Here is a 72,089-nt window from a genome sequence, read left to right on the forward strand (position 1 = left end):
GCAACTTTGGTTTTCTTGACAGTTAATGCAGCATGAAAGGAAAGGATCTACTCTCTGAGTGTTATCATTGCTGAGTGTGCAGAAGTTTGATTCTTATGAGTGAATTTCAGTGTGCATTGCAGGCTTTTGGTGGACGCCCCTTCTGCCTGGTTCTTTCATGCAAAGCTATTTGCAGAATGCCCTGTAAGGCTCACTGGTGCAGAGACTGCTTTTGGCCTCATTCTCTAGACATCCCTGCTTCAGTATTTTCCTTCTTTAAATAGTTCAATTTATGACTGGAAATGTAGACAAAATACTTTGCCTCAAAACACTTTAGCATGTGACTGTTAAAAATAATGTGCTTGGAAATGCCAGCTTGAGCTGTATGTTGTACGTGTTTTTCTAAATGGTTAAAATGATGCAGCTTTTTATATTTTCATGTTTCACATTCTCTCCATTTCATGGTGTTTTTCCTAGGCAAACTCATTTTCATTTTTTCTGTTTTATTCCGTGAGTTAATTTTAAGTATCAAAATAATTGCTCGATGTCCAAAGAGTATGTTTTTGAGAATTATTATGCAGAAGAAGGAGGCAGGTTTAGGTGCAAAGCATATCTCACTACCTTAAATCTGAAGAGATATCACAAGTTCCTGCTCATGACACTGCAATTTCCTAACCTGGTATGCTTTTACTGATTTTTGAGTGGGATTTTTTTTCCTCATGTTCACTCAATATTTTTCCCTTCTAAATTTCTTTACCATCAACTACTATTCAGTCTTATATCTTGGTAGGAAATACCTTTCTTGTTAGCAATGTTTTCTTAATGCTGGTGTGGTATGAAGTCTTTCTCTGAGGTGCTTATTTAAGCCGAGCCACATAAAAAGAAGGCACATTAACCCCTCGCAAAAGAAAGTATTCTGTATTTCTCTTCTGTCGCTTGTGGCATCTGACGGAGCTGTGTCCTGCTCTGGGTTACAGGGGAAAAGCAACAGAATCACCTGTGACACCAACTCCAACTTGAATGGCACAGGGCACGTTGTGGCCCCTGTGGTGGGACAGGTTCAAGCCTTTCCTATAACTTCGTCTACAATGTGTAGTAAAGCAGTTCATCAAATTCTCCAAAGAAGTTGTTGTCTACTACAGAAACTTTGTACACCAATGTACACCAATAGTGAAAAAAATACCAAAAAAAGGATAAACATCCCCCCCATTTTAAAAAGGAATTTTGACAGAAGTCAGAGAGTTTTTCATTATCTTTCCTAGGAGAGGAATTTTCACCCAACACAAGCAGGCTGCTGTATGAGCATAGGATATGCTGTGTCATGTTCCTCTTTTCTCTGCAGCTGTGAGACTCAGCAGACACGTGCCTTTGAGAACTCAGCATTGGGGATGGGGATTTCCTTATACAAACTTATAATGCTGTTTGTACTTCCTCGGATCTGAAACCCATGACAGCTTCAGACCAGCAGGACTAGATCCTGTTACTAATTTTCCTACCAGTGCTCACCAGTGAGATGGTGACTAAGAGCAGGGAAGCGTGGCATTATCACACAGGTAAAAAAGGTTGCCAGCTCCTAGTGTCAGTAACTAGACCTCTGAATCAAAGCCTCATCTAATACTGGGAATCTCTGACTTCTTTGGAAAGCTGAAGGTTTTGGATCAGGCATATCCTTCTGGAGGTTATGTAACTTGTACAGAACCCCTTCATGATCAAACCCATTTAAAATATATATGCACTGGATGTGGCTACATGATAAATGTGTGTGTGTGCAAATAAAACAACCAACTAATATTAACTCAACATGTTAGGTTTGGGTTTTTTAAATGGGCATGAAGAGATGCATCAGGAGATTATTACAAAACTTATTTTTGGGTTTGGGAGATATTATTCTATGGTGTGGAACAATATCCTATACAAGTCCTACAAGAACTGCTGCTAATACAGAATTTAATGTATAATATAGTGTAAAATATTAATTTAATTATTCCAGATGGCATTTCCACGTACTTTTTCTTTTGTGTGTGTGTGCATGTGTGTTTGTACACGTACGCTCTCTGGAATGAATGCCCATTATCATGTCTCTTTTTAGAGCTTCTGTTTCAAAAACATAATACATAATCAGTTTGATTATGTGACAAGCTGTTTCATCCTTTTTCTCTTTTTTTCTTCCCAAGCAATTTTCTAGGTCATGTTTGTGTTAGGTCTTCCTTTAAAAAAAAAAAAAAAAGAATATCAGAGAGATTTTATGCGGAATTTCTTTCAGCCAGCAATTACAGTCATTGTTTGGAGAACTAATTTTGAATTGTATTTCTAAATAATTAGGGTTTTTTTTTTTCTTTAGAAAATCAGAAATCCATTTAGGCAGTGGGGATTTAAGCTATTCATAGAATACTTAAAATACAGCCTTCAAGAAAAATGGGAATAGCTATAGTTAAGATTTGTTCAGTTCAACTTCTTTCACCAGCATCATTCAACCTTCAGTCTTCAGTGAGATGAATTAAGGGAGAAATTATTTCTAAAAATGTATTCTAAACATTTAAAATTAAATCTATTCAAGTAACAATATCTGCTTTTTTATCTTGAGAAAATGATTTGGAAAGGAAGCCTCAGGCTTACATTGTACTCAAGATACACTAGAAATCTTAACTTTTATTGAATGCAGGACTCACAATTCCAGGATTGTTCCAGGGGCAGTTAAAAAACAGTCTGATGCTGAATTTTAATGGACTCATTTAGTAACTTTGAGAATGACACTTCTCCTTGATCACCCCTTCTGGCATCAAATCTGGTAGGTGCATGCTCAAGGGAAGGAAATCCTAGCAAATCCACAAATAAGTATTCCCCATGCAGTGGAATGCCTTCCAACACAGATCCCACAGCTGGCAAAAAGGAAGAGGCTCGATCTGTTTTCAAGATGTCAAAGACAATGGAGTTGTTCCCAGCTGTTGTACACAATATCGTCTGTGAAGCTGGGAAATTATTTAAACTCATCTTTATGGTTTTGGTCACTATTGTTTAATATTTATTTTTGCAGTGCTCTGATCCCTCAGATGAAACCTTGGCACAGCCATCAGAAGTGTCCCAGAGCTGGAATCTGAGTTCCAAGTTTTGAATGCTCTCAATCCAAGATGGAGGCAAAGGATGCTGTGGATAGTTTGTCACTATGGTGCTTAAGAGATTTCAGGTTGCTTAACTTAGAGAAGTCCCTGAGGACATCTTGGAGCAGCCTTCTTGCACCTAAAGTGGATGGAAACTACAGAAAATAGGGGAAGGACTATTTATCAAGGAGTGTAGTGATAGGAGGAGGGGGCATGGCTTAAAACTGAAAGAGAGAAGGTTTAGGTTAGGCATTAGGAAGAAATTCTGTACTGTGATGGTGCTGAGGCACTGAAACGGGTGTCCCAGAGAAGCTGAGAATGCTGCATTCCTGGAAGTATTCAAATCCAGGTTGGATGGGGCCTGAGCAACCTGGTCTAGTGGAAGGTGTCCTTGCTGATGGCAGAGGCTTGAAAGTAGATAATTTCTAAGGTTCTTTCCAACCCAAGCCATTCTATGAGTCTGTGATTTTATTATGAATTCTGGTCTAGGAGAAACTGATCCCAGGAAATGAATATAATAATACCCCTCTGCGTAAGAGTTATCTTATAAAGAAACTGTAACTGGTAAAGTTTTTCCTGAGACATTCAGGTGCTGTAGCAGTAGAAGTTACGAAAAAAAAATCCCAAAACCAACCAACCAACCAACCAACCAACCAAAACAACAAAACCCTCCCAAAACGAAAAAAAAAAAAAAAAACCCACAAAAAAAACAAAAAAAACCCCCCAAAAAACCCCCAAAAAAAAAAAACCCAAAAAAAAAAAAAACAAAAAAAAAACCCCAAAAAAACAAAAACCCAAAACAACAAACAAAACCCTCCCAAAACGGAAAAAAAAAAAAATAACCACAAAAAAACAGCTATGGAAAAAGATAATTCTGTGCTGCACAGAAAAGACTACTGTACACCAAATTAAGCCTAGGGCCATGATATAGCTAATGAGGAGACATTAAAATACTGAATAGCTGTCTCATTTACCAGGCACTTCTCATCCAGGTTGCTACTGGAGGCATACAACCTAAAGTAAAAATAGCAAACAGTAACTTGTATATGAGGCAGTTTCATATACTTCCTAAGCATGTGTACAATGAAGACACATAAAGATAGGCTAAGTTCAACAACTTGCAAGAACAAGGCACCCAACCTTTGAGTACTGGCTTGCTCATTTAACAACTTTTGAACTTTCTTCTGTTGAACTTGACTGCATATAATTAAACTGTAAACCTAACATGTGACTGCTGCTTTTCCTCGTGCCTTGTAGAATGACTCCTTTCTATTAACACATATTCCTGTAAATCAAGAAAATGTCACCCAATGAAAGAAAACATTAAACTTTGATTTAACATATTTGCAGTGTTATTATATTTTCATCTCAATGTTTAGACATAGCTAGATAAGTATATTAAACACTAAATACAACTTTTTGCTTAGTGTTGTCTTTTCTCCATCTCTCTCATAAAATTGTAGGCATAACTGAGTTGGGTAGGGAAAGCATGCAGGGCACCAAGCCACCTCTGTCTGCGAAACCTCACTTGTAAACATGAATTTACCATCAAAATTACTATTACTGTACAAAATCACTATACAAAATTACTGTGTTGCTACTAAATTACTATTGGCACATAAGGTTTTCCAATGCCTAACTAACTAGAAAAATTATTTCCAGCTCAATAAAGCTTTTGTTCAAGTAGTATCTCCCTTATCAGAGCTTGTTGATGTACCTCCCCATTGGCAGAACCAAACGGGGTCACATAAAAGATATGAACAAAACTATGGAGTGACTTTTGAAGTCTGATTAGGCACCATAATAACCATTTCTGACATTCAATGAACTGAGTTCTTCCTGTGTCTCAAGAGTTACACCAAAAGGAGAAAAAAAAGGAAGATTATTTTTACATATATTTCTGAAAAATAAAGAAGTTTTTTCTGGGAATATGAAGGAAAACAAGGACAGATGTGATGACCCACTCTAAGGAGAAGGAAGCACGAACTTCTCTGGGTCTCTAAGGAGATTTTAATTTCACAAGGACATCAGCTATGAATGAAGACTGGCAGCTGGCAACAAGTCTAGAGTACGTCCTTTTCTATCCTTGCAACACCATTGACCATCACTATTACTTCCTTATAAAGTATGTGTTCCTAAAAGGCATACTGGTTCCAGGGTAATTATCTGATATTCTTAACTTCTCATACAATATCCTCCAGATATTTCAGTTTTCAAGAGAAGATCCTGTAACATTAAAATTCACAAAAAAATTTCTTGGGCTCGACCAAAGGCTCAGAGTCTCATTTGGATGAGGCCTTGGGCAGACAGCGTACTTATGACAAGAAACTAGGCCCATCTGCATTGAACTGTCCTGACATAAATCCACCTTCCTGTGCTTCTTTAGCCATGGCACCATGGTGCTGCTACAGCATTCCTCATGGCACTATTAAGTCCATATTCTGTGTTGAACTATCCCAGTTCTCTCAGTGTTGGACTCTGCTAGGGTGGCACAGGGGTCACAGTGACAGACCTTTTTTTGGGGAAAAGAGGCAATCACTTTCAATACTTAGCACTAGCAGCCCTCCATAATGTGGTATCTCAAATTGGCTGGGAAAACACCCTGAGGTGTGCAAGGACCAGCCCCACAAAACCCTGCAGCATGGGGCCACAATGCCCTTGCACACTCAGGCAGGACACAACCCCTAATCTCTCCAATACAAGCAGCACCCCAGTAAAACTGTTTACAGTTCAGCAAAAGCAGCAGGTTATCTATCAGTCGGGTTAATTTTTTGTGTCACAGAGCAGTCTCTCACCCAATCCATCTTGAAAAAGCCTACAGTTATGCCTACAATCACAGCCAGAGCCAGCTTTGTTCCCACAGCAACAGACGCAACTCCTATAACATGACCCAGCTTTTTGGCAGTGCCCGACCTCCTTCTGCCAGAGCCCTGACTCCAGCCCTGGCAAGGCCTGCTGAGAAGGGGTTGCTGTGCAACCTGACTGCTGTGCAGCCATCCTTGGCAGCTCCAGACAGCACTCCTCAGTCAAGGCATGCTTTGATGACTGGATCCATGCATTTTTCTGCAAGGAGTCATTTGTTCCCCTAGCAGCTAACATTTTTGGCTGTATCTAGTGTGTGATCAGGCACAGCTTCCTTCCTCTCATATCCACTGGAAAACAACTGTGCCTATCTGCAGTGGTTTTGTGTCAGGTTACAGCGCTGCCGACAGCCAGGATTCAAGAACACACCAGGAGATAAAGGCCCGGCAGGAAAGGTTTAGGCCCAAAATGTTCCATGTGCTATGCAGAGTGCTTCCTCTGGATGCCTGCTTGCTTTTCACTGCTTTCTCTTCCTGCCCCCACCTCCTGCACAAGCCCATAAAGCCAGCTTCTCCCTCCAGCCCAGACTTTCCAGCTTCTCAGTTCAGTTTCAATTACTTCAGGATATCTTAGGTGTGATTTGGGTATAGGAGGCACATCTCTCTTTCTCTCCTTTTCCACGCTTGCACAGCTGAGCTCTCCATTTATACTTCAACCTGGCTTCTGCTCCATGGCCTTCTTTGTGTGTGTGGCAGTGCGTTTGGAGGCAGAGTGGATGTCTTGAAGGTCCTGCTGAGGCTCCTACTCAGCCTGTGGGGCAGCTGTTTTCACCTGTGGCTGCTGGGAACCAACAAAGTCCTTGAGCCTGTGAAGCCAAGTGGCTGATACGATTTGAGCACATCTGTGCAGTGTAATACCCTGCATTGTGACCCCGTTTCTCAAGGCCAGCGACCATGCAAGTAAAACCAGAATACCACTGCAGTATTTTTTTTTTCTTGATTTGATTTCAATTTCTTGTGCAGGAAGAGAAATAAATATATCAAAGAATGAAAAAATAAAAATGTAACAGATGGAATTCACTAATTGCTTTGTTCTCATCTTTTTTTTTCCCCTGAAAAGCAGAGGTATTCAGACATATTCAGATCAAGCCGGTTGAGCCTGCCCATTGCTCAGTTGCCAATTCTCGTGCTTTCCACAACAGTAAGTTTGGGGACGTCACACACGGTAATATTAAACACATCCCGATGTCAGAGACTTAATTTGAGCACGATTCTCTATCAGGAGGTGGTACCACTTTTTTCACAGGTGATGGAAGCAGCCCAGGAATGGGCATCAGCGACACCATCTCTGATACTCAGCTCTCTCGCAGCTCAGGTGGAATCCACTTGGTGAAGGGTCCAGAGGGTAATTCCTACGGGAAGTGGCTGAGGGGCTGGGGTTGTTTCGCTTTAGAAAAGGAGGCTCAGGGATGACCTTATCGATCCCTGTAACTGCGTGAAGAGAGATTATGGCCAGGTGGGGGGCGCTTTATTCTCCCAGACACCCAGCGACAGGATGGGAGGACACAGCCCTAAGCTGCACCGGGGCACACCTCGGCTGGGCATTAGGAGGAATTTCTTCACAGGAGCCAGCAAGCAGAAAAGTTTTAAACTTTTGAAACCCTTGAGGTCTCGGCAAAAGCTGCAAGAGAGGCAAAAACCCCCACCGAACACCTCAAAGAAAGCGGCCCCCGCCCCCTCCCCGGCGGCTCCCTCAGGCCCCGCCCCCCTCAGGCCCCGCCCCGCGCAGGGTCGTTGCCACGGGAGCCGCGCGGGGTCGCGCACGCGGCGGCGGCCGCCAACATGGCGGCGTCCGTGTCGCTCTGTCACATCGCCTGCTGCGCCAACCGGGCGGGCGGCGGCGCCGTGGCCTGGGGCCGCGGTGGCCTCTTCGCCTTCGGCAGCTGCCACGATGTCATCCTCTACGACCCGGCGGTGAGTTGATGCGCTCTGGGATGGGGCCGGGACCGGGACCAGGACCAGGACCGGGTGCAGCCCCTGACGCTCGGTGCTGTCTGTCTGTCCCGCAGGTGAGGCGGGCAGTCGCCGCCCTCCGCGGCCACGCCGGCAGGGTGAACTGCGTGCGCTGGGTCCGCCGGCGGGACCGCGGTGAGTAGCGCGGCGGTGGCGCCGGGGCCGGGGCCGGTTCCCCTCGGGGCGCGGGCGCTGCTGCCCTGGCGGGGCAGAGCAGGCGGGGGAGGCTCGGCAGCAGCGGGGCTGCGCTGTACACTCAAGGAAATAGGGACCTGCGAGCCTTGCAGTGCATCCTTTCGCCCTAAGCTTAGTTTCCCAGGCGGGATTTTCACACAGTCAATTAGTTTAGAAAATATCTTGAAGATCATTGAGCTCAACCTGTGGCCCAACAGCCACCGTGTCAACTAGACCATGGCACTAAGTGCTACTCCGTCTTTCCTTAAATACCTGCAGGGACAGTGACTCCACCACCTCCCTGGGCAGCCCATTCCAATGTCTAAGCACCCTTGATGTGAAGAAATTTTCCCTGATGTCCGGCCTAAGCCTCCCCTGGTGCAGCTTAAGACTATGTTCTCTCATCCTGTCACTTGCTAGCTGGAAGAGGAGACCGACTCCCACCTGGCTATTCCCTCCTTTCAGATGGTTGTAGGGAATGATAAGGTCTGCCCTGAGCCTCCTCTTCTCCAGGCTAAAAATGCCCAGCTCCCTCGGCCGCTCATAAGATGCGTGCTCCAGAGCCTTATCAGCTCTATTGCCCATCTCTGGACCTGCTCCAGCACATTAGTGCCCTTCCTGAATTGAGAGGCTCAGAACTGGACACAGTACTCCAGGTGTGGTCTCATGTTAACAGACAGGTCTGCAGGAATGCGAGCTGCCAAACCCCGGTGAGCTGCATGGTGAGGGGATCTCTGCGCCTGGCCCCACAGCCGGGGCAGCCCAGGAGAATGTTTGCCTGGGGCTGTGGCAGCTCACAGGTCCATGGCTTGCATGCTATTTGTTCTTCTGCCAATCTCTTCAGTAAGGTTTGGAGTTTTGCATGTTCTGACTTTGTAAACTGATTTGCAATGCCTTTTCAGCAATCTCTGAGTATGAAGCTCTGAAGTTGCATAGAGGTTATGTGCTCGAGAAGAAGACTCTTTAGATAGATAGCAATGTTTGAGACATTATGATGCTTTTGCTGGATAGTAATTCCAGGATTTAACATTGTTTAGTGCAGGCTTTTCATAGGCATGTATTGTTGCCCTTAGGCATGTATGGAAACTCACTGAAGAAGATAAATGTGATTGTTGATTAGACTGTTAATGTAATGTGCTGCTTCCTTTTTTTGAGAAGTACTGAGGTGCAAACATTAGTTTTTAATAGTGATATAAACTGCCGTTCTTTCAACGGGTTGCACTGAAACATATTCTTCTTAAAAATGATTAAAAGAAGCTATTTTCAGGGAACTTGGGAATTAAATTTTCTTGTGAAGCTTTGAATTCTAATTAAATTCTCTTGCTTTATTTTCCTATCTTCCAAAAAGACCAAACAAAACCCCAAAAATTTACACTGTTGGACTTGAGAGTCTTCTGGAAAGGTATTTTTACCACTTTCACACAGAACTTTAAATAGTCCTGTCAATTTTCTCTTTGTATTTTCTTAGGGAATATCTTTGCTCTTAACCTGTTCTGCACAGTGCAGCTCCTATTAACCATACTTTATTTTGGTGGAAGCTTTAGTTACCAGTGATATTCCGTGAGTAGTAACCAGCAGAACTGCTTATGTTGCTGTTACAAAGTTAAGTATACACTGAACTGACCAAAGCATATTTTTTAGCTTCTGAAACAGAGTTAATTTCTGGTGGATCTGATAAACAACTTATTCTTTGGGAATGGAAAGATACAGTAACGTGGAATAATCAGGTAAGCAGGGATAACCTCTTTTCAAATCTCCCTCTGCGCTAGTTTCTCACATATCACGAATAATCTGTTGTGTTTGTATTTCTGGTTCATACTATTTGTTTCACTTTGACTGTTTTTGGTTTTTTTTTTAATTTGACCCAGTGTGTATATCCTTGAAATTGTTGGTACTCTGTCTTGCTATGTATTGCTATAAATGTTGTTTCCTCTTTTCTCTGGTTTATCTTTTTCAAATCAGCTTTGGTAAAGAAATTAACAAACCCATCAGTCATTGAGTGGATTTGCTTAGGTGTCTGAAAGACCCTGTTTGTCTGTTCATCAGCTTTCTGATCTCACATGGCAGTTTTCTTTAAACCACCTTAAAACCTTCAAACTGTGAAGCCCATTCTGAGCTGGCATTTTCTGTACCCTTCTTCTTTGTTTCTTTATATCCATTTCTAGTGATTTCTGGTCAATCTGTACAACAGTGTGGGGTTTGTATATAGATAGTCTTACCAGGATGATATATAAGTTGGAGTAGATGTTTAACAAAAATGAAAATAAAAAAATCTGTGCAACAATTGGCTTTTTTCAGAGAAATGGAGAAAAGTAAGGAGACATGCAAATTAATTATTTGTAATGTAAAATGTAAGGCAAGAGATTCCGTGTTGTGTGAAAGAGCCTTCTGAATGACCTGAAATTTTGATGAAAAAACAACTTTATTATCTAGCTTTTAATATCTTATTATTAAGCACTGGATTGTGAACGGTTGTGTAGGTAACCCATTTCATCATCTGCCTCAAATTATTAGGTTATTAGACTTGGCATTTTAAAATGCCTGAGAATGCATAGTAGGGGGAAATTAACCTTTGATGGGGGAAAGTTCTCAGAAATAAATTTTTTCTCATCCTGATCCATTGTAACTGTTCATGCATTTATTTAAGTTAACTTACAGACTTTTTAATAAACTTTTTCTGCTGATGTGGTGCACAGCCATATGGCAATAATTTCAAAAGAATGTGGCTAAATGTGCACATTTTAATGGGAGTTCTAGACTAGTGTAAATTCTTAAAAACAAAGTTCTGTATTCAACCAATCACAAATTCTCACTGAGGCCTACCAGGCTGTATTTTGGAGAGAGATGTCAAGTCTGTCTATGATAAAATCTGAATAAATGCTGGATGACTGCTGGTTGCAAAATTAAAAGCTTCTCACTTTGATCTTTGTGTTTATGAGGAACAGATTGCAAATTGAATCACCTGTATTCGTTGTCTAAATTTAGTGGTTTTGTTTTTCATTTTGGCATTTTGAAGGAGTGAAAAGCTGTTTTGGTTTGTGAGAACACTTTAAACATTGCTGCTAGAGCTGTTGTATCTGCTGCTTATTCCACTGTGTTCTCTGCTCTGTCTCCTTTACTAAGATTCTCCAAACTTTTGTGTGATGTTCCTTAGGGTGAGGGACAAGAGAAGGAGAAAAAGGAAGGAAAACTGCTCTTCCTAACTTCTATACTGTTTCTAACTTCCCTCAAGGAAGGGCGAGGTTATAGTATGATAAGGGTATAGTGTACACAGGAACATTAATTCTGTTCAGCTTTGAGCAAAATCTTACTAAGTTAAAATTCATTGCTGCTGTGTCCATTCTCTGGGTTTCCTGGAATATGCTCTAGCTTAAGCATACCTTGGCAGACATTCTCCCATTGCAGGTATAGAACTCATTTTCAGTGTTAAGTTTCTTTTCTTCCTAAAGTGGCTTTAAAAGCTCTCTCACATAAGTTTCTGGAATTTAAAATTTTGTAAAATTTTCTCATGTGTTCAGCTTGCGAAAAGCACTCCTCTCAAAGGCCACACGGAAGCTGTTTTTGCTGTGGATGCTGTCTACCAGTCAGATGAACCTGATTTAAATCTGCTAATAGCTTCTGCAGCCTCTGACTCTACTGTGAGAATCTGGTCTCGGCATGGTTCAGAAGGTAACATTTTTTTAATGTTAGGGATAACATACTGGCTAAATAAGAAACTTATCCGTTAGGTATTACATACTAACATCTTGTAATGCAACAACATTGATTTGTCTTCAGACTTTAGTACCTCAAAGCACTGTATTACTCTTGGAAAGCCTTGGGTCAGATTTGTTGCAGAATGATTTATCTTTATGTTTCATCAGGGATGGGTGGCCTGAATTTACTTTTTTTTAATAATATGTATTCAGATTATGGTTATCTGAACCATTGTTTTGCTCTGTAATGTGGAGGCAGACTAGCTGTATGCATGTGTGAAGTAGAATTACATAGTAAAATGATTAATGCTGGCATAAGAAAGGTGAGGTTTAACTAGTCACTTGTTTTTTCCTATTGGCTTGAGTCCAATGACGTTTGGGATAATGGGATCTTGACCTTCTGTTGAACTCTGCTCTTGCATGGAAATACAAGAAAACACATTCTAAAATACCTAAGAAATAAATTGGGTAGATATTTGAGATTTAAGGTGTTATTTGCTGGTTGAGTTATAGTGACTGCATTTCTTTAGCTACTGTCTTCCTTCTCTGGTGTATTTGAAGATTTTGTATTGCCTTGCCTACATGAAAAAGGTGGGAGTTGCGAATCTACAGTCCCATATTCTGGAAGGCATTTTCGGTGCTCCCAAAGAACCCCATGAAGTCTCATCTTTTCCATTTTGTCTTGCTGGTGTGGGTTACAGTGATAGAGGGACTAATTCTTCTGCTGTAGACAAGTTTTTTTCTGCTATCTTCCTATTTATTTACTAGTTTAACAATTACTAGTTTACTAGTTTAACAATTTCCAGGATCTCAGGGATGTTTGCAGGTTTTTCTCATCTCTCTAGCTGCTGTTGTAGAAAATGGATTCAGTTTTATCTTCCTGTGTTATGAATGCTGTTGCCACAGGACATACTTTGTAATATTTATTGCTTCTGGTGTGTTACCACAGTGAAGCTGTATAGATTAAACACTCAGTATTATTTTCTAACTCAACTAACTGGATGAATTTTTATGGCCACACAGAAGATGATGATATTGTTTAGGCTTCTGGAAAAATGTAGATTTTTTCAGCTTCTTAAAATAAAAATGGATGGGAAATTTAAACTATATAATATAGAAGAAAATGACAGTGTAATTGTAATAGTTACAGTGAATGAGATGAACACCGTCTGTTCCTGTTTTCCAGCTAAATGCATTGAAATTCTGCAGTTTGGAAATGGATTTGTTATGGATGTCTGCTTATCCTTCTTGCCTGGCAGCGATGGTAAGTAAAGCTGCACATCTTGAATATCAATGCAGGAAGAAAAATCTAAGAAATCCCCCAAACAGATTTTCATTTGACTGACTCCAGACCTGTGTGCCACAGTTTTTGTTTTCTATGAAATCTGCTTAAGCTGATTCTTGTATCTAAAGATTTTCTTTGAACTCTTCTCAGTAATTAAAAACAAAGGCTGATTACAATGTCTTCGAAATAGCATTCAGATGGAGTTGTTTAGTTGAACTCTTGAGATGGAAAGCTTTAAACCGGTGTAACAATGCTAGAAATGAATGGGATAGGATGATGCTGTTAGTTCCACCTGCTCCTTGCAGTGCTGCTGCACATGTTTGTTCTTGAATTGAAGGGCAAAATTCAGAAAAAATCTGAAGACCTGCATTGAAAACCATGGGTTCCCAAGCAGTATTTGTCATCTACTTGTTCAGTCTTTAATGTGAAAAAATTTCAGATGCTGAACTACTTTAACCCGACTGTTCAGTATGGTTTATATAGGTTTCTGCTAACAGAAATGTTAGGCTTTGTAGGCTGCCACAGACATATTCTTTTTCTGTGAATAGGTAGAAGCTTTCTTTAATAAAGCAGATGTATCCTCAAGCCAGATACATGCATGTGTTGAATTAAATTTGTGTTTAAGTATCATTAGTCTTTCACCTGGATGGAGGCCTGTGAGGCACTCCCAACTGAAAATGTGCTACATTTTCATAGTCTATGTGGAATTTTCAGCTCTTTGCTGCATGCATTCCATACTGATGTGTTGTTTTGATTGTATGCTTACAAGCATACTTTATTCTTTGGCTTTGATAATTCTGGGAGCAAAGAAAGCTCTATCAAGATGTGTTGTCCCATTTGGAAGTGCCAGTGTCTGTTTTCAGAGCATGTTTGATACCAAAAGCAGCATCTGCACCATTAAAGAACATTTACATCTCTCTCTCTTTTCCTGTTAATACACTAACATGTGCTTGTTGAGGTGAAGTTAAAAGGCTTGAGGGTGAATTAAAATCATTACTGCAAATGTGAATATTCTTTAGAAGTGAAGTGCCTATGGTGCCTATGAGTATGACATTCAGATTATAAAACAATATATTGTATCTTCATTTATGACACTGTACAGGGTAGAAATTCTCACTGTAACACTCTAGAGCAGTGCTTCTGTTTAATGTCAAAATTGTGTTGTATATAAGAGAAGTAACCATATATTCTGAAAGCACCATAACTTAAAATTGTCATAGTAGTTCTTAAAACTAAGTGTTTCTGAAACTCAAATTACATTAAATGTTTGAAGCTTCTTTGAATGGTAGAATAGCAAGGATTTGGTTTTTGAGAGTCCCCAAAACCAGTGTTGCTTAAAGTTACATTGAGAGCAGGACAGTCCCTTATGAACTCTTCCCATCCCAATTCAGATCAGTTATCAAAGCAGTACAGTGCTCATAAACTGAAAAAGAGTTCTTTATTTTTCTCAAGAACTGAAATTAGTTTCAATTTGCACAAAAATTTCATTTTGTGTGGAATTTAAACAACAATTCTAGACATTTGCTTTTTTTGTTCCAGTTCCAATACAGATGACCTCTGCTGCTAAAATGGCAAAGAAACAGTTTAGATTTTGAACTGTAAATGCATAGAAATGTTTCCTGTAGAAATCTGTAAAGGAGCTTTTTAATAAAGCATAGCCAGTGTTTTCTCCCTAAACCTGACATAGTAGTCCATATAGCTGAGGAGTATGTTAATTCTGAAATCTAAAAAAAGGAGCTTAAAATATATTATTAAAAATCACTGCTGATCATTTGTCAGAAACATTAATCTCTAATGGCAGTTTGGAATTTTAATGATCTTCAGGGAAAAATGATTATGATAAATTTAGGAGTTGCTCAGAAGTCTTTACGAAGGCTAAGTTGTCAGCTGCACAGAGATTCAGAGAAGCTATTCTCTTGAGAACAATCTGCATTTCTTAAGTCAGGAACTAAATACAGAATTACTTTTCTGAAAATAATAAACTGCATTTCCTGAAGCATTTACACTAACCTCTAATTTCAGCAAGAAAAGAAATTCGAGGCTTGCATTGAAATTGATGCATATGCAATGGATGCTTTAACTTTCAGATGTTCCTGATGCCTAGGATTTTAACTGATTGTCCTTGAAAATAAATTATTAAAAAAAATAAAATTGAACCATTTTGTCGAGAAGTCAAATAGGGAAATCTGATAGACTGCTCATAAAAACCTGTCCAGTCATTTGCAGCTGGAATGCAGCTTAAACACTTCTCTGGCAGCCTCTTTGTTAAGGAGTTTCTGTACATTTGCTGTTTAGCCTTGAAGAAGAGCTTTTTGCAGTTTTGGTTCCTTGTTTGCTTTTTTCCTTACAGTGCCTGCATAAACTCTGCTTCTAAAATGCTGGCAATAGGATTTATTTTTTACAAATATTCATCAGCTATTTGTCATATAATGTGATTCTTCCTATGACTTAGATAATTGTCATGATGTAGCGTGGCCTCTGACAGTAAATAATTGTCTCCTCAGAACTGAATTGCAGCAGGTGAAAAAAACAGAGCAAGTAAACTTGGAAAAGCTCTGCTTATCTGACTTACTTTTCTTATTTCCTGTGCAGGAATTTTATCTTAGTCAGATCCAAATTCTAATATCACAAAGCATTTATGGGAAAAACTATGTACTAGTCTGTTTTTGCCATATATATATATTTCTTGATAGAACTTTTTGAGTGAAAGTATTTGCATTTGTCTGCAACAGCAACTAAATCATAATTCTCTCTTTGGTTTTCTTAATTAAAGTTTCATTCTGTTGAATACATATGTAATTATAGTAATGGTTCACAAAATGTGTTTCTCAGGAAAGGATGATATTGTCTTCAAGTACATCCATTGATTGTGTTTTATGGAAGAAAACGTCGCTCCTGCCCAGTTTCTGTAGACCTCATGAGCAGGTCTCCATTCAAAGCAGCTCATCATCTTCAATCCAAAGCAGGTTTTTCTTAGACCTGTTAAAGAGAGGAAGAGATGGAGGTGAATTTTGGCTTAGAGGTTGGAGAGAGGAAGCAAATGATGGAGCTGTAAGAATATGGAATGTGACTGAGAAGCACAAGAACTAGGCACAGATTTGGTACAAGTAGAAGATTAGTATAGAGAATAAACATACCATGAATGTTCAAGTTGATTTTTGATCTATCCATAGTAAAGATGAAATTATCTATATGAAGGGATGTCATGGAGGCTTTTTTTTAAAAGTAGTTGATTTTAGTGAAATTTAGTATCTGGTTTTCTATCCAGACTTGAGAAGTGCAAATGTCTAGCCCTTAACTTGTAACTTATTTCTTCGTAGTTGTATACTAAATTTATTTGCTTTTACTGTTTGAGTCCCTAGCAGTAACTATGATGTAAAAATGAGTTACTCCTTATGACGTAAAAAAAAGAAGAGTAGAGTAAGCGTTAACTATTTTTCCTCATCCTCTTCTGTTGTAGAGAGGAACTAATACACTGCCTAACTTCTCTTTTTTTATCCCCCTCAGACATAACTTTCTCTGGTTTGATTCAATAGACTTACAGGGTTTGTGCACTTTTTAGGTTAGCCAGTGGAAGTCAACTACTACTCAAGACTTGAGCAGTCTTGAGTGAAAAACAATTCATTGTGTTCGTATTCTTGGGTACAGATAGTGGTGATCTGTCTTCCCATTCTGGTCTTTTTATTTGCTGTATAATAATTATGCTTACTCCATCTAAACCTATCTTATTTGATTTAGGAACTTGAATTGCCTTAGTTCTGAGTCATCTTGTTTTGTTCTTTCCTTCTTCTGTATTTAGAGCAAATGCCTGTTATCAATAAAATATAATTAATTAAAAACGCTAATACTTGAACTTCCTACAGATGTATGAGCTTGAGGCAAGCTACTTCTTTTAACATCTTAAATATTTATAGATCTTATTTGCAGTTGAAATAACTTTTGAGTTCTGTGTTCTTAAGATACCAATTTTTTAGACAGCTAGAGCAAAAAAAAATTTAAAAAGTGGTATCACACTTGCTATCTGTTAGTATTGTTATATTTTGATATATTTCTATATTGATTATTTATATTTTTTCATGTCCTAGAATGTGAGATCTTATAAAAAATGAAGATCTTCTTTTCCTTTCTAGTACCAATACTGGCTTGTGGTGGTGATGACTGCAAAATAAGTTTGTTTATACGGCAGAATGGTCAGGTAATTACAATTTTTGTCTCTTGCTCAGAGCATTACTGAGGTTTTTGCTTCTTTTCAAATGTGCTGGTGATTTTTTCCAAGTTCTTCAGTAAGTCCTTTCTGTCTCTGTGTAGGCATTGCGTACAACAACTTTTTTTCAAATAGTTCATCCATTTTTCTGGGTAATAATAAAATGCACATACAAAATATTGAAGTTGAATTCTATGCGTGAAAGTGTTTTTCTTGATTTTTTTTTCTCCTGTGTGAAGATAGCCTGTTTCTATTCCCACTGATATGAAATAGCTGCAACTGCCCTTCTTTATGATGCATCCAGGCATTGAGTTGTTCATATGGAAATAATGTTATTTTCATTCTATAAATTCTTATAGTAAAACTGTTATGACTTCTATCTGAGGAGTTTTATATTTGTTGCTAAATGTGCCCTTTATGCTTGACTGCTTTTGAACATCAAAAAAAAAGTATTTTTAGGAGTATATGATCTTATAAAAGCACACATTTTTCATGTGTTATTTGGAAGCTGACAATTTTGAGTTTTTCATACAGATAGATATTCCTTTTGAGCAGTAGAAAAACATTATGTCCTCTCTTGCATCTGTTCAGAGGTTTTGTTAGATTCTAAAGCATGTGTTGAATGACTGTTTTCCAAAACAGAGCTCAGTATCACTTCTTTCTTTCTCTCACTCCCTTAAAAAAACCCTTCAGATCACAAATGCTCTCCCATTGCACCAGTGAAGCTACCATTTAGAACCCCCTCTTTGAAACTTGCATATATAGAACCTCTTAGTCTGCTGCAATTGCTCAGACACGCTCCCTTTAGGAATTAAAGAATAGATACTCCTTTATTCTTTTTTGGTTTTTTGGGGTTTTTTTTGAGAGAGAGATAAAAGCTGCTTTATAGATAATTTTGCCTGTTTGTGCTGCCATGTACAGCAATAAGATTTTTTTGATTAGTGTTGTTGCCAGTAAGATAAGTACTTCATCCCCTTCTTCTATGTTTAATGATTTCTTGACCACTCAGAAGAAAAGAAGCGTGCTTGGTTAGATTTTTTACTTTTTTTTCTTTTTTCCTGTGTAGCTTGTGAGTTAGGTCAGTTTAATGAATTCTGTGGGAATTAGCAATGGCAAAATACTACTACTGGTTCTTGAAATGTTAATGAAAGACTTTTATCTCAGGGACTGTGTGATCAATTTTTCTCATTCAGAGTTTTAAACGTGTTTTCTTGTATGATTCAGGTTAACGAATTATATACAGTTTAACTGCCAAAAAATGTTCAAAGGTACATAATTTATTTTGCCCATTGTTGGCCAAACTTCTGGTATAACAGTAGTCTGCCATTTTAAAAGGCAGTCAGTCTTTGGAGGGCAAGGGAAGGTAACTTGAATAAACAAGTTTCCTCTTCAGCTTCATAAGCAAGTTTGTGCTGTCTTTTTTTGGAGGTAGGAAACTTGATTTATATATGGGGTGCGCAGTTTTGTTTTGCATGTGATATTTTTCACAGTTTCTATTTCAGAAAGTATTTTCACCAGCTGTTGTGGCAGAGTTGGTGTTCAGAATATCTCTTAAATGAAGTGGGACTTCTTGTTGTTGTCTGTCTTAACTTTCCAGAACATCTCTTCTAGCTAAGTGGACAGTGCAGGCCTCAAAGAGAAGAGCCTGTGTTGTGCTTTACAACTATTAACAGAGTTAAAACATCCTTGCAAACCTTCTGACATGAATTCCTGCCTAGCTGCTAAATCTCGTTCATCAAGTTTTCTCAGATCTACTGGCACCTTTTTTATGGCTTCTTAGTACTATTAAAAGTATTTGAAGGAAGTGTTACTATAGTCTTGCCATTTTTTACTGTAACTTGGCATAGGAGAGTGATTAGAATCTTAGCTCCTGTGTCATACCCTGTGTCATACAGGTAAGGGTCTGTAGCTCTGTTCAGTTAATTCAGTGACTCTTGTAAAGCACTTCCTTTAGTTAGCGTCCTCAAAAAAAGCTTGTTATGAATATGTGAATCCAGAGGCAGAACATGCATTCATAACAGGGCATTCTTATGAAACTTAAAGGGCATTGTTAGACTCTGAGGGAGGATGAGGCATCTTTACTTAGCTAATTCAGGCTACCTTTTGGTAAACTCATTAATTTTGCAGTCCAAATGTATTTGTTCATTAAAAACTACTTGGTTTTTAGAACTGAGTGGGCACGCTTTACATCTTGTGAGACTCCTTACCCATAGATCCCTTATGTGTTATATAGTAGAGAGAAAATGAACTCCTTGCTTTTCTGACGTGTTGGAAGAGGGTATTGATTTATAAAAGTATCCAGGGAAAAATCTTTCAGAAACCATAATAAGTCTTCCTGCTTGGTATAGAACATCTACAGATGTGGCCTGTGGAGGGCAAGTAAACCAGCAGATTAAATTAGAGTTTTAAACCAAAAGTTTTGTATTTGAGCTTTGTTTTTCTGAGAAGATGGTGCACTCTGTGTTTTGGGTTCCACTCAAATAGTTTGGCATAGTTGAGAAGGTGGAATAGGGGGATGAATAAAAGATAATTCAGGCTCTTTCTAATCTGTTAAGATTAGCAGCTGCATAGAGGAGGGATGTCACATCCACTGTCTGCTGGAGAAAAAATGAGAAGACTTGGACCACTATTGCCAAATTTACCAAACTACTACCCAGGCTACTAGCCTGGTCCTGAAAGAGATGTACCCAAAGTGTGGGCAGGATTAGTTGTGCAGAGTGTGCTGGGCATGTCCACAGCTTTATTAGTTGTGCTGCCTACAGAACAGCTTTATTCTTTGCTTAAAAGGAAAGAGACCAGATTGCTGCTAAGCAACAATGTTCAGAGATTAGGTAAGAGGCATGGGAAAGCCTGTGAAGTAGTCAGACCAGGAGGTTTTGTTAGTTTTAACTGTTGATACTGTAACCTCTTGTGTATCCAGTGAGGACCAAGTGGAAACTGAAACAAAGAAATATGAGACTATAAAAACAAAATCTGTAAAAAAAAGATGAGAATGACAGCTCAAAACACTGGTGTATATAGAACCTAGACAATAATAGAAACTTTGGCTGAATCACCTAAAAATAATGACCATGTGCATCTGGACATACCTTTATATTAATTGTATTTTAGAACTGAATACATCTGAAGAAACTGAATTTAGGATGCCAAGAGGCATAAACTTCAAAGAAAAGGGCAAAAACAATGCCGAAAATCCTAGCATAACAGCATATACTACTCCTTGCTCAGTTTCAGTCAACAGTTTTTATTTTCATGGCAACCAATATCTTGAAAACTTTGACTGAATCATAGAATCTTAGAATATCTCAAGTTTGAGGAGACCCATAAGGACTGCTGGTTCCAACTCCTTGCTCCTCACAGACCACCTAAAGCTAAATCAATGACTAAGAATGTCGTATTCCTCGTGCTTCGCTTCTGTATATGGTAATAGGCCTTGTGTTCACCTCTATTTTCCAGCCAATGTACTGACACTGCTCAGATGGGTGAAGAGTGGAGGATGATGTTATAGGGATGGGAAACAGCATGAGTCCATTTAAGGGACTGGATGCATTTTCAGGGGTTTGGGGATATCTGTCTTCAGCAGTGAGGCCTCATACACCTTCTGGTGCTGGTGTTACTGCCATGAGTGAATATGAGGTAATAAAATTCAGCAGCTTCCACCTTAAATCATGTGAGTAGTTCAGTGGTACTATTCAATGTAAGCATATAAAAATTAGTACAGACTTCTAGCTGACTGTTTAAGCATGCTTGTTCTGCAGCACAAAAGAGCTGCATGCTTGACTTCAAGCTAAGTAGTGCCTAAAAACCTGTTCAGGAAATGACTTAGAAATCTGGGGTGGTATTAATAATCTCAAAATAATTAGTTTTACTCTTTTAAGGGAAAACAAATGTCTGCTTTTCTTGATAGATCTCTTTGGTGTATGATGAGGAGGGTAATTGTAAAAAACCACATACCACAGCACCTTGAAAAGGGAAGATTATTAGATGTGTGTTTAGATTAATATTAGGTCAAGTTTCAGGAGATACACACACTGTTTTAGTGTTACAGGAACAATAAAAGAGAAGAATGTTAGCAACAGTTCAGCCTGCGCAAATCTTTCAGTTAGAAAAAAAGTTACCAACTAACCTTGATGACTATAAAATACAGAGCATTTTCTCAAAGATCATATAAATGAATAAATAAGTGTGTTTTATCTATTATCTGAAATATCGGTTGCTAAAGATATTTTTATGTATTGCCAGAAGCATGCCATCTTCAGAAAAATCTTTAGGTTGCTGTTTAATGTCACTTCCTGGGCTGTTCCTTCCTGCCTTTACACATAACCTGTTAGGTGTTTAACTTAAACATCTTTCTGGAATGCCCTATCTACAAGTGCCAGTGGCTGCAGAAGTGACTAGCCAAATGAGGCTTAGGTGGGTGTGAGAACACATTCTTAAGACCTAAACTTTCTGATTTGGAAGTATCTGATCAGCTTAGTCTGATGGTGTGTCCTGTTCTGGTGATGTGTAGATGGTTCTGTAATTTTAGGGGTGTTTTACCAGGGTGGGGCTTCAAACTGAAAGAGGGTAGGTTTAAAGTAGATATTAGGAAGAAATTTTTTACTGTGAAACTGGAACAAGTTGCCCAGAGAAGTTGTGGATGCCCCATCCCTGGAGTGGTTTGAGGCCAGGTTGGATGGGAATTTGAGCTGCTTGGTCTAGTGGAAAGGGTCCCTGCTAATGGCTGGAGAGGGTGGATCTAGATGATCTTTAATGTCTTTTCCAAACGAAACCATTTTATGATTGTGACTGCAAATGTGTGATGAGGAGAGGCAGAGTAATGCTGTTTGATGGGAAGGTGGTTTTGGAGGGTATCAGAAATGTTGGATCAAAGAGAGAGGCACCAATTTCTGAGTATGGATTTTTTCATACACATACTAATTTTTCCTTTTTTTTTACTGTCACGGATTGGAAGAGAGACCTCAGTTGCAGACTTGTGCTGATTGCAAAGGCTGCCATTTAGTCATAGTTCTAAGTAGGCCTAGGTAAGGGATTTAGTAGAATATAATGCCAGAAATAATATGATGTTATTCATACTAAACTACACTAGTGTTTTAACTGTAACAGTTACTTCAGACATTTTAATTCAGCTTGGAATAAAAAAATGTCATGGAAGTAAGGCTGTTTCTGGGCAAAGAAATGTAGAAATGGGTTTAATGCTAAGTAAGGAGTGAATAGTTGTACTTGAATCAAAATAAAACAGTAATGTTACATATGTTATAAATGAAAATAAATTACTAGTAAAAGTTCTTAAAAGGGGATCCAGACTGTGTTTGCATTCTGGTGTTCCTGAGCCTGTGTTCATGCAGAGTTTTCCATCAGCAGTTCTTGATGTATACCTTCCTTAGCAATTTTGTCAATAAACTGAAGAAACATAGAGAATATTTCCAGTGCCATAACTGATTCCTATTAATCATATTCTATTATAAATATGTAAATATAAATTAATTCTTGAAAATAATGTCAAAGCATTTACTTTTCTTTTTATACTTGATTTTACCTGTATTCATTTTCATCATCTGCAGTTGCATTCCCTTCACACAAATATGACACCTCAAACCTGCATTATGTTATTCTTTGTGTACCACAGTAAGCCTGATAAACTTTAAAAAAATTTCAATGGTATCATAGAGAGACTGTAGCCTCTTGATGGTGTGCACTGTAAATTCACATCCTTTCCTGCTCATATATGGGTTACCTGTGCTTTTTCCAATGGTGGCAAAACAAAAAAGGCTTGTCTCGAATCTTGTGTGTAAATTACAATCCTTAGATGGGGCTCATTTTTTCTCTCTGTTTCAGATAATAGAAGCTCTAAATATAAAAGAATTGAAAAAATAAAGCTTATTGCTGATATGTGCATGGTCATTAGGTACATTTCTGTGATGTAACAGGAGTTTTTATTCAGTTTCAGAAAACGTTAATACTCCCTGGCCATGAAGATTGGATAAGAGGCGTTGAGTGGGCAGTCTGTGGTCAGTATGCAAGATAAATAAAGTGGAATAGTGGTTTAATGGCAGTACTAGTGTTTTACCCCTCCAACAGTTCACTTTGATGCACGGTAGCACCTAAGCTCTTGTGGTTGTGATGTTTGTTTTCCTGAGATGGTGGTTATTAATATTAAAAATCAAGATGAAAGTTTGTATCCTTTAAAAACATTTTTCTTGCTTGTTTCAGGTATGTTGACCTGACTGGTGCTTAAATGCAAACAAAATGGGGTTTTAGCAACTTGTCCTTCTCAATGTAAAAATGTCTGTATCTGAGTGAGGAAGAGTAGAGGGAAATAGTATGTTTATATTTTCATTTCTTGCTTTCCCCCCCACCTCTTTTTTTTTTTTTTTTTTTTTTTAATTGGGAAATAATGAGGAGAATGTTTTCAGACATTACCTAATCAAATAGTTATTGCAATGGCACCAAAAAAAAAAGTAATTTGAGGATGCTACAAGCCTGGAGAAAGAAAAGAAGGAAAAGAGATTTTGAGAAGTATTGAGACTGATAGAATTCCAAAAGCAAAGGCCCATAAATAGTAGGGAAGTATATGTATAACATGTACAGTACTTACCATATCTTCCATATCTTACAATCATGGACATATTCCTAGTGTCTTATAAAATAGTAGAGAATTTGAATTGTAGTAGGGAAATTTGAATTTGAATAGTAGGGAAAGTGAATTGATGTTGAAATAAAACTGAATTTTTTTATGATACTGTGTACAATAGGAAAAATTGGGATAATGCTGTTAGGTTCATGTATGGAAAGATTGTATGTGATTCATGGCAGTGATTGCAATGAAAATATGGCTCTATTTATTTTTTTCTTCTTTTTCTGAAAACAAATAGGTGAAGACCTTTTCTTAGCAAGCTGTGCTCAGGACTGTTTGATAAGAATTTGGAAAGTATGTACAAAATTAAAGCAGCTTCCAGAAACTGAAGATGATTCCATAAAACTGAAAGAGAATATTTTTACTGTTAAAGGTAGGTAACAGCTATAAAATTCTCTGGCACAGCTTTTCACTTGTGTGTCTTTTCATGGTCCTGGGGAGGCTGACAAGGTGTTTGTTTTGCGTTGACTGCATTATTTTTAGCTGTTAAAAAAAGAATTACTATTTTAAAGCCAAAAGTTAATGATATATTACACAAAATGGTAAAGCAGTGAGAGGGCTTAATACCAACATGGGTTGTTACTGTTATGCTTATTCCAAATGCAATATATAGCACACTTATTTGTCTGTGGGAGAGAAGCTGTTCTGTAGTTCTCCGGTTTAATAGCTTAACTTTCATTTTCTTTTGAATTCAATGAATTAAAAGGTGCTGCTATAACTTAAAGATTAGAAGCATACAGCAAATAACAGCTAAGTATGTGCAGGCTTACTTTATGGTCATTTTACAAGCTGTTTAAGCATGGCAACATCAGATGCTTTCATTACTGACATTGTAGGGTAAATGGTTTGGCAACTTAGTCAATATAATGAAGATATGTGTAAAAAGTGCTCATGCTACTTCCTCCAAATCCTAATTCATTGTTTGAAGTATCTTAATGCTTGTGTTTTCAGTCATTTGGAGATGCAAATATGTGTAAGAGTATGCATAGTGCCAATTTAGAGCATTTATTTCAACGCTGCTTGAGAGTTCTCCAGGAATTCTGAGAGACCCTTCTGAAGCAATACACTGACCTGTGACCATAAATCTGGTCCTCAGGGCTTGTGCCAAAGTAGTATTTCAAGGAGCTGTTCAGTGTGAAGAAGCTTTTGAGATGTTGGTAGATGTTGAAAGCAGTCGATTATTTTCACTAAAGATATCAGAAATGACCTGGTCTTTCTTGGCTTTTAGAAAGAAATATGCTTTTCTCTGATTTGTGGTAGATGCTGACACATCATACGCAGTTTCTTTGGAGTCTGTGTTGGCTGGCCATGAAAACTGGGTGTATGCAGTTCACTGGCAACCTTCATTTTCCAAAGGTAAAATGATATCAAACACTTACCAGTGTTAAGTGTCGTATACGTAGAGTACAGTCACATGTCTTTGTATTGTGTTTGCATGTTCGCTTGTTCCTGTAGAGATGACAGTCTTTAAATTCTGCAAATAATGTTTTATGAGTAAACAAATGTTGCCTTGTATTCAAGTTTTCTTTAAGGAATTGAATTAAATTACAGAGCTGTAAAGACTTTATTGTAATTGATTTGTTGGATGTGGTGTACAAATAGTTTAATTAATCAGTAGGAATTAATAGCTCTAATAGGTTACCTTGATATATGTATTTGAGCTGTCTGTTCTTCAGAAGGTAAGCATACCTCAAGAACTCTCCTTTCTTTTTAGTGGTGTAGATTCCTGGAGTATCAGTTTTTCTCAAGCATGTAACTTTAAGGCATTAGTGCAGACTCCCATTGAAACAGTGTTATTTATAGTTTAATTTTGCATTTTGCTCTAGTATTTATCTTTCTTTTGAAATCCTTAAATTCTGACAGCCTTGTTTGCACTGGTTTGCTGTTATGTGTCTACCTGACATAAGGGAAGGAGTTTCTTGATTTGACATTGCACAGTCAGAACACCCTTGACTATTTGTACTTGCAAAGGTGTCTTTTTTTCTGATTTATTTTAGAGTTACTGATGGCAGGTGACTTCAGCAGTACAAAGGACAGCTTTGCTGGTGTATACAACACTTGAACAGCAGAGTGCCATTAGAATGTCAAAATACACTTAGTGAAAGACACAGGACTTGCTTTAAAAATATTGGTTTAGTTATCTGGTCCTTGAACTTTTCTCTTTTTTTCTAAATTAGATGCCAGTAAACGATTTAGCTTTTTAGAACAAGGTTTAGGCACAATGCAGGCCCATCAGCCTTGCACTGCAATCTGAAAACTGTCCTGTTAGACCATGAAGTTTTCCAGGTGCTCCTGCATAAGTGAAGCTGTTTGTGTTCTGTGGCCTGCCCAATGCTGGGTTCCCTAAAATAGATTTTCACTAGAGGCAAACTGATCTGAGGGACATATTCTCAGTGCGGAAGGTAAGGTAGGAAGTCTGTTGCTAACATATCACCTCATGAGATGCCTGCCAATATCTCTATTATCAAGAAAAGTTCCTCAGTGGTTTTCCTGCAGGTTTCACAGCTGGGGATGAGCCAGCTCCCTCTTTCCCATGCTTTGAGCTGGCTTTTTTTTTTTTTTTTTGTCTTTTCTTGTTGGGCTTTTTTTCTGGAGTGTTTCACTGCATTCTGGGGAGCAGTCCTGAGTTACTGTATATACTACAGGGTGCTAGTGTCTGCTGAAGTCAGTAGCAAACCTAACAATTTGGGAATAAAACCCAAACAGTGAATACTGGGCAATTATTTTGAACTATAAATCTCTCAGTAAAAACTTACTTAAGGAATGGAATCGAGAACTGCTAGAGTTGTGAAACTGTGGCTTTGCCTCCAAATTACATTTAATTCAATATAAGTTTGGAGTGAGAAAACTGGAATATGGTTGTTCTTATGTATGTGTTTTACTTTTTCTTTGGGTGATTGTGGCTAAGAATACAATATCTCCTAAAGAATGCGTGGCAAGAATATAGAGCCTGTAAATTTGGCATATAAGAAATGCATTGCATGTCTCTGATGCTGAACATTTTTTTAATGTGTTTATATTTCAGTATTACCTAATTTCTTCAGATCATATGCTCCTAGGTTGTAGGGTAATAATTTTCCTTGTACTGTAGATGGCAGTATGCAACAACCAATGAGGATATTATCTGCATCAATGGACAAAACCGTGATCATCTGGGAACCAGATAAAGAATCTGGAGTCTGGCTAGAGCAGGCAAGTGTCAGTCTTTCTCACAATATGTGCTGTATGCAAGTTGTGTTTCCAGCATCATGTGTGTGCTGTAGGGAGCAAAAACTCTAAAGTTCTGGCAGAGAAAGGCAAAGTGTTTTCTTGCAAAAATACTCCTTCTGATGGTCTGTTGCGAGTAAAACTGTATTTAAAAAAATGGATACAATACGATTTCTGTTGCTTGTTTGTTTCTTATTACTGTACTGAGGAGTTTATAAGGGGATTGTGCTCAGCTGTCATTCACAGTGTACAAGGCGGGGGCTGCATAATAATGCATGGTGTGTGCTCCTAGTAAGAGGAGGAAGAAACCCTCTTGAACTATTTGCAGTTCATCCTTGTGGGAATGTGACTTAAGCAGTTACCACAGAGCAGCTGACATGCAATTCACAAGCCTGGTTTTACTCACAGTAACTTGATCATTGGCTGTGTCATTAGGTTTTCCATTTGAGCTGAATACTCATGTGTCACTCATGTAGTAATCTGAAAGCTGTTGTGATGTGGATCATCCTAAATAAACAGGTAGTACAACCACATTTCTCCAGTGCTTTGATTGATGTCTTTTCAGTTGACCTGCTTTTCCAAATTGCAGTAGTTCAGTTGAAGTTGTTTGTGTTGGGTTATGCCACCCATTGTTTGTGGTCTTTCCTGTCACAAAGAAAGTTCCAATTGTCTCTTGGATAAAAAAGTGGGAATTACGGTAGGGTATTTAATTTTTCCTCTGTTTCATTGAAAAATTCCGATGCCTTTGTGTTTGAAATAGAAATTAGTTCACAAAAGGGCAATCACATAGAGATGCCATTTGATGTGCCTAGGTGTAACAGGTATTTGTGGCTAAATTCACAAGCTTCTAAAAACGTATTGTGTAGTAAAGCTTGTTGCAAGTTGTGATTCTTTAATTTTACGTTCTCTTTACATTGGTTTGACCACAAATGTGTAGCTTCAAGATGAGACATTTTAACTGCAGAAATCCATTTTGCATTAAGAGAGGAAAATCTGAGCTGGAAGCCTGCAGGGAGGAAGGGCACGAGGGGAACATTCCAGTTTCTCTCTTTCATCATGATATGATGAGCAAGATGTCTTCAGAAATTCATTCCGCTGCTCAGAGGTGAGACTAGAATTCTGCCTCTAGCATGGCATGTCAAAGTCACTTCAATATGATTGGTATTTTTTTGAATGAGTGCTAATAAGACGGAGCTACTGGTGCAGTGCCATTTAAAATGGGACATTGGTTCATTTTGTTTTGGTTTTAAAAGAGGCTGTATAAGAATGGGGGAGTTGAAAGCTTGAAAGAAATGGTGGTCTTATGTCTTGAATAAAACTTGAAAGTGTAACTTTATAACTTTATTAATCTTTTAACAAAATTAAAAAAGTGGAAGGGCACTAGAGCAACTGTAAGGCCTGTGTGTATGCGTGTGTGCATATATGAGAAGTCATAAGAGAAGCACAAAACAGAGGCCAGAATATGCCACAGAAGGAGTGTGGATCAAATTGCAGCTGTTCATGGAGAAGCAGGGAAGTGAAAGTATGCTAGGGAATATTGGAAATTAGGTAGGAAAAAAGAATGTACTTGGGAACTACTGTTTCTTTGGATCATTTTTTTTTATTGTGCAACAGAGCAGTAACCAGGCAACAGATGATTAGGAATTGTTGCGTCCAACAAGCTGGACTGAAACACAGAACATTTGGGTTTGCATCTCATCTATTGCAGTGTTTTCTTTCCCTTCGTGAAATCCTATCTTGAGATGTCTGTGAAGGGAGGCTCCATTCAACTGGCACGCAGCTTTAATACCCGTGACATTTCAGTGCTTAACTTTGCAATTAAAATATTCTTCAAATGTGTTTCTGTGTGTAATGTGAACTCTTGTCTAGAGGTAGTTTTTCATCTCTTGAAGTAAGAATGATTTTGTAGGAATGGAAGGCTATTTTCATCTATATTTCCCTTGTGTTCATTAATTTAGGTACGGGTAGGTGAAGTGGGTGGCAATACTCTTGGATTTTTTGACTGCCAGTTTAGTCCTGATGGTTCAATGATCATCGCTCATGCTTTTCATGGAGCACTACACCTTTGGAAACAGGCTACAGTTAATGAGGTACGTTGGTTTTTTCGTTAGTAGTATGACTTAAAAGAATTGTACTTTTAAGTCATTTGAGGTAAATTTCTGTTATTAATAGAAAAGTGTAACAGTATAATTTAAAATTAGTCATTGGAATTGTCCTTTTCTGAATGTAATATTCTGTAGGAGTCTCATTCGTGCACAGAAGGAAGGTTGAAATCCTCCAGGCTCTAAACCCTGTTTCTGACCTGTTGGGATCATGAAGTCAGTTGAATAGATTGAACTCCTTTGTGGTTGTGCTTTGTTCACAGCTGAACAAATAACACAAGTTTCTTTCAAATGGGAGCAATGCATCAGTATTTGTGTCTCTTCAGCCTCTCTTGAGTTCTAATAATTTGCTGTTTACCAATGTCTTTTTCTTAATAAGCACATTTATAGTTTTATTTTACTTAGAATCAGTCAAATGCCAATCAGTCAAATGAAAAACTCCTTACTTCTTTGTGGAACTTTTCTCATAGAAAGAATGGACTCCAGAAGTTGTGATTTCAGGACATTTTAACAGTGTAGAAGATGTGAAGTGGGATCCAGAAGGAGAGTTTGTCATCAGTGTGGGCTCTGATCAAACTACAAGGCTCTTTGCTCCATGGAAAAGGAAGGAAGAAACAGAGGTATGATCTTCAAAGATTTTGTGAGTGTGGTTAAGGGGGCTTGGTCGGTCCTGAGTTTGGAATGAGTTGTCTGAATATAACTCAAACCTTAAAGTTCCCCAAGCAATGATCTGTTTAAAACTGCTTTGTTTGGTAATTGAGTATGTGCTGTTTTTACTTTAAAAATACTAGTGGCAGAGTTTTTTTGCAATCACACAGTATGATTGCAGTTCAATCCTGAGTCCATGTCCAGATTACCAGAGTTAGAACCAGAGTTCTCCCAGAGTCTTGGAAAACAGGCTCTGCAGTAATTCAGAAGGAGGAATACATGACTGGTACTGATAACCACCTATTGCAGTGTTTAACAATTGGCTACACTGCTGCAGGTAATAATAAAGAAACTCAACTTTGTTTGTGCTTTTTTACACTAACATAATCTAAATGAAGTTCTCACTGTATTTTTTTACATTAATTTATTAATGACACTGTTTTACTAGAATGATTATCTGAACTGCATGAGTGCAGCTGGTACCTGTCCTGTTTTAACCCCCAGCCAGCAACTAAGGACCACACTGCTGCTTGCTCACTCCTCCTGCATTGAGTTGGGGGAAAGTCTGTTTAGGAATGCAGAAGTTCCTGTTTCTTGTTTTGCATGCATTTTCCTCCTCTACAAATACAACCTTTTCTGGCAGAACAGTACCAATATTCCATTCAGGAAACTGGCAGAAACTAGACTGACTGTAGTCATATAAGGCCCTGTGCCATTGGCTGGGGAGGCTATTACAGCTGTCTCATCAAAGCTTCTGTAATGTAGACCAGTACAGGAGGTCTGGTGTTTCTCAGAGAGTGAATTTACCATCGGTTTTTTGATTTCCTTCTTCCAGGCCATACAGGAGTGGTGGCAGTCCCTTTTCAAGACCTAGGTTTTGCCTTGTGTTGTAGGAAGGATATTTCCAGTTTCCTTCCCTGCTTTTTACCCTAATCTCCACTCAGGAGGATACATGAAATAGATCAAAACAAAGTTCAGGACTAGCACATTATGTAAATCGGCAGCATTCAAGGGTTGTCAATGTCACTTTCTCTGTGACCTACTGAAGTACCACTCTTTATTATGTATGCTGCTTGCTAAATTTTAATCCTGTCTTCTGAAAGAACTGATCTTTCTATGATTTATCTGTACAGCTCACCCTGAAACTTTTGAATCAATCAGTTCAGCAGAGTGATTGCTGTCTTCATGTCCAAATATGGCATGAACTGAATTCTTGTACTTTGCCTTCCTGTTCTGACACAGAGCAGCCACCAGGATAATTTGACCAGGTGTAAATCTAAGTAGTTTTAATATTTGCTGCTGCATGAGGTGTGGGAGAAAGCCTTAGCAGCTTTTTTGGATGGGTGAAGTGGAGGGTTGGAAGAGAAATGGGTCATTTGAAGATGTTTGTTCAGGATTTCTGAACCCTGGAAAAGTTTTTAGTTCTGCCGCTCATGAACTTGGATAACAGGCTTTTAAAATGCCTTACTTTCTTTATCACACTGAGTTTAGCTGAAATATTACAACAGGTGACATCTGATGTTTGTCTTAACAAGACACAATGGATGGTTCAGATGTTTATAGAAAGTTAGTATTACAGCTCACGTTTTTCCCTATAAAAAGGAAACTAAGTGTTGAATGCAAATTCAACACTTAGTTCAATATCTCAGTTCTGATATCAGAACATCAGAAAAGAGGGATAACCTTCAGCTTCAATTTGTCATGCAAATTTCCATCCTGATTTTTCTGGAAAACGCTTATTGCATGACTTACATAACCCTGTCTTTGTTTGGGGTTTGAGTTTTTTGTGTTGTATGCAAAGATGTACCCAGTAAAGGGTAAGAAGGGCTTGTTGCACTGTTTGATTTTATCTTTTTTTAAAGAATGAATGCTTTTTTCCTCACTGAAAAATAATCAAGCTCTTGTGAAATCATTTTGTAGGTTTTGTAGGATGTCTCAAATTCCCATTCAGGTCCTATCAGAAACTTCAATATTTAAAACTCAATTGAGTTTTTAGGGTGATATGTGCAGTTTAGAGTCCATATAATGCCTTTGCCTTTACTCATGTGATATCTAGTCTTGGCTATAGGCATTGGAATACTGAAGTAGTCTAAGTTATTTCAATTAATTTTGGTTCTGCTAGCTCTTAACTCAAAAGTACACACTACATTTTTCCAGCTGAAGTATCATCTGGGTGAAATAGAGAATGACAGTAAAAATCTATTATGGTTTTGTCAGTTTTTTGCAAAGCTTCTATTAAATGGTCTCACTTGAATCAAATACTTACAAAAAGAGGGAAGTAAGAACCTGTAGCCTGCTGCTAGCAATGCTGCTGTTCTTTGTGAAAGACAGATGAAGGAAGCAGGATAATTATCACTACCTTTCTTAGGTCTTTCAGACCTACAGTCTTGGAAGTAGTAGGATACAAACCTCTTTTTACTTAGGCGAATTATGTTCTATTCCTGACTGTCTAGCATGAAGAAGTCACAGCAAGTGCCTTAAACGTATCTGTGCAGGGACACAGTTTACTAATTACAGCAATGATTTGGTGGAAAAAGGGGATTCAGCTGATGTAGTAAGCACCAGTTTTATGCACATCAGTAGGAGGTTGTTCTTAACTTTGCTTTGTGTTAAAAAATCCTGCAAGTGGGTAGTGGTGCCTTTTTGGAACTTTGAATTGCACTGTTTCTCTCTCTGTTTAAGAATTGTTTTTTTAGCTGTGTGTCTGCTCATTTTTAGGTAACGTGGCATGAAATTGCCAGGCCTCAAGTACACGGGTACGACCTGCGCTGTCTGGCAATGATCGGCCGGTTTGAGTTCGTGTCAGGAGCAGATGAAAAAGTGCTTCGGGTTTTTCGTGCTCCCAAGAATTTTATAGAAAACTTCAGTAACATCACTGGTATCCCAATGGAGAAGCTCTGCTCCCATGTAAGTATCCTAAAGCAATGCTACATGAAGAGAACCCTATTAGATGTAAAATGAGTTAATGCTTCTGAAAATGTCAGATTGCACTAAACTTTGAAAAAGTTCTTTAGCTGTACTGAAACATAACCTTGTTTTTCATTTCTCTTCTGCTTACTTCCATGTGTATTGTTTCATATGTATTTTTATGGTGTTGTTATATGAAACAGGTTCAATTTGACACAAAAGAGGACCTTGTGTCAAATGATTGAATATAGTGTGGGTAAATTTTAAGTAACTCAAACCAAAGTAGACCACTGTACACACTTGGGGATTAAACAAACAATAAAGCCTGTTAATGTGTTTCCCTTTAACTTAAGGGTGTAGTAGTCTTGCCTAGTTCTAATTATTGTTGTGTGGTTATGTGTTGGTATTACTATTTTTTTTTTTTTTTTTGCAATTGCATGCTTGGAAATAGCATGAAGCTTTCAGCACTATTTTTAGTTTTTGCATACAAATATTTATAAGTATGTACTTGCTCATGCTTTAGTTCCTCTAGGCATTGGAAGTTTTCTTGAGGCCTTTACATTCCAGTTCTTAGTTGTGGGTATGTCAGCTGTCCTGTGCTGCTATTCTTTGTTTGCTCCCCATTTGCATTAAGGTTTTTTTTAATTCTGATTTTGTCTGCATTTTGTAGAGCAGACCTCATTCAAGATAGCTGCCTCTGTACAGTATCTTGCATGCTCTTTGTATATCTCACTCAAAACCAGGGTTTTCTGTGCAGTTTCTCAGACATGGATTAGCCTTTCCATTAATTTAACAATGGAAATATCTGGGACAGAAATGGAATCATTTTCGATAGCAAGAAGTTACATAAGTAGCTGCTTAGTGCTTTAATTCCACAGGACTTCATAAGCATTTGCATTAATGACCATTATACAAATAACATTGTGCTTTTGTAAGGGTGGCAGATGTCATTATTTTACTTTATTTAGACTTTTCTTATTGGCTCTTCCTCTGAGTGCTGTTTTTTGATTCATATCACAAAGTGTTTCACATGGGCTTTGGTTAAAGAGGAAGGCTTTATGAGCTCTAATTATATAGCTGCTTTTAAATAGCTTTCTTTAAATTGTTTTCTGTGAAAGCTTTTTATCACTAAAGGGGGGAAGCTTTTTCTTAATGTGGCTTAAATGCCTTCCCCAAAAAAGTACCTGAAACCAAAAAGCAGTTTTATATTCTAGAAGGGTTGAATAGGATTATATTCAGTTCAAATCCATAGGATTGTATTATACTTTGGGTTGTAATGAGGAACCATTTCTGTTTTAGAGGACTTATGCTTGTCTGGGTCTCTGATACATTTTCTCATCTAATTATGAACATTTAAGTATAATTTAAGCTGTCACCTAAAATATTGATTTAATTCAGTAAAACAGTCTCTCTTTGAACTTTTCTGATACCGTAAGGAAGTGGGTCTACAGCTATTAAATCTTTTTTTTATCTCTACAGGAAGGTCCCCAAGTTCACTTACCCTTTCTACTTTCTACCCTTTTACTCTTTCCCTATACCATTATGGGGCTGTTTTCTGTCTGATGATTTGTCTTTCCCTTGTGCTGCTTTGAACAGACACGTATTCCAGCCACATCTCAGTACTGTTTACTGAGCTGTGTTTTAAGTTGTGGTCACAGGCAGTCACCCTCTGTTCTCTTTTCCAAAATGCTGCTTTATTATATCACTTCAGAACAATGATTTCCCAGTTCTATTGTGTTAAAAACGGCAGTGCTCTCAGTTAATAGATTAATTGTCATGTATGTGCTAGAATAAATATAATTGTGGAAGAAAACCTGCAATTTATGTTGAAGAAAATCCTTGAGCTGGAGCCTTAGAAAAGCACTTTTTTTGTTGGTGTTTTTTTTTTTTTTTTTCCCCCTTCCTGCCAGAGTACTGGTCTTTGTTTTGTCCAGGGTATGTTCTAGACAAGAGTTTTTCAAAGTGCCCCCTTCACTTCTCTAGGAAAGTAACTCTAGAAACTCTTGGGGATTCCTTGAGCTGTGGCCTTTGAAATGCAAGCCTTTGTGACAATCTGTGTGTAACCTTTCTTTTTTCTTTAATTCAGCAGTTTGATCTTCCAGAAGGTGCAACTGTGCCAGCTTTGGGATTATCCAATAAAGCTGTTTTTGAAGGTATTGCTAGTGAAAAATAATCATTATGGCGTTTCATGTGGAAACTTTATTTAGTATAGATAGATTGTTTTAGTACATATTAGGTCTGTAAGTGTAGGCTTGACTGCAAGTTCAGAATCTAGAAATAAAATCATGCAAGGTGTTTATTTCTTTGCTTGCACCTAAACATGGTGTTTTAAAGTAAAAAACATGACTAAGGAGGAATTAGTTAGCCAACAGTAGCTAATAGCTTGGAGAGACAGTGGAGATTACATTGAGGGGGAATAGGGAAGGAAGGACAGATAGGTCCTTAGAATGATAAAAAGTATTTTTCTGACACTGGGAGTGAGACCAGGGATCTGGTTTTTCATAAAGTCTCTGGTAAAAATGCACTATAGTGGAATGTACAAATTAGGTCAGACCTGGTTTTTTTTCTCTGCCTAAAGCTTTATCAGAAGGTATGATCTACAAAAGGAAGCATTTTAATAAGCTTTGTCTCCAGGGTCTTCAATGGCAATAAGCCAAATTTTCCTGAATAATTTGTAGAGAAAAAAACAACTGGGTTGTACCCCAAGTAACTTGTAAAATATAGTTTGGCAAAGTTTTTTCCCCTGCTAACTCATGAATTCTTCCAATGAGAGAGGGAACAAGACCTCCTTCTTCTGGATTATTGCCACACAGAGAATAATTAATTTCCATTGATTTCATGTGGCCCAACCATTTGACAAAAAGGTAGATTCTGTCTGAGAGGAACTGTTCCCCATCTCTGTACCTTTTTCTTAATACCTTCACAATGAAGGACAGAGTTCAGTTTTAACTTACCACTAACTAGTTTTGGTTGCCTCTGATACTTTTGCCTAAAGCTAATGACTGAGCCCTCAGCAGTTTTCCTGAAGTTTGCAGTTGTAACTACACTTGCTCAAATGCAGGTTTTCATTTAGTGATCTACATCACATTTAGGAACTCATCACTTGTATCAGAGATTTTTGTCTTAAACTTTTTCACATACAGAAAGAAAGGTTTAATACTGAGGAAACACAGGCTGAACTCTTGTGACTGCTTTGCTCAGTGAAATTATTTTTAGTAATCTCTAAAAGATTGTGCTGATGGAGAGAGGTCAGTTTCAAAATGCAGGTTAGATTTATTTTTTTAAAACCTTCTCATTCTCATATGCACTAGAATAACTAGCTTCTAGTATTCATATTATTGTAACTCTGCAAGCAGAGAAACCTAGTTTCGACTACTTGTAAAAAATATAGATTTTTTTTGCTTGTAGAATAAATCCTCATATTTTCCCTGCTGTCTAGTATGTTCTCTAGCTAATGAAGTCCTTATTTTAATAGGAGATATGTCTGTTCAGCCAGATGAGGATGAAGAATCATTTAACAGCATTTCAAATCAGTATCCAGAGATTTATTTTCAACCCTTGATCCTTACAGGTATGAGAATTATTTCTGTTATAGGTAATAGAGAATGAGGTTCATTGAATATAAACTCGAAGCATTATTTAGCTGATTTGAAAAAATCAAATTTGAATAGGCTGTACAAATCTTTTTTAGAACCTCCACCAGAGGATCACTTGCTGCAGAATACCTTATGGCCTGAAATTCAGAAGTTGTAAGTTTTATTTTTCTTTTTCTTCTTTGTTACAAAATTTCCAGAAAGCTGTTGAAACGTGTTAATGTAGCCTAGTCTTGTAACTCTTCCTATTTTACTATGTCATTCGACTTTGTGTGTGCTGTATTGCTTGTAAAATAAATAAATAATATATATATATATATTTATATATATATATATAAAAATTAGTAAACAGTGAAGAAAATGGTAGTTAGAACTGATGTGTCACAGTTTTATTTTAGTTGGTTGTTTCTCCTTAAAGCCTTGTCTGTACTGAAGGTCTCTCTGTGTAAGGAGTTTTCTGCTACTTTCCACTTCATGACCCAGGCTTGCAGATGTGGCACAAAGTAGAGGCTGAGGCATCCATGGAGGAGCTTGCCCCTAACTCCTGTCAGAGTTGTAAGGTGCAATAGATGGAGCCAGCAGCCAAACTAGTGTGTGTAGTGGTAGAGCAAAGTGATAAGTGTTGAGTAAGATGGTTGCAAGGCTAGTTTGACTATTGAATGCTGACAGTGGTTGTCAGTTGCAAAGATAATGAAGTTACATGGTCAGGATAATTGTTTTGAGGTTGCAGGGTTTTAGAATTCTTCAGCTGTGTTTTCTTCCTTTTCTGAAATTTACAACAATTTTCACATGAAAATGAAAAATCACATGGTTTGTTCCTTAAGAATCGCAGTAACATGAGGTATACTTTCAAAATCTTTAAAGTTTTAGTATCAAAGTATAGCACAAAAAAATTGAATAATCTCAATCTGGGTTTATTTATCTGAATCTCCTGAAGGGGGTCTCAGACTGGAACAAGAAGATTATTGAGCCTTTGGTGATGGTTACAGTCACCACTTTTGTGAGGAAGGAACATTACAGTTACATTACCAGTTTTGTGAGGAAGGAAATAAAAAGCTTTGGGAAAATGCTATGCAGCTTGCTTTCATTGGACCTAGGGGGAAGTTCTGTGGAAGTTCATCTTTTCCTTCAATTGGGCAGTAAATCTGCTTTGAATGCTTTTAAGCTCTGTTACTGTGTTTGTACTCAAAAATGATTTTAGGAGGAAAGCCGGTGGATGTTAGACCATATCTGCACATTTTGTAATTTCTAACTTTAACTGTTTCTTCTGTGCATTCTATGGCTGCTAATGCACTCACATAAGTAGATTGATAAGGGATGTTTAAGTAGTGAAAAGGAGCCAAGGCCAAAATTCTTCATCATTTGCCTTTGACATTTCACAAAGTCTAGTGGGACATTAATATTTTATACTCTGCTATGGGAGTACTGCTTATCTGCCTTTATATCCTGCATTCATTAAAATAACTCTGTTTTATGACAGTCTTCAGATGACTTTTATCTGAGCAGTTTTTTCTGGTTTTAGAGACACAGCTAATGATATAGATCATTTTATGCAAGAGCAACAAGATGTAAAGCATTCATAGACTTTCAGATTTTTTGGTCAGAGTAATCTTGAAAGAAGTAACGTGAAATCGCATAATGTAGATTTCGAGTTGCCATAGCAGCAGAAGAACAGTGTGAGGCACTGACTTGCTAAAAATAGCTTGTTTGTCATTGACATTTGTGTATTCCTAGCTCTAACTTGACACCAAATTTTGAAGGATTAGTGTTGGGTTTTGCAAAGCATTTGCTTGAGGAGGTTTTAGTACGAAGAACTGGCTGAATTTTTAATATAATATAATAACTTTAAAAATATGATAAGTCTTGTGAGAATATGCTAATCTTTATCCCCTTGGAAAATTATCAGAGTTCATATGCAGCATGCTGAGATTAAAGCTTGAGTGTTGACATAAATATATATGTTTGCATATATGTACATTTCATGTAATACACTTGAAAGTTGGAAGAACTCTAGTTTTTGACACTAGAAAATTACTGTATTCATTTGTCTGGACACTTGAAAGTCCATTCAGTCTACCTGTACATTAAAAAATGCTGTACATTGTACAGTGCTGAGGCAAAATTGCCTGTGGTTGAACATACAATTTCATTATTCATTCATGCAGTTACTTCTCTCCATTGTGAACTATGTAGTGAAGAAATAAGATTTTGTTTATGGTATCAGAGGATGGGACTGTATTGTAGCTCCTATGCTGTCAAGGCTCATATACCCTCCTTTAAAACAGCATCTCCTGTTCCCAATAGCTTAATTCTCTTTACTGGAGACAGCAATGGTCTATACAGCTGCTGGTCTGACCTAAGATAGTCCTGCTGATGTAACTTCACAAGAGACAATATTTTATGTTTTCTGTTAATTTAGTAAGAATGGTTACATTTTGACATTTCAGTTTAGCAAAAGAAGCATTGCATGCAGAAGCTTGAAATCACTGCTCTTCAAATACTACTTTTAGGAGATTAAAACCAAAACAACTGAGGATTTGTTTCACAAGTCATTTTCCCATCATTGAATTTTGGGAAATTTATACTTTTGATACAATAAATATTTTTTAGTTTTAGAAAATTGGCTTGCAGTGGTTTTCACTACGAAACAGTCTCCAGGAACGTGCTTTAAAAGTAAGCATTATGATAAAACTCCTGCTGGTGGCAAAACAAGAGTAAGACATGCAGTAGTACCTTCATCATTATAAGACACACTCAAATTTGCAATTTAACATTTCAGTTAGGGGTACACACCAGTCCCTCTCTCTGTTAAAAGGTCCAGGCACAGTTACATTTCATAAAAGCCAGTGCATTTCCAGTCTTCAGACCTGGCTGTGGCAGTCTGGTGATGAGATATGCCCAGTGATGATGCTTTGGACTCTGTTCAGCAGATCCGGACAGTAATTTGTCGTTTAAGGCTGTTCTGGCTGCAAGTGAAATCCCATGAACATCAGTCCCATGTAAGAAGTTAACACTACTGACCAAGGAGTTAATTAAGAGGGCTGCCTATCTCTTCAGAACTAGGAGAATCATAGGAAACCACCCCACCCAGCTGGTACTGAGCTGATACGTGTCTGCTGTTTATAGGTTACATCTCCAATTTTACTTTACTTGCAATCTTTTTTGTGACTTGATTTTAATTTGGGTTAGTCTGTATGGGATTTCTCCTTATTAGTTAAATACCAGTCTGGATATGTGAGCTTGGATTTCAGCAGAACTCATGTGAAGACTGATTAAAAAAATGTATTTCTGGAGAAGGCCAGAAATATTGGGAGTTTTACAGAGGTTTTTTTCCTTTTCTAACATGATGCTTGTCTTTTAGTTCAGAAATCTTCTTGCAGTATTTCACAGAATAGGCATCCTTTGACTGTGTGTCTGTGGCATATTTCTTCAGTGGTTTTCAAATATGTGGCTTATGATTTTTATTGGTAGTGTTAAAATTGCTTTTTAAGGAAATAAGGATACATTAAATGCTGCTTTAATCTGCTTTGTTAGTCATTAGGGTGGGATTTTGCAGTGCTGATGCTTTAAGACTATGGAATGGGCTGGAGAGATTTTTCTGTAGCCAGTTTCTAATGGAAGAATTTGTGCAGATGTTTAAACTGAAAGCTGAACAAATTATTTGGGATGTAATACAGAAGCAGTGGTGAGAAGTTCCTGGTCAGGTGCCTTTTGTTTTTGAAAAGGGATTTAAATTAATATGACAACTTTGAAACATACTGTACAAATGATTGTGATGTGTTAAATTTGTTTTCACTTGTATTTCAGATATGGACATGGATATGAAATTTTTTGTGTTGCTTGCAATAATTCAAACACTGTAATTGCCTCAGCATGTAAGGTAAGAAAAGATTCTAGCACCACCTAGTGAAAAGTGCCGTCCGATTTCTAGGGCTGAATTCTCTTCTTTCACAAAATGTGAAAGATTTTGTATAAGTGACAGTTGGCTTGCAAAGGTGGTGGATTGCCAATGAATTATTATTTCTAAATTGTGTATGATTAATTTGAAGATATTAGTATGATAAATTCTAACAAACATAGGTCTGAAATGTTTTCTTACTGATATATTGTCAGCATTAGAAGAAAGTAGGGAAACAATGTTGAAACTTCCCAGAGGAAAGCTGGGTCTTACTGGATTGCAAGCCTAAAAACAAGCTGTCTAATATCTTACTACTTTGAAATGTGTGACTTTTATACTTGCTCTCATTAATTCGCCCTGATATTGCTTTCCATCCATCTAGGCTTCCAAAAAAGAACATGCAGCAATTATTTTGTGGAGCACTACTTCTTGGAAGAAACTGCAGAGTTTGTCTTTTCACAATCTGACTGTTACTCAGCTGGCATTTTCTCCTGATGACACCTTTTTGCTGGCTGTTTCTAGAGACAGGAATTGGTCACTGTGGAGGAAAGAGGATTCCTCAGAGTCAGGTAAGATACGTGAAGTGGATATAGGTGTTCGTAGACTTGGCTGTTTGTTCAGTATTTTTCGCTGCAAAATATTTGAAAGAGAATTGATAAAATATTTTAATTGATATTTTGCATGCAACTTTAAAGAATTATTAGTGTTGTAGGCTCTTGTGGATTGAAGAAATGCAAACAATGTGTGTGGAAACATAAAAATGAAATTAAAATGTAGAGAAGAATATAGTGCTTAGATAGTGTTTAATTGATGGATGTAATGAAGTTCTCCTGCCTTCTGCATGTTACTGTACGTTTGACTTACTGGAATTAAGTACACGAGCTGAACTTCAGATTGGCATTCTCTCAAGGAGAGCCTTCATTGCAGAGTTCTGTGCAGGCATACCCAGAAGGTTCAGTGCTGCACCCATATCCTGCATAGGCTGCCTTGTCCCTGCTTGCGTGGCATGACACTTTGAGACTCTTGACAGGATTAATCTCTGTCTTTGGTGTGGCTTTCTGATAATCCTACACAATTGATTAATTTGACTAGAACTGGCTATGTCTGGAAAAAGAGCTGATAGTAAGGATTCAGTTGACTTTCTCATTAAGACTTTGAGCCTTGCAAAATCATGAGGAGATTGCTATTGAACACTTTAATAGAATCCTAGAACAGATGCTTGTGCTGAAAGCGATTATCATTGCACTCTTGGCTTAATAGCATATAAACACTGCTGGGCTCTATAGAATGTTCCTAGAGACTTGGCAGTGAGTTTTGGCCCCTTCAGACAGTGTCCAGTTGTATCCTGGCTTGGATTTCTGTTCTATTCAGACTTTTGTTCTAAAGCCTGGCATATTGTCTACAGTAGTTACACAATGGTGCAGGATAAGGATCATGAATACTCATAGCAAGTAGAGGAAATCCTCTTTTCATCTGTTCATCAATAACCCTTCTGTCTACAAATAACATCATTATGTAAAGCAAATCATAGTGTAAAGCAAAACTGCTGCTATTGGCATCCCAAGAAGTGGTTATTTCAAGTCCATGCTCCAAAATGACAACCTTTTCTACTTAGGAAAAGCATTCTCATTTACTGATCAGATATAGTGCCTGATTGTATACATGCTGAAATATAAGCTTGTCTCTTCGGGAATGCATCAATCTTTACAATTGGGCCATTATGATTTGAGCAGTTGGGACTTTACTGGTAAATAGCAGCTTTAGTGAAATTACCGGGGAAATGTGAACACAAGGTAAATGTTGCACTATTCAGAAACTTCTGAAGTCAGTGTTCTTAAAAAATCTTGACAGGAATAACCTGAAGGTGTTATACTTAAATTCTTCTGGAAAAGAAATGCATTTAAAAGATTGAAGTGTTCCCACTGCTTTAGGGCTATAAGGGCTTACTGATACTGTTTGAACAGGTGCTAGTTATCACTGTAGTAAGTGCTGGGAAAAAACCTCATATAGTCCTAAGTATTCCCAGTTGCTTTAAAGATGAGTGGAATAATGTCAAAGTATTCTTGCAGTTCTGACATAGAGTTAAGAGTAACAATCACTTTTAATGTGTAAAGTAGTTGAAACAAGGCTTTTTCCTCTACATGTTTTATTCCAGGACCGGTCTTCACTTGCTGTGCATACACAGATAAAAATACAGCTGTCCACAGTCGAATCATTTGGTCCTGTGATTGGACACCAGATAGCAAGTATTTTATTACTGGTAGTCGGGACAAAAAGGTAATTAATGTTAAAGGAATTTAGAAAGCCTAGATTTGTTTTCAACGTCTTTTAAAATAACAAACACTGTGTTCTAATGAGCTCCTATTTTATATATACAGAAAAATCTTATTGCATGTATTAGCACAGAAATCAGTGATACTTTCATAAGCTAAATAAAGTGCTTGAATATGTATATACAAGACTGTGGGCTGCCAATTGGACATTCTCCCTTCTTTTTTCATGCAGTAAGACAAGCATATGTCACATAATTCTATGGGTCCCAAGTTTTTCTTTAACTTTCATAACAGAATCTGGTTTTGTTGTCAGTAACTTTAATGAAATCAGACAGACTGCCTTCAAAGTCAAATCTTTGTAGGTAGAGATTTTTTTTACCATGTTTAGGGTCACCCACTGTGCACTGAAATTATTTTAATGAAGTTATTCCTTATGTTTTTGTACGGGCATTTACAAGAAGATGGAAGTGGAATTTCATAGATGACTCTTTCTTACAGGTCATTATCTGGGGCCAGTGTGATTTGCCAGTGATTACTGAAGGGAATGAGCTGGATTCAATCAAGCCTTGTTCAACAGTGTTGGATGCTGGGGATTCTGTGACTGCTGTTGGTATCAGCCGTGTGCTTACTCCTGATGGAAGGTATTGCTGGTTTCCTGTATTGTCATTTTGTGTTTAATCTGAAATTAGTATTTATCCCTTTGGTCAACTAGTTTCCTGCAGCTGAACAGCTCCCTAAATCTAACTGTCAATTGTTTTGACCATTTTTTAACAGAATTACCTCTACTTTTTTTCTTTCCTAGCCACCTTTTCAGGTGTATGGTGACTTCTCCAAGCAGTGTAATAAGAAAAATGAAAGTGGGAGAGGGGAGGGAGAGATGCATGAACACACCTGAAACGCATTAATTCTTCCAAAAATATTGACTGATCTGATGTTGTCATAACCTCCTTATTTTTTCCTAACCACAGATATATGTAGCAGGTTTCTGCTTTGCTAATTTTTTTGTGAAGCAGCTTTGATGTATTAATTTTTTTCATGGAAAAATAAATACTGATTAAAGGGCAAGGTGCAACAACAGTGCTTGAGTGCTGTTCTTTCTATCCTGCATTAGAACTGACCTCACTGAGCTCTTTACTGTAATTTCTAGTGAAAGGAATGTAATTATTCTCTTTATAGATACATTGTTGCAGTAGGCTTAGAGAATGGGAAGATTATCTTGTACACATGGAAGCAAAGTGGGAAAGAACCAGCACTGGCTGACTGGACCACAGGTGTTGAGATAGAGAACAGGTATGTCTTTTGAAGTGGGTTAGAAGCAATGAAATACTATTCTTCAGACTAACAGTGCTGGAATTCTGTTCTTATAAAATGTATGAATCTAGTTTATATCAAAATTTGTTATCCTTTTGGGAAAAGTTTGATCCCTGAAAGTTTAAAGATGGCTTGAAGCAAAACCCAGAAATAAAAATACTAGTTATGATGTGTTAAAAAACCTTCCAACAGATAAGAACAAAAACCAGAGGGGGCTTAAACCCCCAAAATACCTCATGCTATGCAAAAACTTTGGGAAGTATTACCCTTTGTTGGCCTACTTAAAAAAAAGCTTTATCTTTAGTCATAAATATGATGATAGAAAACACTGAAGAGAGAGTGGAAAGGATCACTGTCTGTGTACATCAGCAAAACACTTAAGAGTGGGTGACAGCAAGCTTTTGTGAACAGCTTCCAGCAGAAACCAAAGGAATGACAAGCTGTATGTGGGGCTGCTGCAGTGACAGCTAGAGAGACTCTGTGGAGAGACTTGGAATGTTTCACTTGAAGCACTCCCCTGGGTTCTATCACACACTGGCATTTATAGTAACAGAAATGGAAGTTGATGGTGACTTTGGCCTGTGTGTGCTTGCAGTGAATGGGAAAGAGACACCAGATAACAGGAAATCGCAGGCTAAAAGCCAGAAATCTGTCATATCTAAGTAACTGAGATACTTGACCTCCAGCTTAATGTGGTAAAACTGAAAATCAATAGCTGTTTGAATTATTGATGAGTGAGAGGATAAAATGTCATTAGTGTTAATGACCCTACTTAATAAGAACTTAATACCTGCTGGTTGTCACAAGTCAGTTTTTCCTCAGTTGATAGTGTTAACTGAAGGGTACTAATTACATGAATGTTGATGTTTACACTCACATGCCCAACTGTGTTTAACATTTTGCAGTTACGTATGGATTTCTTTTTGTTGCAGCCAAAGTCATGCTCTTGCTGTAAAACGCTTATGTTGGAGACATCATGCAGGCAGAGCTGGACATAATGATGAGAACAGCAGCAAGTGGTTGCAGCTTGCAAGTTGTGGAGCCGATCACTGTGTTAAAATATTCAATGTCAACAGATTTGCTCTTTAGAAAAGACAGCAGGCCTGTTTGTGCCAAACAGATTCACAGCATTTTATTTCAACTTTTAGCCACTTTGATTATTGAATTTTCTATTTTCTGCTGTGGAAAGTAAAATATCTTACATGTAACTTATTAAAGCAACTTTAGTGGAAGTTTGAAATGCCAAATATTTTTCTAATCCTGCAGTTCTGGGAATATAAAAGATATGTTTTCTTTGGTGAATATCCTGAAACTGAGGAATGGGAGGTGGGGTAGGGCATGGGAGGATAATGAGAGAGCTTTGTTTGCTGTGACTCGAAGGGTAGGTGGGAAGCTGCTGATACTTGGGTACTTCTGTGCTTGAGATTCCACTTAGTGTACTGAATTGTTTTAGCTCCTCTTGCTATTAAAGTTAACTGTTGGTGGGCCTGCCAGTGCTTCCAGTCTGTGTTCAGGCATGTGCAGCCAGAGATCAGGGTTAAACATGGAACTTTCTCTGATTGCCTTTGAATGTGTATTAGAGCTCTGGACCAAGTCTGAGGCCGCCTGACTCTGGAAGGAGTAGTTTGTGTTCAGATGCTTGGACAGTCGTGCTTGCTTTTATTCCCTTATTCTGCTTTGCAGGGCTGAACTCAGGCTTCTTGGTCAGGCAGGGCTTAAAGCTGAACTCACAGACCACTTAAATCTTGTGGTGTCTCCTCTGTGAGCCCTCTCTGAGCAGAGTGTGATAGAAGAGCCACCTCTGAGACTGTTGGAGGGCTGTCCTCCATGGTTCAGACTGGAAAAGCTTATGGATATCACTAGGCAAAAGCTAAAAGGAGATAGCCATTTCTTACAATACCTTTGGGCTCTTCCTGAGTTTTGAGGACTCCCTCTTTGCTCTTGTGAAAACAAGTTAACTTAGTTGTCCCATAGTGTAATTTAAGTAGAGTGCTAATAGACTGAGAGTACTTCAGAAAGACTTCATGTCAGCAGGTCTGTATCTGGTTCCAAAGTCTAACTTAGAAATTAGTTAAACTTTGAGAGTGAAATTGTTATTGAAGAACTGCTTGCTACCTGTTACTGGCAGTGCAGAGGTAACTGGAATTGTGTTTAACTTTCTACTGTGTTGGATATTTAGATTAAGAGTGTAGCTCTTTCAGAGTGGGCTATACTGTCTTCAGAGTAATTATGGCTTATGCCTTGAAAGGGTTTGTGTTTATGCCTTGAAAGGTTTTGTATTTTAGCTCTTTATTTTCAGTTCTGTTTTTTCAGCCATTAAAAAAAACCAAAACCATTCTTTAAAATGGGGACAGGGGAATAAAAAAGCCCAACTTATTAATAAAGATAATTTGCTACATTTTACTTGTGGTGCCCAGTGCTTTCCTTACATGAGTGTTTTAGCATTCAAGCATTTGAGTATTGTATTTCACTTGTCCGGGAATTTTTGAGCAACTATATCCTGACAAGAGAATGACATAACTTACCACTCGCAAGGTTTCAAAAAGCTGCCAAAAGTGGGTCTTTATTCTGTGTCACACTTGTAATCTTGTATCTTAAAATTTGATGATAATACTGTACAATTCTTTCCAATAGTAGTAGTACATCTTGCTATGTGGCCAATTGTAGGTATAGTTGGCAATGAAACATCTTATTAGTTGTCCCTCTCTTTTATTTTGTGAAATACTGTCATTAACAAGCATCAGCTACTAGAGGATTTAGTAATCCACTCCATTACCCCTGGGACTTGGTGACTCAATCACATTCATTGTTCCGGCTTTTAATGCACCAGATTAGTCTGTTGGTCTCCTAAGTCTAAATGTTTATAATACACACTTTATATTTTCAATTAAGTTAGAGGTTAGACAACTTGACACATGATTAATATTTTATGTATGATACGCTCTTTGCTCACACATCACTTTGCTATGCATTTAGTAGGTGTGACTTTAATATACACCTTTACCTTCTCATAAATCCCCTCATGTATTCTCAAAATGTAAATCAGCATGTAAAAAATACTAAGGAATGAGCTGCTGTCAATGTACCTGGCGCTCTGAAATTCTCTGCTTGTACAGTGCCACTGAAAATGGAGTTGAGAAAATTGATGGGATAAACTGAAGTTTTGTAAAGAACATTCTGTTACCTTTTGATACATTTGAGGTAAAGCCATCCCGTGAAGATTTTGGATGCATATTATCAGTTTTTACTGGCTTTATGCTAAATTTGAAGAGCCTTTGTGGTCAAAGATGTGAACAAACTGTTTTATGTAATCAGGCCAAAAGGAGGATTATTTCATCTTATACTAGAGGTCTGTGTGACAAAGCAAGCAAGAAATGGCATGGGTCTTGCTGTTTATAACCAAAATCAAATAGTTATTGAGATTGTCCAAAGCAATCTTAAATCTTTCAGTCCAGCATGCAGGTGTAGGCATCTTCAAGTCTGAGTTGCACCAACAAGCCATGCTAACACTGACATTAGAGGTGAGCATGCTGTGGTGTCTGGTGGATGAAGACAAAACAAGCTGTTTGTGTAAATTGGGAGGATGTGGGATGCTGACATTCAGCCCGAGGAACTCCTGCCTGGGCTCCACATGACAAGCTCCCTAAACACTGCTGCAATGCTATCGATTGTGTTAATTCCTTCAGTTATGAAATGGCAAAGAAGGAGCAGGTTATGCATCATGCTAAGCCTTAAAAAAGTGTTAGCTTGCTGTTGTCTCTCCTGTGGGCTGAGACTTCAGAAGTAACTAGAAGCAGTTGAAAATTTCAAGGAAGTCAATTATTGAACTCTGAGCTATTGAAAACATCGCTTTGGTAACTGACTAATCTCTGCTTTCCAAAATATTTAACGTGAAGAAATGAGAATGCTCCAAGGCTCACTGCCAACTGCAGCTAATGCAGAGATGAGGGAAGAGGAGGAAGCAGCTGTGCCCTCATTTAGACTCAAATCTCACTTTAAAGAAGTGGCTGTTACAAATAAGGAAACTTTAAAATAACTGAAATGGGAAGCAAAAATATTACTTGCGCTGTTTTAAGGAGCATCTGGAGCTGTACAAAAGATGAGGCAAAATCACTGACAGGACAAAAATCAGAATTTGCCTTTTGTGCACTGGAAGCTGGTGGAGGTGGGAGTTGTTAAGCAGAGTTCAGGAATGCCCCTCTACTGCTCTTTTATCAGCAGTCCTTATCAGGCTCTGCAGTGGTAGTATTGAGGCGGCAGGGCAGCGTGTTTACCCTGTGACACGCCCACCCCTTGACACTCCAAACATTCCCATTTTTGCGCTGTGTACTGGCACACCCTCAAACAGTGGGATATCCTTTCAGAGACGCTTTTCTTCCCCAGCCAAGCACTGCCTTTTTTCCCTATGCCAACCACCAGATTTCCCTCATCCTGCTTCCATGTTTGCTGTAGGGAGCTGGGGGAGGCTATGCGGTCCCTTTGCCAGCCCCTGGTACTCTTGCTCAAGCACAGCTCTTGCTGTCACCTTGTGTTTGAGGAATTTGTGTTCAATATGCAGACATTGTCATTTTATTTTCTGCAGCAACTCATCCTATGCTGTAATGCAATAATAAAGCTAGAAATGACCTCTCTCTTTCTGGAGAGAATTTATGGTAGACCATGTGACAAATCCCGATGCTGTACCATAATAATGGGGCTAGCTCCAGTATCCTGGGGTAGCTCTACCAACCAGACATGCCCTGGATTTGAAGTCCTCAAGGAGAGCTGCTCCATGTAATTGGTGTTTGCAGGACTCAGCCAACATTACAGCTGCACAGATGAGGGGAGGTGTTGTGCCCAAGGTAATTGCCATGTTACGGTGGTGCCACCCTTGAATAGACTCCAGCAGATCACAGCTGAACAAAGGATGCAGCAAACAGATTTTTTTACTGCAGAGGAGCTGTTCCCCTTGCCTCAAAAGCTTGTGCTAACACTGATCTTGTCCTGCCTCATAGTGCTTTTTTCCTAAGGACATTTCTCTCTTTACTCACCCCCTCTTCTAAGAATACGATTTGTTTTCTTTATCCCTTCTCCATTCCTGCAGGTCCCTAAATACTCCTGTAAGTAATCCTTATTTTCTCACCAGCCTTTTCTCTCTTCCTGTTGTTCTTGTAAGATAATCCAATGCTTTCTAATACATGATCCTGGGAGAGTTCAAGTGTATCAAGTATAACATCCTGTCGGTATTTTCCGTTCTGCCTCCTGTGTCTCTGATTCTTCCTTTGCTAGGTTTTGGGCTTTTGGTGTTTACACAGCCTGTCCAGCAGCATTACCTCCTTTCTCCCTGACAACAAATTACTGGCATACGTGTGAGCAGCGTGCCCTCCTCCCTTGCTAAACCATAAGCTGTCTACCTGCCAGTGGGGGGAACTTTTCTCCTCAACAAAAATGAATTGACTGCAGTCTCCCCAAGGGAAGCTTTCCAAGTGCTTTTCAAGATAAAACAATTGTTCTGTTTGTCTCTCTGTTTCATAATCTTGGAGAGTCTTCTTCCTGCGAGTTATCATATAAAGATGTGCCTCTCTGAGAGAATAGCTGTACTCCAGACACACTTTTAAGAGTGTAGGAGCTTCCTGCTGTTCAAGTTTTTTCCTTTGACATGTCAGGCAGTCCTCTATTCAGTTCTCTGCATGCTACAAGTTTTCACCACTGTCCACAGAGAGCACCAAGCTGCGACACACAATTCTCTCTCTGCAGAAGAAGTTCAGCCAGGGAGGCTGAAAGAGCTGCAGTGCAGAGAAGCTCCTGAGATGCCTGTAGGTTGCTCTGTCTGGGTCTTCAGGGCGGGTCTGTCTGACCTTGACAGGTGCTAGAAGTGTGATGTAGAAGCCTCCTGTGGGTGTTCTGGTCAAACTGCTCCTTTGGTGTGTGCACACAATCTGTTTATATCACAGACACTGCTGTGCCTTCAGCTCCAGGTCACTAAGTCCATTGGGAATAGTTGAAGCCCCTTTACAGCTGGTGAGCATTGATCAAGGCTGGCGGACCACCCCTGTAGTTACAGGTGTGTGGAATGCAGGCTGTTAAAGCTAATAAAAAGGAAGAAATGTTGGTTTTGCTTAGCTGCTACTAGACGAATGGCAGCTTCAGCTTTTTCTACCCATCAAAAAGAAAATTGGTGTGTTTTATCACGTAAAAGGTATTGTCATAGCTCAAAACAGGAATTATGTCTCTGATGTGAAATTCTGCAATTCCTATGAATTGCTAAAAAATGCATTTCCATAGATTAGTAGTACTGAAAATTGCTAGCTCAAATCTGTAATAAAAACATTATGTTTCACAGAGTAATAGGATCATGTGATTATTAAAATTGGAAGAGAGCTCAGGAAGTCTCTCTTCCAACCTGCTCCAGGCAGGGTCAACTATGAAATCACACCAGGCTGCTCAGAACTCCTGCCAGTCTGGTCTTGAAAATCTCAGAAGATGGAGACTGCACAGTTTGACTGCTGACTGCCTTCATGGTGAAAAGTTTTCTTCTACTTTTCTCAGTTCTGAACCTCTCTTGTTTCATTTTATGCTGTCTCTTACGTTTCTTCATCTCTTCATTGTGCAGAGCCGGGCTCCATCATCTTCACAATCTCTTTCCTAGCATCAGAAGGCTGCTACCAAGTACCTGAAAGGCCTTCTCTTCCCCAGGCTGAACCTGGCCCATCCCTCCACCTTCCTTCACAGGGCACCTGATCCATCTCCCTCTACCTTAGTGGCCCTCTGCTGCACTTGCTCCAGTTTAACGCCCTCTTTCCTGTGTTGGGAAAACCCCAAACTGGACAAGTGCCCACAGTCTCTACAATAGACTAAGTCTCTAAAGTCTGTGGTACAATTTCCTGTCCTAGGAGTCCAAATCTATAACTCGCTTTTCTTTAACCTTAACATATATTTTCCTACACTATTTCTTTGCATGCACTTTCCAGTGTGTGGTGACGTGATCTCAAGACAGAGCTGCAGATTTTAATGTGTGTTTGCAGAGCTGGGAACTTCCTCATACCCACTGAGCAGTGTGTTCCAGCATCCCCACCAGACAGGAACTCTGGCCACATGGCATGCTGCTCCTGGGAACAAAAGAGCTCCTGGCATCCTTGTCAAATGTTCATGCTGCCACCACTGCTGAGGTGGAAAGGGCAGAGGAAAGATGGTTTGGCTCTGACTGAAAGCTCCCTCCATCTCCTGCCTCCATTTGAGTGTGGGGTGCCTGGCCCCAGGGAGCAAGGCACCCAGCCCAGGCAGGTGTCCAGAGCCCACAGCAGAGCTGCAATCCATCTCTGTTTCCCTGTGACTTGGATGGATTGCAGCCATCTGTTTAGATAATTGAGAGCTGACACAGGCACTGTTATATTGGTTGTAAACCCAAACCAGCCCCTCACCCCTAAAATTCTAGATTTAAAAAATTGCTTACCATCTATCTTAGAGGAAAAGAAATGAATGCTATTTTAAATGCTTGAACTGTGGTCATTTCACTGAAAAATCAGTGAGTTGGTTGTTTCCACATGCCCAGGACCACCAGGTGGCAATATAAGAAAAAGGATAAGTGTGTACTTGCAGCACCTATCATATATACCAAAAATTCAAAATAAATTACAAATATATTCAAACACAGGTATTTTATCTCCTCTGAGTTGTTCAAATGCACTGTTTCAGTGCATTCAAGAATTTCTCATGAAACACTGATTTTGAAAGCATTCTTCCATTTTTGTCCGGCAGTTGGGAAACTGTAAACTTAAAAAAGTAATGAGCACCTCCTAATCACACAGGGTCTTACTGTCTGCTATAGACATTGTCCCTTAACCCAACAACTCAGTCTGAAGATATAAGAAAATCTTAATCTTCTTGCTTTACCTTGTTGAGTGTAAAATGGGACCTAATTTTCTGTGTCTGTTTTGTCTTGTTTTTTTTTTTTTTTATTCTGAAAGGCTGTCTAACCATGTGGAAGCCCTGGGAGGGGTTTAAGCTAATGAGGTCTCACACACCTCCTGATAGCAGCTGTGATTTAGATTATAGGGTAGATTTAGATGAAATATTAGGAATAAATTCTTTACTGTGGGCCTGGTGAGGCACAGGAACAGGTTGCCTAGAGAAGTTGTACATGACCCATTCCTGGAAGCGTTCAAGGTGAGGCTGGATGTGGCTTTGGATGTGCGAGTGATGAACTTTAAGGTCCCCTCCAACCCAAATCATTTTATGATTCTATGATTTTTAAGTGATGGATAATCACAGTAGATCATATGATCAAACTCTCCCAGACACCAGTGACTTATGTTTCAGGAATATCTTCAACCAGAGGAAGAGCCCTGGTGCCTATTAGCTATTGATGAATTTCCCTTTCCTTCCATGGGTTTGTCTAATTGCTTTTTGAATCCATGCAAATGCATAATTTCCCCTGTGATTAGTGGGTAATCCTCAGGGTAAGTCTGTGCCAATAAGAAGATGTATCTCTTGTTTGTTTGGAACATTTAATGCCTCCTTGCTATTATATTAGAAAAGAAAAGGATTAGTTGTTTTTCACTGACTCCTTGTTATTCCTGATTTTATAGACCTCTAGCATATTCCCTACTCATGGATTTCTTTTCCAGTTTAAAGCAACTTGCTGTAATAAATGTCCTTTTTATGACAGCTGTATTCTTCCTTGAAGTTATTGCCTTCCTATTGTTCCATTGAACTTATTGCCTCTTCCCTAGCGTTACAATATTTCTACCAATAAAGAGGTATTTATTACTGGTTTTGCATCTTTTAATTTATTTATGTTTGTCTGGGAGTGCCTAACAAACCAAACTGTTTTATTCAAAGTGCTGGCAAATAATTTTCTTTCTTTTTTTGTTTTGCTTTGAAACAAGTCAAAACTCTCTTATTTGAAGCATTTAAGGCTCTTTTGGATATTTGTGACAGCTTGTAGTATCTTGTCTTTGGACTGTTTTGTTCTTTCCTTAAGTCATAAATTGATTTTTCTAATGTCATTCTGGTCTGCAGTGACAAGTTGCAGAGGCTTCAGCATCGCAGCCCGGTGTGGAACGATTAGCACTTGCTGCTAAAGGATAAGTCCAGTACTAAAATAACAGGGCAGCTGCAACCCAAGACTGAAAGTACTGGCAGCATATGCTTGGGACGTCTGTGCAGCAGCTGATTTTATGCCTCCTGCATCTTTGCAGCTCCATCAAAGTATCAGTCAATCACGGTGGTGAGAATTTTCTTTATCGACTCGGTGAAAACAGAGGAGGCTGGTGAGTGACTCCTGTGCTGTGGTGAGAGCCTTTCCAGCCACGTCAGGAGAGGGGCTTTCACACTGTGTGGAAAGCCTTCCCACAGACGTAGCAGATGCTGGAAACCCTTTCCAGCTGTCCTTGCCCAGAAAATCAACAGAGAGGCAAAAGTCTCCATAGGATTTTACAGATTTAAAAACAAACAAATAATTGATTTTTTTAAAGTCTAGAGGAATGTGCAGTGGCTGTTCAGCTTCTCCTTTTGCATAATGTAGGAGGGGATATTGTACTCTATTGAGTTACTGAGCAGTGCAGTGACTTGTGGTTAACCAGGTTATCCAGAAAGATCTTTTAAAAAAGCAAAACAAGCTGGAAACATATCCGTGCTCCTCCACAATTCACTCACTATAATATGGCTAAAAGAGGTTCTCCAAAAGCAAAAAAGGGCTTGCAAGGTTGTGCTGTTGATCTCGGAGTCTTCTTCTGTTACAGTGATGGGGGGTTGACTGGTCCTCTGTAAGGTGCCAAAATGTGGTTTCTTAACCAATAAGAGAAGTTGTGTGAAAAAAAGTAGTACCTGCTTTTCTCTATATGTCTTGAGGAACAAGACATATAGAGAAAACACATCTTGTGTTTGATATGTCTCTAAGAGGAAACAAATGTTAGAAAAATGTTGCCCAGAATTGTCCCTTATCCCTTTTTCCCCAGCAGCTGTTTGATTGAGGATGGGAACTGGTGCCCCAGATCCAGCTGAAGAGCCAGCCCAAAGCAAACGAAAAATAGTTGGTCACAGCCCGAGCACAGCTTCAGCATGGGCAGAACCACAACAGGTGAAGACACTGCAGAGTTTTGAGATTTCCCTAAGGGCTCAGTGTTTGCAACACCCCTGCCCCTCCTGGGAGCAGACTATTCTGCTGTGGCTGTGACGAAGATCCGTGTGTGGAACATGTTCTGCACCTTGTGCTTCTGCGTAGGCGTGGGAGAAAGGTGAACATATGCTTTTGAAGAAGCTGTCGTATCCCTGTTTCCTTCTTAAGGTGCCATATGTGCTCTCTGAGTCACCAGGACGTAGTTTACCCTGTGATAGGAGTAGCTCTTGACAGGTGCAGTAGGCTCTGAGGTCAATGTAGAGGTCAATGTGCTTTTAGATCTGAAATTCATATTCTGCACCATCTCCCCAGCTGGCAGTGGTGACAAGCCCAGTCTTCCTACAGCTTGGCTGCAGCAGCTTGGGGCTGTTCTTTGTGGTCTTTTTCTTCCAGACATCTTCCCACTTTGTGCTGCAGCCAGGTGGAGACCCTCTTTTAGACATGTACAATATTGTGTCGACATCTGACACTGGCCAGTGTGACTTTGGCTGTGGTGCCATTCCCGTGCTCAAATCATGAAGCAGTTTGCCATGTCTCGTGGCAATGTTGGCAGACCAATGCACTCTGGTTTCTGAAAGCACACCATGTCCCAGGCAGACGTTCCCTTTTTTGTCATCAGCTCTTGGCTGATATAAACAATATTCACTTCCCAAGTGGCACAGATATGCAAATGAACCTTTCATAGGATAATGGCCATATGAAGCTTTGCTAGCAGGCTTTCACAACATGTGGAGACATGTTGGTGCCAGATGCTTGCAGGCTTTTGGCTGAGCTATTCCCTTTTCCAGTAGGATAGTCAGTACCAGGCTATTTTAGGAGAACCACTGCAGGCCCAGATCAGTGATTGGTGCTTCTTTAACAGCTTCAGGCAACAGTGCTCTCCAGGTTGCCACAGGATTAGCTGGCCCCTGCAGTGTCATTCTGCTTCCTAAAGCCCTTGGCTTGTCTGGTTGCTGTGGAGCCTTTTACAAACACCAAGCCAGTGACAAGTTGCAGCATCTCTGAGATGTTCCACTTTTCAGGACACAAACAGAACAGTGCATCATTCCTAGAGAAATCTTCTGGGGAATCATGTTGTGATAGGATGAAAAAGCTCTAGCAAAACAATCAGATTCTTCTGTCTTTTCAAACTAGGATAAAACCTTGTATCAGTGTATACAGCCTTCCATATGAGGTAAAAACCACTCACTAGAATACATGGAACTGGACAGTCTTGGCTTCTTTGTTAGGTAAAAAGGCTGCCTGATATATTGAGGTCTGTTGCTTTACCAGAAAAGAACATCAACCTGCTTTTTCTTTTTTCCTTTGACGATTAAAGATCACCTAAAATAGCTGAATTCAGTATAAATCTTGCCACCAGAAGCTGTAAAATTGAGATGGTTCAGGGACTGGTGAACAAGCCAAACTCACAGCCTTTGCTTGCATTCAACTTGCTTAAAAAAAATTGCAAGCTCATACCCTAGACATGGAAACCCAGCAATTGCACTTCAGGCCAGCAGCTGTGGCAGGACAAGATAAGTCATTGCTTTGGGAGGCCAGAAACTGGACCTGAGTTCAAATGCCCACTGCACAGACGATCTTCCCTTAATGCCCAGTATTGTGTACTGGCAGGGAGAAAGCAGGAGCAGTTTTAATGTACTGTGGTCCATATGGACTCCTTTGTGTGGGGGGACACCTCCCAGGATGTGTGACTTGCAGGAAGTTTGTTGTCAGGAGCACAGGTACAGCCCTTCTCAGCAACAGCCTTACTGTTCGTGTGGCCACAAATGACTTGTCCTGGGTTTCATCTTAGCATCCTGCTCTGAGCAAACAAAATTACCAGAGGCAGCAGGGACAGCAGGAGAGCCAAAACCGTTGTTGATGGCACAGTGGTTTTCAGCATCCAAAGCTATCTGGAGATTGGGACTCTATTCCAGTCTGCTCACCACAGAGATAATGTTTGCAGGCTGAGGCTGGCAATTTTTTTTCTTCTTAGAGAAAAGATCTGTGCTACATCACCCTCTCTCTGGGGAGATTCTTGTCCTAAGCCCTCTGCCCATGAAGTTGTAGAACCAGTGCTTTGCCTGGGATTGTTAGGGCAAAGTGGAGCCCTGAGAGGTCTGTCCTCTCCCTGACCCCACTGTGTGTCCTGCAGCTGGGCAGCCAGCCTGCTACTGCATGTCCCATGGTGGGGCCTATCACACGTGCTCTGCTCAGCTTTTTGTGATTACTGCTACCCATTTGTGCCTCACAGTGTTGCTTTTCCCTAAATAATGTTTGCTCTGTAGATGACTATTTTAAATAAAGCAGAGTTGATGTTAAGTAGGCAGAACATTTGAAGGCCTTTACTTGCATTTCTGACAATGCATGCAATTATTCCAGCACCAGCATGGCTGTTTTGTTTGCCAAATGCTGATCTGATTTATCTCTGTACTAGACTGAAAAGCGGTATAGCTAATGACAGTCAGCTCCAACATCTTTTCCTGATTGCCTATTATTGTCCTGAACCGGTTTAATTTTCTATTGTCTTTGTTAAAAATGTAGAAGGGGAAGAAGAGGTTGTTTTAATCCTCCGTATTGGACTATTGAGAATAGCCAGAATTTAATGTGCCATCAGGAAGGCAGAGCTACAGCCTTGCTTTTGGTAGTGACTCAATACATAAATTAAGCCGGATAGTCCCCAAGGCTTATACTTCTCATGCACTCTGCGTCATGTTAGAAACATTAAAATATTAACAAACTTTGATCCCAGGGCAGCTCGATGCTCACTCAGATCTGCTTTCAAGCTAGAATGCACTCCCTGTTTGGAGTCTATAGTAAACTTCAGAAAACTTGGCCTGAAAGCCCAGAGCCTCATCATTCAGCAGCACCTAAACTCCCTCTTCAATTATTTAAAAGCCACTCTGAGAGACTCTTTGGAGTCGTGTTACAGATATTTGTTGATATTACAGTTTTTCATGAAATGGCACATCTCTGGCCCTCCCCAGTTCTTGTGAATGAGATCATTAGTATTTCTACACAGTAATACCACCACCTCATTCTCCCTAGCACCTCAGAAATATCAATGTCCTTGTGCTGATGTCACAGAGATGAGACCTTGGATATCCTGAAGCTATTCCTAGTTAGCTAGGGTTTCTCACACAGGAAAACCACTGGGACTGAGTTTCAAGAATCAAAGGAGAAGAGGCAGTTGAAGGAATATACCATTTTCTTTCCCTGAATATTTCAAGAGGAGCATTAGATACTGGCCAGCTATCAAAACCTTTTCTCACATGCCCTCCTCCCTTACAGTCCTTCTTCCAGGGACCTCAGTGGTGGCTGCAGTGAAGAAGCACCGGTGTGAGGAAGACAAATTAAATCCCTGACAGCTCTGCCTCTTGTACTGAGCTACCAATTCAGTGTTGGGCTGTTTTCTTCACAGGCTCCTGCAGCTTCCTTGCTGTCATCTCACCCACATCTAGAGGGCCCAGGGAAAACTGGCTGCTTGCACTAGCAGCAGTCTTGGAGTGGTTCTTACCTCACAGGTGGGCAGTGAAAAACTAGAGAGCAAAGTGAGGGGTACTGGCCTGTATTCCATTATATTTTTTAATTTTCCCCTTCTCCCCCCCCCGACTCAAGCCTGATTGAGCTGTGCCTAAAGAAGTTCAGAGTATTTCTGAATTTTTTGTTTAAAGAAGTCTTCTGAAAATTTTCTGCCAGTTAAGGCCGTGTGAAATCACACATCAGAAAGAGCTCCGGTGCTGCAAAATGACATGCCCATCATCTCCACATTTCTCTCTGTGAATGTCTTCCAGCATTTCTCCTTTAAACTTCAGCAACGCCCTCACCCAGTTTTAATTGTTGCTTTACTTTGATCTTTGCACAGCAAGTATTTTTCAGTTGACTTCACCAGAAGAAGCTGAAGTATCACCTAAGGGTGATGGAGATGGGGAATAAGTGCACATGTGGGACAAGGCTCTTTTAGGAGGAAATAGCTACTGCTGGCATTTGGGTGTCCTTGAGTGACCAGTAGCTCTGACTTGCACTCCCTTCCGAGGGGCAGCTATTTTCACTCACTGGTGAGAGTTTCCAGATCATGAGAAAGACATTAAGAAGCCCTTTTCACCATGGACTGACTGTGAATTGCATGAAAATTAAACAATAATCAAAACAGGCAATTCTGAGTCTTTTGCCATTGTTGGCAATCAGGTTACCAGCAAGTAGCTTTGGTGACCCTGAGACTGAGAGCCACTGAAGCTGGCAAGATAATTAAAGAGGGAAGGACACGCAGAGGGTAACACATGCAGACCTTCAGTAAGCTGAACTGAATACTGATTACAACTTTGCTTTGTCTTTTTTTCCATCAGAAATTTTTGGCATGCCACTAAACTCCTGTTCCACAGTTTCTCTCAGACAATTTCCCTGTTCCTCTGTCAGATTTCTGCTTCACTAAAAGGACTTTCCGAAAATTCTTTCAAAATTTATTTTCTAAATGATTACAAGATGCTTTATTGAAAAATTATGACTTTTCCTTACTGCTTCTCTTCCAAATAGACTGGACTGTATTCACAAAGGGCACCTCTGACCTGCGGAGTGAGGAGCAAGCAAATTAAAACTTCCTGAACAAACTAAGTAACAATAACTAAAGTACAAACAAGACCTTAGCAGTTAAGCTAAGGAATAAGCACCTGAAAGAGTAAAGCAGCTTTCTTGCTGATGAAGCAGCTAGACTCCATTCAATTCCCAGACATGTGAAAAAGTGTATTTTCAAGCCTAGCTTGGTTTCATTAATAACTAAGATCTAAACTGATCATAAAACTACAGGGGATAACATCAGGTTTCTGTCATGGGCAGAACAATGCTAATGGCAACAACTGTATGAAAACAAAGAGACCTGGGCTGGCAGCAACACACCCACCTTAAGGTGCTGACAAGGATCCTTGACATGTGAGGTGCCTCTGGAAAGGGCCAGGTGTGTGTGCCTGATGGATGAGTGGCACCAGGAGCGTGGCAGAGATGTCAATGCAGCGTAGGGGGGTCAGGAGCAGGATCAGGCTGTGGTGCAGGACACACTAAGGGAGCTGTGGCTCAGGCACGTGGCAGCCAGCAGAGTCTTCCTGCACATCTGCCTTGGAGAGCTGCAGCCAGGCACAGCTCTGAGGATCCCTGGCTCTGGGGAAGGACAGACCACACAGGAGAGAGAACAGATGCAGGAACAACAAAACCTGATGTGTGGCTGCAATGTGTTCCCTGGGCTCAGTTTCTCCCAGAGCTGTCCCCACAGGTCCCCTCTCTCTCATGGAGTTGTCTCTGCTCCCCAGGAGATGGCAAGGTCTGTGGGTTGAGTGCACCTGCTGTGGAAATCCAGGTGTAATTATCCTGCATTTCTGCACAGACTTAGAATTACCTGGCTGCAGGGTGGCTGTGGAGCTGTTGCTTTTCTGAGGAGACTCTTGGGGCTGCATCAGGCTTTGAAAGAGGAGAAATTTTGTTTATCCACTGGGTAAAGCTTCCAGAGGGCAGGTAAAATCTGTGAGTTCATTAGGAGTACAGGATGAGCAGGGTGTTCTTGTGAATGGTTTTCTGTGCACAAGCATTGGCTGGAAAGTCACTTGTGCATCTAAGAAATCCAATGCAATCTGTGAAATGGGATTTTGAAAAAAAATTGCAGCAATGCACTAGGACAATTCAGTGATTTTGAGCATGGCAAGAGTGGACAGAAGGAATACATCTTGGTACTGTTATCTTATTTTTTCTGGAATTAGGTTAGTTGTTAAAGTCCCTTCCTAACATGGAGGACATACAGCAAAGGGAACAGAAATTTGTAAGACACACAATGGCAAATAATTTTAAAATTATTTGAAATACAGTACAGTATACTTTTCTAAAATATCTTCTAGGCAAACAATGGCACAAACTGTTTTTTGAAAAATCAATATAACTTCAAAATTAAGTGACAAATAAAATTTCCTGCTAGGAGGATGTCCTTTTTTTGGTTTAAACATTGACACACGCTGACTGCTGCTGTTGCTGTGTGTTCTAGCTGTCCTTCAAAACCAGGAGATGGGGGAAGAAGCAATGTGGGTGTCAGTATCTTCTCCCAAGGAGAATGGAACAGGACAAATGGAAATAGCACCAGGGAAAGTTTAGAGTGGATATTAGTAAGAATTTCTTCACTGAAGGGATTGTCATTCCCTGGCACAGGCTGCTCAGGGAAGTGGCGGAGTCACCATCTCTGGAGGCATTTAAAAGACATGCACATGTAGCACTTAGGGACATGGCTAAGCGATGGACTTGGCAGTGCTGGGTTAATGGTTGGACTCAATGATCTTAGAGGTTGTTTCCAATTTAATAATTCCATGATTCTAGGGATGAGCATTTCAGGAAACACTGTTTACTAGCTGATGAAAGCAACTGAATATTGAGGTTATGAGACAGCTGATAGTTGGTAGGAAAGTACGAAATTGTTTCCATTTGAAGGATGGAACAAGTACTTAGATTTTATTTGACTTAAAGAGATCCATTGGGTGCGCACTTTTAAGTCCTAGTAGATAATGTTAGATGTGCACCTGAAGTCCTGGGCATGCAGGGTGAAAATTATCAGCTGCATTTCCAGGGTGCTCAGGAGAGATCTTCTTTGCTTTTTCCCTTTTGTTTAGAGGGAGGAGAAACTGTCCTGGATCCCAACCTGGGAGGGAAGGATGAGGAAAGCAAAAGAAACCTGCCTCTTGCTGGGACAGCTGTGGGCTAGAGAGAGGAGTAAGAGGAATGGCTGTGCACTGGTGCTCTGAGCGAGGGGGAAGGTCTAGGGGAGGCAGAGGTTAGTTAATGGCTGGTGGGGAACTGGCTGTGATCTTCTCTCGAGCTCTCCACTTGTGGTGGGCTCAGAGTTGACAGAAATCAGCTCGAAGTGAGGGTTTACAACACCCAAATCTGACCACAGCAGGCTGGCACAAAGCCAAGCAGAGATTCCCTGTCAGTAGCAGAAGCCGTATGTTGAGGAATCAGGTCTAGGAACGGTACCCACAGCCCCTACTTTTCAAAAGAAGGGAATTCTGATGAAGTTTTGTTCTGTGTGATTTAAATCCTTTACCTGACAGTTGTCCCTCATGGTTTTTGTGGATGTACTGAGTTTAACCACCAGCTGCTCTTAGGTAATGTCTCTGTGCTCCACTGCCTTGTACTGCTGCCCAAGCACACAGTTAAGAAGAAGTGTGGATGCCATGTGGAGCTGTCTGCTGTTAGCAATTCCCCCCTCCTCCTAAGTGCTTCCTGGCAATGAAATTGTCTTGATCTCTGACAACAAAATCTATCAGCAGGTTCCTCTCAGGTCTCATCACCACTTTCACTACCTTTCTGCTAACACTGCTTAAAACAATTTTTAATATTACTTCTTTACTCTGCTTTGCTATGTTATATGTAACAATTTTAGAAAAAAGAAGAAATAAGGAAGTAAGGTGGTTTTACAGATCACCTAGACTGCTACAGAATCTCCTGTGGGCCTCCTCTGATTGGCTATGCCACAGTAAAAGCCCTTGGTAATCAGTGTGAAATTGCATCAGGATTATCATCCAGGTGGCAAACCTATGACCATTTAGGCAGTAACAAGCATTTTCTTCAAAGATCAGAGAAATGCAGATTAGAATCCTATATCTGAATCACTCTACATCAAATTAATTGCTTTGTTTTTTTAAAAAAATATAGAAAGAACTGAAGTACCTGGGAAATTTTGCTTCCGTAATCTGTAGCCAGGGATCAGATCTGGTGATGGCTTCACTGGGAGAGGATGAGAAACACAGTGGTTAAATTTTATTTGGGTCACTTGTAACATTTCATTTTCACAGCCGGTGTGGTTGGCAGAATATTTTATTATCTATTTTTTTGCATAATGAAACATCACTCCTCCTCAATAAAAGACAGTGGGATTATACTGTATTATATTATAAACATTATATATATGTTTTAAAAATCTGCATGGACATTTCTATAAGCTGAGGCTTAGAAAGGGAGGCTTTTTCTCCTGTCAAAGCCAGTGGAGTGGAGTTAGGGCTTTTCAAATCTGTAACAGCCCTCTGAGGAAGGAGAGAGATGTAAACGACAGTGACGTGAGGGAGGCAGACACCCGCCCCTGCCCACCCCCGAGTGCAAGTGTGTAAATGGATGCGAGAGCCTCGGAAACAGCGAGCTGGCAGGATCCACCTCTTCTGCTGGTGGAACAAGAATGGATTCACATCTTATCTGTGCCATCCTCCAGGGCAGGGATCGGAGCTAAACAGAAACCTCTCCAGCACAGGAGAGGGAATCTGTGTGTTTTATGTAACAGCTGAGGTTTACCCTTTAGTACAGGAGGGCTTGGCTGCACTGTACCACCAGCCCATGTCAGGGTTGGTCCAGGCTCTGCTGCACCTAGGGAATGCAGGAGGGATGCCTGCATGCCTTGGCCACTGGAGGCATCTGCCAAGAGCAGCTGAAAGCATCTTGCTTGGCTCTCTGAGCCTTTGGGGTGGGGGAAGCAGAAAGTAAGCAGGCTGTATAAATTCTCAACCAAATAAGTATACTAAAATTGCAGCACTGCTACTTCTTTCTTCTGAGTGTGGGCATTAAAAAATACATTTTCAGTAGGCAGGGAGTGGGTGTGTGAGAGAGCACAGTGTTTGCACTCCTTTCCCACCATCTCAAAAAGGGTGCGTGTTTCAGGGGAAAGGATCCTGACTGCAGTGCACGTCTTTGATTAGTACATCATAAAGAAGTCACACATTGAATTGCCCAGTCCTAAGTGACTGCAGAAAAGATTATGGAAGGAATAAACAAAATGAATATTACCATATCACCAAGACTGGAAGACATTCACCCAAGTATTCCAAAGGAGAATGTAAAGATACAAGAGCTGATCTCCCTAGAGTAGCTTGCAAACTCTTGTCTAAAATCAGTTTGATGTTATAAGGTTGTTACTACCACAACACCAGTTTTTTAGAAAGGTTTCCAGTGGAGACAGAGGAAAATGTAGGCTGCTAGATTTGACACTTGTGCTGGGAAACCTAACATGAAATATGAAAGTAAGACAATAAGTGATAGGAAGTAAAAATGACAAACAGAAATATTGGTGTGATTTAGTGCCTGGTCCTGCCTCATAAATGTATCAGAGTGGTGGGTTAGGCTGGACTGCTTGGTACAATCCTCTTGCATTTCTTAAAGACTTGTGAGGACCTGGGTTTCCTGGGAGTGAGATTGCCATGAACACCTCCACCTCTGGTTGCCTTGAACAGTTTGTAAGAGACGGTGGGGCAGATGCGAGGGTGCAGCTAGTAAAGGAGAAGAGACGGTGCAGAGGTGCAAGTAGTGGGTGTGGGAGGAAAGAGTGGGAATAATCCAGGCAACAGGACAGGGAAGGAGACTGGGGAAAGGAAAATAGATGTAGGGAGGCAGCTCTATATTGGTCTTTTTCTTTCTGATTAGAAGAAAGTGAAAATGCAGGGTGTGACAGGAGAGGCACTGATGGAGGCAGCCAAGAGAGGCTGCTTGGGGGCCATGGACCGGTGTCACTTGGGACATGGTCCCTTGCAGTGACTCAAATAAGGAGCCTTGGCTCAGTGTGATCTCTGGAAGTAAGATACTGCTTTCCAGTGGAAGGATGAGAGGCAACGGGCACGAACTGAAACAGATACATCGAAAGGATCTTCCTTATGGTCAAGGGTTATCAAACACCGGCACAGAAAGACCCAGGGAAGTTGTGAAATCTCTCTTCTTTGAGGTATTCAGAAGCCATCTGGACATGGTCCTGTGTGAATGGCTCTAGATGGCCCTGCCTGAGCAAGCAGGTTGGAGTAAATGACCTCCAGAGATCACTTTCCACTTGGGCTGTTTTGCGAAGAGGATGGTGGAGCTACTGTTTGCTTGTCAAGAAGCAATGGGAAGAGGATAACAATGGCTCTGGGCTTTAGGATTGATTCAGGTTTTCCGTACCAATGTGTTGTCTCCCTTATTCCATCTTTCTGATAGGTTAAAACTCCTTTACATAATGCCACCTTTTGCTGCCAGCTTTTTCTTCAGCCCCCAGAAAGTACATTTTAACTTCTAAATTTCTAAGTGTAACATATTTGTGAGAACCTCTTGGAATAGGACCAGTCCTATTTCTGCTAATAAGTACCCAATAGAAGAGCTTTAGTCTTTCTAAAAGCCGCTGCTTACCTTGTTTCTCAAAATGCACTGGTTTTCTTGTATGAATGAGCCTGTCAGTGAAATTATGATTAACCCATGATCTATGCTACGTATTGATCTTGAGTTTGCTTCCTGTTATTACAAATTGAATACCCCAGAAAATGGTTAAAGTCCTCAAATATCTTAAAGATGGACTTTCTCTTGAGTTATTTGTTGACAGCTACAAGTGCCTGAAGCGTTAAAGCTGACATCTCACAGCTCAGCTGAAGAAAGTTGAGACACGGTATTTTCAACAGAAAAAAGCTTGGGAATAGCTTTTGTGCTCATCCTCCAGGAACTGTACTTGTGCACCTGAAGGTTTTGGTGGAAAATTTCCTGGGTGAAAAGAGTGGAGTGGATCAGGAGAGTCCGATGGGTGAGACTTACAGGGTTCATGAATGGTTGATAATGGTTGACACTAGGATATGTGTGGTTGTTTTCTTCTTCTAATATACTTTACCTCTGAGCCCAGATGTTTAGATGAATTTTTAAATACCTATTTTATGTGTAGTTTAAAAGCAGATATCATTGTCAGTAAGCCATTTAGCTAGAAGCTTTCTTTAACTCTGTAGTTAAAGACATCATGTGGTGATTTTCTAGGAAGCCTAAACAAAGTTGATAAGAGCTAGGTAAGCCTGCCAACATCTTTGTATAGGAGAATGTATTTTCCAAAATTAGAAACCTATCTAGAGACAGCACATCCTCCCTTTCTTGAGAGGAAGACCTCCTGCCTTAAGATTTCAGAAACTCAGTGATTTTTTTGTTAGCTCTGTTTTGCATATCTGATTACAGACTACATTGAGGGCCAAGTGGTTTTTAAAAGAGAAGTTGCTTAAATACACTTTGGTCAGCCCCCCAACTGCTTTTTTCACAGCTATTAGTTTTTGTCCTGTACTGAGCAATTAACTTGCTCTAGGTGTGTGCTCTGTCCTTGTTGCTAATTCTGTCTCCTGGAGAATAGTCTATTTATTACCTCAGGTATGAAAAGTACCCACAATTATAACAACCCCTGTGATATTGTAAAAGTTAGCCTTCTCTCTCCAGAAAGCTATGTCACTAAAGGCTCAAGCTGCCTGCTTCACAGTCAGCAGTGAAATAACAGTGGAGATACGATCAAATAAATTAATAAGTGTGAGGCCTGGCTACCTGTCCTGTAAAACTGCCTCTTGCTCTGAGGATCTCTACAAAGCAGGCTCATGCATGTGAGCTCCATCAGCACTGTAATTATGGAAAGGAAATGCTGGTGCACAGACATCACCTGAGCATCTCCTGCTAGCTAACACTTCTTGATTTGATGGTGGGTTGGTATGGGGGGAAAGTGTTTTGGAAAACAAGGGGCACAAGACACTAACTGATCTCCAAGTCCCTTTCCCACTTGCTCTTTCTTCTTGATTAGTTTCACTGGCTGTTTCTCCTCCTCCACAAAGTAGCTGGAACCATTGCACCCTTCACCAGCTACTGTTTTATCCCTGGTGGCTAGAGTTCTCTTAAAATACAACACGAGAAAACATCTGGGCTCACATATTCCACATCAAACATGAATGGATGTCTAAGTAAAAACTTTCAGTAATTCATTCAGCTTTCTCTGAGCAGTCAGACTGTTTTGTGGAGTCTGCCATCATGTAGAGCCCTCCATCTGGCTTATCCTTTTGGTGTAGACTTCTGCTTTTCTCTCTGGATTTGGCCGCTCTAAGTTTCTGTAGTGACAGAACCTAAAACTGGTATTTTCGTGTAATTTAGAAAACTTCCAGCTGTCTGACAGAATGTTAAAGAGGTGAGGATATGTTATAGACCTATAAATACACAGTACTCTTTGTAATAGCAACAGAAAACCTATTTTGATTTTCTTCTCCCATTTGGCAAGGCTCCAAGTATCTGTTGTCCAAGAATATCAACATTTTGTAGCAAATTTATATGTTGAAGCAGAGTAGGTCCAATTTGTTTATTCCCTTAGTGATGAAATAGAAACCCCCCAAAATTGCTACCAGATAACAGAAGGTGATGAGAGGTGTGAGGTCAGATTTATGGTCTTTGTAACATACCTCTGGTAATAATACAGACATCATAATAGATTTTATTTAAAAAATAACAAAAACACCCCTATTCATTTTTTCCTCATTTAAAATAAGCGAAAATTGGGACAGGCAAGGAACAAATTGTCAGTCTTGCATTTTGGGTTGTGTTGATTTGCTGGGTTATCCACACTCACTAGAGAAATTCTTTGTATCTGATATTGAGGCTGGAAAGGGCTTGAGCTTCGAGGAAGGGAAGGGTTAAAGCTCTTTGGGCACACCTAGTCATAGTCATCATCTAATCAGCAGATCTCTGGTCCTGAGGTGACTTTCTCCTGCTTACAGCTGTCTCTCCAAATTTCCCTGATGTTAGGAATTAGACAGGGATGTGCCTCACAAGTGAGCAGAAGTCTGCTCTGCAGCCACCAAGGTGGCAGGCAGAGCAAGCAAAGAGGTGAGGGGCTCCTGGGTCATGCTGTTCTCAGGGTTGAAGAATCGTGTTGCCTGGGCTGTTGGGGTCCACTCCGGCTGGCTATAGACCCTTGCCCGTATGATATTTCGAAGGTAAAAGATTGGGAAGAGCTCTTCTCCACGTGGGAAACGTTGTCCTTTATTCCAAGAGACACACCAGGTGGACAAACCCATGGGAGAAAGAGGGCATTCCCTGGTGGCAGGGAACTTTTATACCCCCCGGGATGGGGACAGAGGGAGAGGTCCACAGCCAATGGATACCAGTGAGGAGGGGCGAGGGGAGGGGTAACCCAGGGGAAGAGACCACCAAGGGGCACCGGGACAGGTGAGGGAAAGACCATGTGATGGGGGAAAGGGGAAACAAACCACGTGGTATAACATAGGCTATACAATGCAATATAAAACTATTCCGTGCAAATTCCCAATCACCCAGTGCAAGAGTACAACTAAACTGGTGCACCACAAGCCAGGGTCTTACAGCAATTTCTTGAGCTCATTGTAGTGATTTGCCAGAAGGCTTCTGCACTGAAGGCAAAACATATCAAGCTGGAAGCTGGCTAGTGGTACAGAGGAGGTAAATGGGCAGAAGTACATAAATTATGCAATTTCTTCGTGTGGCAGCAGCTAAGCGGTTAAGGACAAAGAGTTCTAAACTCATTCCTTAAGCCATGCCTTTTTGGAACTGCAGCTGAGGCTAATGTTGTAGGTGAACACCAGGCTTCAGATAATAGCAAGAGACATAAATATCACTGTTTCCACCAGCACAGGTAAGTGCCAGTGTCAGAGGACAGCTGCTGTCTGACCTTGGGTTAATAGCAAGATGTCCTGTTAACCTTTCCTTGAGGAAATGATGTGGGGGGCTGTTTGCACCCTTCAGCTGCCATCTCAGGAAGAAATTGTCAGAAGCTGCCAAATCTGGTATCCAGATGGAGGTGAGATTGCTTTTGCAGCCCCATGTCCCAGTAGACAGGCTGGGCAGGTATGTCCTGCAGTCACACAAGGAATTGTAAGGATTTAGAGAGCACAGTTCCCTGTCTCAAGCACTTTTAGGGCCATGGAAGGACTTTGCCATGAGGTAAGCACAGAAGGGAGCAATAGGATGGCATCAACTCCAGGCCTGGCAGAGATGAGGTCTGGTATGTCTGGCTAAACATTCTGTGTAACACATCCATACAAAAATTCCCACTGTTGGCAAAGTGTGTAAGGAAGAAACTGCTTGTACACCTACCACCAGACACACCAGCATCACCCCAAGTTTTGGGACAGATGGCATCTGTGACTATCCAGCGCTCATGCTCAGACGCACAGAGGCACATGAGGGATCTCTCCAGCCACTGGCCTTAGACCCACAGACTACCCAGCAAATGGTCCTTGGATCCTCTGCTCTCCAGAGGCACACAACATGCAAAGGTGTCTGAGTCGACCTCCATTTGCCACAATCTCTCCAAGAGCTGGTTTTGGGTTCCTGATCCCTCCAGCAGCCTGCTCTCAGACCTCCTGGTCTCTCCATGTCCAGCCCATCTGGACAGCCCTTCTGGCTGCTGCAAGACCTGGCTGCCAGGACTCTCACTCTGCTCACTGGCCAGTCTCACTCCGTGTTTGCCAGTGATTACACAGCACTCTACACACCCATGCTTGTCTGCAGGTGTGCCACTTTCTCCAGTTTCTGGCATCCCAGATAAAGGGGTTTTGTTCTTCATGGTCTCCTACCCTGGTCAGTGGTAGTTGGGCCTCCATGGACACAATGCAGAGAGGTCCTCACCCAGGAAAATAGAAATGGAGTTTAATGAGAAGGCAGGACAGGCTGTTGCAGTCAGGAACAGGCCATGGCCAAATGAGTGTGCTGAAAAATTATCTGTTTGCATACAATCAGCTGCTTTTATCCTATTTCTTGGGGGGTTTTTCTGTGCTTATTTCTCTGAAACCTCCTTGTTCCCTCACTATTCCTCCCTTAAAACCTGTAGTTGTTCTTGCAAAATCCCCATGTGCTCTTCCCTGCCATGCCTCAATGAATTCCACTCCCCTTAAGGCAGTAACACCCCCTCAGTCTGTAAGGCTATCCAGAAGGGCTCTCCCACCAAAACTCATCTTGATGATGGCTTTCGTGCCAGGACAGTGGACTGAGACTGGGAATAGCCAGGTCAGCATGCTCTGCTCTGTCTGATTAGGATATTGGGGCTTGCTTGTCATCACTCCTCCATGCTCCTTTGTGCTGGTGGAGATGTGCTTTGATAGCAAAAAAATTAAATCTAGATAAGTCAACTTGCAGAACTCTTGTAGGAAGGCTGCACATCCACAGCTGTCCTTGCTGCTAATGGGAGGTGAAGCTAATTAAAATTGCTCAGGGCCATTGCCAACAAAATTACATGGAAGCACTGTATTCATTATTTAGTAAGCTTTGCACTCCAAACTCTACCACATAACCTCACTGTTATAAATCATATTACATTCAAAGAGCAGCTGAAAGGGCTTGGGTTTTGCCATATGCTCATTTCTCATTTGTTTAATTCTTGTCTCATAAAGCTATTTTTGTTTCATACTCCTAAATTAAAACTGAGTTGGCCCAAGGATGTCAATTTGAAGTTAATGATTAAAAACCCCCCAACAATAACATAGCAAGGAAAATGTAAAAAGGCAGGACAATGAAAGCTCTTGGTGAAGTTAGAGATAAATCCTGGTATGCTGTGTCATAGCAAGATGGGAAATTGTAACTACTTGCTGCTGCTGTTCACCCCACATTTCTGCTTTACCAAAAGAGCAGCAATTTATAAAAAAACACATGAGTCCAGAACATCCAGTCAAAATATTCTTACATGATAAACCAAAATAATATTTATGCAAAATGTCTTATCAGCTCAATAATATGGGTGATGGGAGATTTTAATTTGCTGGATCTTCTGATGGAAACTGAACACAGTGAAAAGGAGGCAGTCTAGGAGGTTCCTGCAGTGTGTGGAAGATAAATTCCTGTTGCAGCTGGAAAGTGAGCCTACAGGATGAGGTCCTGCTACACCTGCTGTTTACAAACAGAGAAGGGCTGGTGGGAGATGTGGTGGCCAGAGGCCGTGTTGGGCACAACAACCATGAAATGAGAGTTTTCAATCCTAGGTTAAGAAAGGAGGGGGCATCAACAAAACCTGTACCCTGAACTTCTTGAGAGTACATTTTGGATTGCTCAGGGCACTGGTTCCCTTGGGAAACAGTCCTTAATAACAAAAGGATCCAGGAAGGCTGGAGCTACTTTTGGAAGGAAATCTTAAAGGTACAGGAGTAGGCTGTCCCTTTAAGATTTCCTTGAGAATTTATGACCTTTGGGAGAAGGGGCAGGAAACTCAGGAAGAACACAAGGATGTTGTTGGAATATGTACAGAGAAAACCAGGTGAAAGCTTAGCAAGAACTCAATCTAGACACTGCTATGGAAGATAATAAAAGGATTATTTTTATAAATACATTAACAATTAATGAAGAGCCAAGGAAAATCTTCATCATTTATTGGATGAAGGGAGTCATTGTCACCATGATGATGAGGAAAAGGCTGAGGTATCTAATGCCTTCTTTTTCTCAGTCTTTAACAAAAAGTCTGGTTATCCTCAGAGCAGCCAGCCCCCTGGGCTTCTACACAGAGAGAGGGAGCAAAACAGATGACCTGCAATTCATAGGGAAGTAGTTAGTGACCTGCCGAGCCACTTTGACACTCACAAGTCTCTGGGACTAGGTGATATTCATCCAAGTGTCTGAGGGAGCTGGCAGAGTCTCCCCACTGCATCAATCATCAGTCCTGGTTAGCCAGGGAGATCCCAGACACCTGGAGATTAGCAAATGTGACTCCCATCTGCAGGAAGAGTCAGAAGCAGGATTCAGAGAAGTACAGGCCTGGGGAAGGTTGTGGAGAAGAAAATCTTGAGTGCAATCACATGGACAAGACAACCAGGGGATCAGGCCCAGCCAGCACAAGTTTAGGAAAAGTGGTTATATGAGCCCATGACCCTGTAGTGGATGAGGTATGTGTATACCTAGACCTCAGTAAAGCCTTGGTTACTGTTTCCCACAGCAGTCTTCTGTGAAAGCTGGAAATCCACAAGTGCACTCTTTTCTGGGTGAAAAATTGCCTGGATGGCCAGGCCAGAGAGTGATGGTGAATGATGCCACAGCCAGCTGGAGGCTGGTTCACCGATGGGCTTCACCGAGACTCAGTATTTGGGCCAATCCTGTCTAACATCCTCATATCCTATCTGATCCCATATGGATGAGGAGATCAAGTCAGTGAGTGTAGATAACCCCCAGTGCTGATCTTCTGGAGAGCAGGAGGGATCTGCAGAGGGATCTGGACAGGCTGGATCAATGGGCTGAGGCCAGCAATATGAGGTTCAACAAGGTGAAGTGCCAGGTCGTGCCCTTGTGTCACAGCAGCCCCAGGCAGTGCTGCAGGTTGGGGGCAGAGGGGCTGGAAAGCTGCAGGTGGAAAAGGACCTGGGAGTGCTGACTGACAGTGGCTGAACATGAGTCAGTGTGGGCCCAGGTGGCCAAGAAGGCTAATGGCTTCCTGGCCTGTGTGGGGAATAGTGTGGCCAGCAGGACCAGAGAAGTGATTGTCCCCCTGTACTCAACAGTTGTGAGGCCACTCCTCAAATCCCGTGTCCAGTTCTGGGGCCTTCACTACAAGAAGGACAAATTAGGTGCTGGAGTGGGTCCAAAGAAGGGTAGCAGAGTGAAGGGTCTGGAGAGTAAAATCCTGTATGGAGTGGCTGAGGGAGCTGGGGTTATGTAGCCTGGAGAGAGGCTCTGGGGAGACCTTATCACTCTCTACAACTCCCTGAAAAGAGGTTGTAGCAAGGTGGGCGTTGATCTCTTCTCCCAAGGGACTAGTGACAGGGTAAGAGGAAATGGCCTCAACTTGTGCCAGGGGAGCATCAGGGTGGACATCAGGAAGAATTTCTTCACAGAAAAGTTTGTTAAACATTGGAAAAATTGTCCCAGGGAGGTGGTGGAGTCACCATCCCTGGAGGTGTTGAAGAAACACCTGGACATGGCACTTAGTGACATGTTTTAGTTGAAATGGTGGAGGTCACTCAAAGGTTGGACTCAATGATCTTGGAGGTTGTCATGATTTGATCCGGAAGTGAAGTTTTGGGAAGTTATGGTCAAACCAATCAGTGGCCAGATTTCAAATTGGAACCTGGTGTGGCCACTTGGGACTTGGATACACCTCTGAGAACACACACGGGTTAAAAGCAGAGCACTCCCAGAGAGACTTCCTCTTTGGAGTCCGGCAGGTGAGCAGATTGGATCCTCTCCCCTGCCCAGCTGTGTGTTTTTGAAAGTGTTCTATTGTGGATTGTTGTGTGTGTGTAGTTTTCCCCTTCCCTTTTGTGTCTGTGTAGATTAATAAAGTGTTGTTTTTTCCCCCTCCATTCCCAATTTGGAGCCTGCTTTTTTCTGTTCCTGGGTCACATCTCACAGTAACGATTTTGGGAAATACACCTTTCATGGGGGCACTGGCACTGTGCCAGAGTCAATCCATGACAG

General features: G+C 40.2%; 1 protein-coding gene across 2 annotated transcripts; it reads left to right on the forward strand.

Moving 5' to 3' along the window:
• The first annotated feature begins 7,699 nt into the window (after positions 1-7,699).
• ELP2 (elongator acetyltransferase complex subunit 2) lies at positions 7,700-46,228 on the forward strand. 2 transcript variants are annotated; one of them, XM_041476673.1, is made up of 22 exons: positions 7,700-7,852; positions 7,948-8,026; positions 9,707-9,792; positions 11,584-11,734; positions 12,947-13,024; positions 17,176-17,240; positions 23,194-23,260; positions 24,125-24,259; positions 25,147-25,242; positions 26,978-27,078; positions 29,052-29,183; positions 29,666-29,815; positions 32,562-32,750; positions 34,837-34,903; positions 36,226-36,321; positions 36,442-36,499; positions 40,151-40,223; positions 40,624-40,810; positions 42,397-42,518; positions 43,013-43,155; positions 43,691-43,804; positions 44,758-46,228. In XM_041476673.1, the coding sequence occupies exons 1-22, from the start codon at positions 7,721-7,723 to the stop codon at positions 44,912-44,914; spliced, it is 2,478 nt and encodes an 825-aa protein (XP_041332607.1). In that variant the 5' UTR covers positions 7,700-7,720; the 3' UTR covers positions 44,915-46,228. The 2 variants fall into 2 exon arrangements, with proteins under 2 accessions (XP_041332607.1, XP_041332608.1); XM_041476674.1 differs by having other exon boundaries at positions 34,840-34,903.
• The last annotated feature ends 25,861 nt before the right edge of the window (positions 46,229-72,089 follow it).

Source organism: Pyrgilauda ruficollis, unplaced genomic scaffold (genome assembly GCF_017590135.1).
Source record: "Pyrgilauda ruficollis isolate IOZ18807 unplaced genomic scaffold, ASM1759013v1 scaffold39, whole genome shotgun sequence".
In the NCBI taxonomy this organism is placed as follows: Eukaryota; Metazoa; Chordata; class Aves; order Passeriformes; family Passeridae; genus Pyrgilauda; species Pyrgilauda ruficollis.

Coding starts and splice junctions, on each gene's coding strand:
- ELP2 (XM_041476673.1), top strand. CDS start 7,721: ATGGCGGCGTCCGTGTCGCTCTGTCACATCGCCTGCTGCGCCAACCGG. Junction 34,904..36,225: donor CAATAAAGCTGTTTTTGAAG/GTATTGCTAGTG, acceptor TTATTTTAATAG/GAGATATGTCTGTTCAGCCA. Junction 40,224..40,623: donor TAATTGCCTCAGCATGTAAG/GTAAGAAAAGAT, acceptor CCATCCATCTAG/GCTTCCAAAAAAGAACATGC.